Genomic DNA, 72,089 nt, shown 5'->3' with positions numbered 1-72,089 from the left:
ATGATGTAATCAGCAACAGACTGGTGTGTGGTTTGACGTGTGAAGCAATCCAGAAGAGTTTTACAATGGAAAGGACTTGATACTTAAAGAAAGCAGCGGAAAAAGTAATCTCAGTGGAGCTAGGCACCAAGGAAGCTCAATAGCTAAGCTCAACCCTGTGGGCTCACAAAATGGCTGCTGAAAGAGTTCACAAAATGGCAGCTGAGAGACAAGCATCGACATCGGCTCAAAATTGCCATTGTGTGAGAAAATAGGTCATGCAGCAGTAAACTACTGGTATAAAGAAACTATTGGGTAAAAAGATTCCTGATGAAGGGCTTTTGCCCAAAACGTCGATTTCACTGCTCCTCGGATGCTGCCTGACCTGCTGTGCTCTTCCAGCACCACTCTAATCCAGAATAAAGAAACTATTTCAGAAGCTGTGGAAATAAAGGGCACCCTTAATGTTAGAGGAAAAAACATGAACAAAATACAGCAAAATTACAGAAACTGAAGGGTAGGATGAAAATTTACATGAACAATCTACAAAAAGGACATGAGAAAAGTTGAGACTCTGTCTGAAAAGAAGCTGTAATTAAGTATATTGGCCATAGTTGGCAATGCCAACTGCTGCTGGGTCACTCCCTTACTGAATGGCAAAGTGTAAGAGTGGAGGTGAATACCAGACTGAAGGTTTCCCAGATACCTGAAAGGATTGTAGCAGAAGCAATTGAGTCACATTGAGTTGCGACCCTCAAAGATTGTGCAAAGAATGTACACAGGTGAAGTGGTGCCTTTTAAGGGGTTGTTTCAATGTGAAAGATCAGTTATACAGTCAGTCTGAAGATTTTCCCTTACAAGTTAACAAAGGAAATTATGGTTAGAGAAAATCAAACTCAGCTGGGCTGAAGTAAATCACTTGTCAGAATCTGAGACTGATCTACCACACTTTTAAAGAAACAACTTGTTTGTGATAATGATCCACAGTTTACATCATATGAGATTAATGACTGTCTCAAGCAAAACTGAATTCAATATATCCAATCAGCTCCTCATCACCCAGCCCCAACTGGTTTGACAGAGAGGAATGTTCAGGCGATGAAACATCTCTTAAGTGTAACTCGAAAACAAGAATCACTAGCCAAATGACTGAGCCAACTTTTGTTAACATACAAGAACACAATTCACTCAATGACACAAAGACAAAATACATTGTTGACAAGAGACAAGTTTTCCAGTAAGAGGACAAAGCCAAAGTCCACACTTTCCGAAAAGATCAAGATGTATTGGTGAGGAGTTACACCATTGGTGAGAAGTTGGTAACTAACCATTATTGTAGTACAGACTGGAGCGATCTCCTACACAATGTATCTCCTACACATTGAGGGACAATGTAGTGTGGAGAAACCATGCAGATCAATTCTTGGCACCCAGAACAAATGTCCCAGTGACAACATGACCTGAGGATCCACCAATAACCATACTAGGAATAGAGACTTTAATATATTCGAGGACAGATAGTAACTGGAGCATCTGAAGGAGACAGTGCCTTAGTGAAGAATACCCTGACATTGTATGAATGTCTGAGAGCATCCACCTCAGAAAAGATTCTGACATAGCACTCTAACTCAACAAGAATTTATCAGATATTTATACAGTACATGCTTCCCAATACCACTAAAACACCAGAGGTTAAAGCCAATAAGAAAAATAAACAGATGCCTGGGGTGTGCCTATAATAACATAGGAATTGAGGTCCTCTGCAACATCTTATCTACTGCCTCCTATATATTATTGTCAATATTGTAAATGTGTTTATTGCAGAAATCTCTGATGTAAAGGGGGAGTAGTGTTGTGTATTTGTGTAACCTGAAGAGTCTGATCATGTTATGTTGCATCATTGGCTGTTTTGAGAGGAGAAGCAGCTCTCTCCAAGTTCACTGCCTGCATAGTAAAAATCTCCATAATCAAGCTCCTGTTGTTTAACACCACAGCCTCTTGGTCCTTCTTGGAATGTAGCAAAAGGTTGTTGATCCACAGACAATTTGAGCTTTTAAGTCTGAGATTAACAGATTTTTTTATCAAGAGATACGTAGCCTTTGCAGAGCAAATCTTCCATGATCAAATTAACCAGGCTAGAGGGACTGAACAGCTTGCTCCCCATTATCCATTTGGTGTTTTTGTCATCAAAGTAGTCCCATCCCAGCACCTCTGCCCTCATTATATCTTGTCTGAGTATCCCAGAAGATTAGACACCCTGAGGCTGTACCGACTGGAGTTTGGAAGAACAAGAGATGATTTTATTGAAGCACTTAAGATCCTGAAGGGACCTGACAGGGTGGATGCTTTAAAAAAGATCTTTCAAGAGAGACTAGAATAAGATGATACAATAAACAGTCTCCAATTTAAAATAGCAATAAGCATATTTTGTGGTTGTAAGTTTGCTCACTGAACTGAAAGGTTTGTTTTCAGATGTTTCATCACCATGACTAGGTAACATTATCAGTGAGAGCCTCTGGTGAAGGAAGTTTTGTTTTTCTTGGAAGGTTGTGGGCATTTGGAACTCTCTTCCCCTGAGATCAATGGAAACAGGGTCAATGAATATGTTTAAAATAGAAGCAGACAGATATTTGATTAAAAAGCTTAGCCAGGGTCAGCAGGAATGTGGAGTTGAAGTCACATTCAGATTCACCATAATTTAATTGAGTGATGGAGCAGGCTTGAGGGTGAAATGAGCTAGTCCTGCACTATTTTGCACATTTGTTTTGTTAGGGGGAAATTTGGCATGACATGAATTAACTTGTAAGTCTACATGAAATTCCAGCGGGGATGAGGATGAGGCAATTAACTTCATACTCAATACATCAAATACATCATTTAAGATTCAGTTTTCATTTATTCTTATTCAAGAAAACAGTCAGGTTAAAAGAGAAAATTATTAAGACTGCACAAACACGCTCAGACAGACAGTTTCTGTGAAAATGCAACATGGCTGAACCAGTATTAACCCAGAGGCCTTATCTGGAAATGGAATGTGAGGATGACTCCATGCCACGTCAAAAAAGACAAATCAAGGATGGAAACGAAGGAGAGAGAGAGAGGATGGCCTTGGGAAGATAGCAAATAGTGAAACCGGGAGTAACGCTGCCTTGCTACTTTTGGAATGGGGAAAAATCAAGGTGTTTATTGAAAACAAGCCATTTTGGAATTCAAGCAATGTATTGCCTTCATGTCTTGCACTGTACAAATATCTGATAAATTCTTGTTGAGTTAGAGTGCTGTCAGAATCTTTTCTGGTGTGGACTCTCCCAATGTTGGCTCAATAAACAATCGTTGAGCAGTACCTCGTGGCCCCTGAGATTATCTTGTACAATAATCTTTCAGAACAGCTTGTAATACATTCCAGCGATTCAAGCTGAGTTCCCTGATTAGCATGATTCAACAACATCTATTACAAACGCATCGCACTTAATTGGTAGAAAATAGTTAAAGACCATAACACCATAAGATGTTGGAGCAGAACTAGGCCACTTGGCCCATTGAGTCTGCTCCACCATTCGATCATTGCTGATACATTTCTCAAACACATTCTCTTGCTTCTCTCTCTAACCTTTGATCCCCTTATTAATCAAGAATCTATCTATCTCTATCTTAAATGCACTCATTGACTTGGCCTCCACAGCCTTTAGTGGCAATGAGTTCCATAGATTCACCACCCTCTGGCTGAAGAAATTCCTCCTCATCTCAGTTCTCAAGAGTTGTTCTTACAGCCTGAGGCTGTGCCCTCGGGTCTTAGTCTCTCCTTCTAGTGGAAACATCTTCTCCCTGTCTATCTAGGCATCTCAGTATTCTACAAACTTGAATCAGATTCCACTCCCCCCTCCCCCACATCCTTCTAAACTGCATTGAATTCAGACCCCGAGTCCTCAGCCTTTCCTCATAAGACAAGCCCCTCATATTTGGGATCATTCTGGTAAATCTGCTCTGGATCCCCTCCAAGGCCGGCACATCCTTCCCAAGATACAGGGTCCAAAACTGCTCACAATATTCCAAATGTGGTCTGACCAGAGCCTTGTACAGCTGGGGCAGTACATCTCTGCTTTTAGCTCCCTTGAATTGAATGCTAACATTGCATTTGTCTTCCTAGCTGCCAACTGAACCTGCATGTTAACCTTAAAAGAATCCTGAAGTGGGACTCCTAAGTCCCTTTGTGCTCCAGATTTCTAAAGTCTTTTCCCATTTAGAAAATAGTCCATGCCTCAATTCTTCCTACCGAAGTGCATAATCTCAGTTTCCCATATTGTATTCTATCTGCCATCTCTTTGTCCACTCTCTCAGCTTGTCTAAGTCCTTCTGCAGCCTCCCAACGTCCTCAATGCTTACTATTCTGTCATCAGTCTAACAAATGAGCAGTCCTATGGTCCTATGGGGCAATGATGACTTTGCATTCTATAGAAGAAAACGTAATTTATTCTATTTGTGGTTTTCAAACTTTCTGTCAAAAATGTTATGAACTCTGTTTCTCTCTCTGCAGATGCTGCTGAATTTCTCCGGCATATTCTGCTTTTCTTTCTTTTAGTTGATCTGTGACTGACTAGAATAATTCTGGCAGCTAGACTATGCAAATAACACAAGCCGACTTGAAGAGGTTACAAGTTGTTGAGCTTTGCACGATTCACTTTCAATGAGGAAGTAGCAGCTCCTGCAGGAAACTATGAAAGTAACTGTTTGCTTAGATTTGAGAAGAACAGCAGACCGCTACCATGGAGTCAAGTAGCAACAGGACAGAGCAATTGTTCAACACTCAAAATACTGCGGCGAGTATCATCCTGAGCCTAGCTTGCCTCGTGGGAGTGCCAGGGAATGCACTAGTCATCTGGATTATACTTTTCACCATGAAGAAACAAAGATCCCCCACTGTAATGCTCATCCTGAATTTGGCAATAGCTGATGAGCTTGTTTTAATTACTTTGCCTCTGTGGATCTACACCTTTGTGAAAGGCTGGACTATTGGACAACCACTTTGCAAGTTCCTGAGCTACATCATCTACTGCAACATGTACATAAGCATCTTTCTCATCACTGTGATGAGTATTGAACGCTTCATGGCTGTCATTTACCCGTTTGCCAGCCAGCGATGGAGGAAGAACACAGTTGTCATGAAGGTGGTGATCATTGTCTGGGTTTTGGCTTTGCTGTTTTCAATTCCTACTCTTATTTACCAGGTGGTGGATGCTGATGACACTGGACGGCAGTACTGCCTGTACATGCAGTTTGAAACTGATAAGGAGGAAATCCTTTGCACAGTGTTACAAACTTTGGTGGCTTTTGTTATTCCCTTTACAGTGCTGTCCATTTGTTACTTTTGCATTGGGAGGAAGGTGAAACGTATGAGCTTTCAAACCAAAAACAGAACTGGGGTGGTGATTGGCAGCGTGGTGATTGTGTTTTTCATCTGCTGGGTGCCTCACAATGTCTTAAATATGATTTCAATCGCAGCCCTGATGACTAGTGCATCAAATGAAGCCATATCGGAAACATTAAATGGCATCTATACTGGTGGCGTCTTCATTACTGGAGCTCTAGCTTTCATCAACAGCTGCATCAATCCTGTATTGTATGCGTTTGCTGCCCGGAGAATTCGTGATGGCTTTCAAATATCAGCCCTGACCAAGTTATTTGACCAGATGACCCATTCTCATAAAGAAGAATCAAGAAAAGAATGCACAGATAACACCAGAAAAGATACAAGTGTTACCATGGAGGAGATGGATTGTTTCCAGGATACTTAAAAGTACCATTTTATTTTCAATGGAACAAATTTAGGTAAAGCTTCCTGTTAAATAACTCGCATCCTCACCACTCCACGTCTAAGTGGTCTTTTCCATCACCACTGCTGCTCTCTACCATGTAGCAACTGTTGTCAAGAGGAAACTTCTGGGCTTCCTCCTGTATAGATGAAGGGAAAGAGCCCTGACACATCTATTCACCTGCCCCATATTTCATTGAAACCTCCATGCAATACAACAGCTGAGGCAGAGAAATGGTCAACGTGGAACACTTATTCCAAGGCTCTGGTTACCCAGTGTTACATGCCATTGTTGTTCTTAAATGTTCTTTCCTCGAACTGACTGGCTGAGGAATTACTATAATCAAAGTTAGATGATTACGGTTAGTGTTAAGATTGCAGCAGTAGCTTTTACCCTCTTCAGATTCCTTATCATTCATGCACTTCTTTCTGGCAAGATCAGAAATTTTCATGTGACTATTTGGTTAAAATATGTCACATTTCATAGATGTGTGCCTTGTCTTCAGGCGACAAATTTCTCTTTGTCCAACTTGCCATTCAGTACCCAAACTCTTATCCATAGTGAGGGACCCTGACTGGGATTAGAATGTTTAACCACCGATGCTACCAGCATTCAGCTGATAATTAAAAACAATTAAATAAAAATGATGTATCTTCAGAAGTGCCATCACTACCAATAGAACACAGAACTTTACCCTGTTGTTATTGGTTGCTAGCATGTCTTTCCTTCACTTGGGAGGGCAGGAACAGTCAGAGCCAGAGCTTTTCAATGGCAGCTACAATTACCAGTTAACTGGGGTGTCATAGTGGCTGGGTGCAACTCTTGCAGCTGCCTCCTGCCACCTGCCTTACTGAGATGAAATCTGTTCATTAATATGTAGGAAAATGGGGATATCTGAAAAGAAAGCAGACAAATTCAATCAGGACTTGATCGTAAGTCTAACGCTAAATAATGGAAATAGCCTGTTTAATGTGAATCACTTTCACAGTGACTTAAGCTTCCAGCATTATCCATCACATTCGTTTCTTACATCAGAAATGTGTTGCAATTTACATTAGGGAGATTTTATTGCTGATTTGTAAAAAGTTAAAAAGAGGAAATATTGTGATTGTTCATTCCTTAAAAAAGGTTTTCTGCATTGACTTTAAAATTCCTGATTCCTCATTTTAGTGGCTTTTTGCAGCGCTGAAATGACAATGCAATCTGTATAGATGAAATTTCTTATATTCTGGAATATTAAAGAGTAATAACTAAATGCCACCGTGTTGCCAGATTTTATTATATTCAATTAGCTGTTGCCTGAAAATAAAGAAACTGTGATCACCTATAGGGAATTTTAATGCTTTATTATTGAAATCATTTGTATGAGCAGTTGTGTTCGCATGTGTAACTGCTTAGCCAGTATAATAGTAATGTTATTTGCTATTTAATCTTACCAATATTAATGAGAAAAGCAAAGCATTCAATTCTGATTTTGTGTCATGTTGAAAAATTTCCTTTAACTGAAATGATAATTGAATGAATAAAGTGAATGAAAAAAGTAATGAGTTCTTTTCTTTCAGTAATGGTTTATGAATGCTTCAGTCAACCATTTTCAAAACATACTCCGAGCATCTAACAACATCATAAGGATAATTTGGGCAATTTATCCTTGAACATGAAATGGCGGTTCAGTGGTACCACTCTCAGTGCTGAATCAGAAGGTGGTAAGTCCACATCCCAGTTCTGAAATTTCAGCATGTAATCTAGGCTGCTACCTTATTACTTCACTGAGGGCAGTCATGATTTGGAGATGCTGGTGTTGGACTGGGGTGTACAAAGTTAAAAATCACACAACACCAGGTTATAGTCCAACAGGTTTATTTGGAAGCACTAGCTTTTGGAGCACCGCTCCTTCATCAGGTGGTTCATCAACCGTCTGATGAAGGAGCAGCGCTCCGAAAGCTAGTGCTTCCAAATAAACCTGTTGGACGATAACCTGCTGTTGTGTGATTTTTAACTCACTAAGGGTAGACTGCATTTTCAGAGGTATTGTTTTTAAGGCTACCTGGCACTATTTTCTTTTGAAGTGGGGATAACAGATGTTCTCACGCATTTTTGAAGAGACAGAGTAGAAGAGTGCTCCTGGTCAATATTTATCTCTCAACTAAAATTGTTCAAACACAATATCTGGTCATTTATCCCTATAACTATTTTGTGAGCTTGCTACGCACAAAACTGGTTGTCCCATTTCCGACATTACAACAGTGACTCCATTTCATAATAGCTTGTCAGTTGTGAAGTGTTTTGGGACATTCTGAATTCATGAGAAACACTATATAAATGCAAATCTCCCTTTCTTTGAAATGGGCAAACTATATATTGAGAGAAGGAGACAGTGAGGACTGCAGATGCTAGGGAGCCAGAGTCAAAAGGTGCAGTGCTGGAAAAGCACAGCTCCTCGGATGCTGCCTGACCTGCTGTACTTTTCCAGCACCATACTCTATACACTGGGAAGGGTCAGCAGAGCTTCAGAAAATTAGAAGGTTTTCTAACTGGAAAATGGTCTCAAAATATAAAACACTGATTTTACAAATATTTTGTGAATTAAGATTTGTGTTTTATTTCAGCATAATTTATGCATATTTTTAAGATGACATGCTTTTATTAGAACTAAACTGTATAAGGTTCTGTATAAATATCTTGAATATAATGACATACACTGCAGCAAGTGGAATACTTTTGTACAAATGTTAATATAGCCCTCAAACAAGAGTTGAAGCTATTCCTTAAACTTCCACATAGTATTTATGTTATGCTACAATAACAAACATTTTCCCATATTAAAGCATTAATACAATCTTATAGTAATTACCGTTTCATATATATATTCCATATGCATGTATTGTCTCACAGCATGAAAATCAGACTAGATCTAGAAGATGTACCAGAAAGTTGAGTGTCAAACTTTTGGTCTGTTCTTAATTGAAACTGAAAAGAAACTCAATGCTTTCTGTTCAGTTAATAAACACCTTTCTCATATTTTGAGGTAGGATTTCACCATGGGCTGCAGGATCCCAGTGTTGGAACATAATGAGGTATCCAAATCTGCACTGATTGGCAGTGGGACTGGTTGAACAACTTCCCTAGATGCAGAATCCTAATTGGTTGTCTCATGACATTGTGCAGGGGATGAGGAGATCCCCAAACTTGTTGATCCAATCAGATGGCCAGCAGCTCTGGAACATTGTCACCTTCTCCCAATGAGAGAGGAGGGATCAGGGATCAAGCATGAGTGAAGGTAAGTAGGGAAATCAAAATCATAGAGGGTCAAACCTTCAGGTGGTCCCTTAACTGAGGGATGGAGCCTCCAACTCCAATGTATGGCTTCAGGGAGGCAAACTAAGTTAGAAGACATCCCCCTACACTGCTGTGCTGTGCAGCAAGGGTTGTTGTGCTGCCATCAATCCTGATTGAGTCCTTGAAAACTGAAATTGGCCTCATTCAGTTCCCACCACTGGGAAAAATTGTAAATGCCAGCACTGTATTGGGGAAATCACGACATGATTCCAAGTTCCCAGGCTCCTCTGCCAATCAACCCTACCTCTTCAGGGCCATGTGAATCCTGTACAAGGCTCTTACGTTCCAAGCCCTGTCTGCATACTGATGTTTCATGTCACAGTTCTCCCCGTCACTACAGGTCTGTGAGTCTGGTAAGAAATTGCAGGAAAACTAACCTAGCAGCTGCTGACTCCACAGTAAATCAAATAAAAATTATTCCTTCACATCATCCTGAATTCAGAAAGACCCTTGAGCCCAGTTTAAAATTATCCAGTGCATGTATCTATCAACTCTGCAATTTAATCACTTTGTTGGACTTTTTAACTGATCAATCTCTCCTCCTGCTTTACATATGTGTGAGCTCTTAGATGCGCATGTGCATGTCAGAGAATTTTCATCCTTTTTGTTAAGATTGGGGATGGCACAGTGGCTCGGTGGTTAGCACTGATGCCTCACAGCACCAGGACCTGGGTTCGATTCCAGCCTCAGGCGACTGTCTGTGTGGAGTTTGCACGTTCTCCCCGTGTCTGCGTGAGTTTCCTCAGGGTGCTCCAGTTTCCTCCCACAATCCAAAGATGTGTGGGTTAGGTGAATTGGCCATGTTAAATTTCCCATAGTGTTCAGAGATTCATAGATTAGCTGCATTAGTCAGGGGTAAATGTAGAGTATTAGGGTAGGGGAATAAGTCTGGGTAGGATACTCTTCGGAGGGCCGGTGTGGACTTGCTGGGTCGAAAGGCCTGTTTCCATTCTGTAGGGATTCTATGTTGAGAGTGTGGTGCTGGAAAAGTACAGCAGATTGGGCAGCATCTGAGGAGCAGGAGAATCAACATTTCGGGCATAAGCCTTTCATCAGGATTCCTTCAACATGACTTGGCTTTATCACAACTGAAGAATTTAGATAGTTATTTGTAGAAAGTTTACTTTCCTTACCTGGAGTGGCTATAACATGACTCTGGCCCCACTGGTTTAAATGGCGCAGCTATTGCATAATTTTCTTATAACTCAAGATTGCTTGAGAATGGAACTATTGCCATATATCCGAACCAACTGTACCATAAATATAATTATTGTTTCTTCTAATGACTTATAAGGAACCATGTCTGGCTTTTAGAATAACAACACTTAAACATTTAAAACTCACTGAATTGACTGTTTAGAGTAGAAAGAGGGAAGCCATTCTCTCCCTTCATACCTAATCAGAGTTCAAAATACCACAGAGGACACGGAGTGTGATCCCAGCAAAGTGCTTTGCACTATAAAATGACTGGTTGGCTTTGTCTGCTGACACCAATGCACTTCACTCCAGCTCACGTATAGTAAAGGGAAACATGTCCTTTGCCTTTCTAATTTGTTGCTGTCCGTGCTTGTGTCATTCCTGTTTGAATGTACTCAACATTCGACAAATCTCAACATTTGACAGTATCACACATTTTAACAATAAAACTCCATCTTCCTGTTCTTATGATCAAAGTGGATAACCTCACTTCCCCACATTATGGCCCACCTGACAACTTGATGCCTGCTCTGTTGGTGTGGTTTCACGCCTTCGGAAGTCAGGCTTAGTAGCAGGAGCATTTATTCAGATAGGAGAGTGGTGGGTCAGGAATCTGGCACTTTCCCATCTGTGGACCGACTAAGTCAAGGACAGGAATGCCTCATGAATAGCCTTTCCATCCACGATTTAAGTGAAGCCATGAATGTACACACAAGGACCTGATTCCACTGTCACTACTATTCAGAAAGTAGGAGGTTGGGGATTCACCATGCAAATACTGTTGATGCAATTGCATGTCAGAAATATAAATCATTAATAAAGATTTTAGGACAGTATAGGATTATAGTTTTGGCTGTTTGTCAGACATGAAAAGAATATGATTTTTCTAATCTATTCTCAGGCAGTAAGCCTAAACAAAACAGCAAGGGTCTGTATTCTATTTAATTAAGGTAGTCCTGTGGAGCTCAGGCCTATGATTCGCACAGCCTGCCCAATGTGGGTACCTCTAGACCCTTCTGGGGTCAGAAAGACAGTGTAAGCAGGAGGTGACTTGGACTGGAGCAACTCACACTCCAGGCAGCAGGGGGCACAACAGTGAGGCTGAGAGGTTTGTGGACAGCACATTTCAGGGTATGGTTTCTCCTCACAGCTTTTTTTTAGGAGGCTGCTACAGCTTTAGGAAGTTCAGACAGTCAGGGAATGAGTGGCTTCCAGATGACCATTTTGTGCATGTAGTATACTGGCTGCAATGAGCTTCCAGACATAGGGTTTTATCCGGGGCATGTCACTTCTGCAGCTTTCTGCCTTATTAAAGCGGATGAAAATCCATTCTTAAAATTATACTTCCTTTGTGGTGCTGGACTGATTTCCTGTTAACGTTATTTGAAAATTAAAACTTGTTTTTTTCTTAAACTTCAGGTTAATATCTCTTAAGAGTGTTTTAAACAACTTAAATATGTTAGTGCTCAGAATCGAGACCAAAGAGATTCTGAATTACTCTAAATGAACACAGTGAGTCCTCACAAATGATGTCACACAGTTTCCAGAGTCCCCAGTATGATTAAACAGTTATGTGTACAACACTTTAAATTTCATTTAGACATGTTTCAGATATGTTTAAGCCATGGCTCATTCTGTGCAATGAATTGTGAAATTGTGAGTTTCCTGAGTTGTGAAATATCTTAGACATAATAACAGCTGCCTTCACAGTTCTGCTTTTAATATATTTATCTTGTGAGGAAGGACAGAACAACAAATATTAAGCCACAATACATGTGCTTTTCTTTTCAAAATTAAAGCTTGGGAATATCCAGTGTAGAAAGTTGCATTAATACTAACTTTTATCAGTCAGGGGATTTTCACAGAGGGTGACACATACCCAACAAGTTAAAGGCATTGAAAGTTAATAATGATCAGTGAAGTAGCCTAAGAAAAAATATTTAAAGGACTGCTTCTTGTCATGCAGAAATCACTGGGTGCTAGTGAGATCCCACAGCATTAGAAGCAATTAACATGATATATGTATTGAAGAATAAGCAACAAAACTGATCAACTACATTCACAGTCAGCTAACATCAACATAAGATGAAATAACAAAAACTGTTTGTGGAATAATTTGCAAGAAATCTTGAAAATGAATAACTTAATAAGAAACGGCCAGAGCGGATGTTCAGGGGGAAAATCCTGCTTGACAAATTCCCTTGACCTTATTGAGAACATTAAATATTCAGTAGTATTATTTTGGTTTTTCAGAAAGTGACAATTTCTCACATGACAGAATTCATCCTGCGCTCACCCTAAAGGATTTAAGCTAGATCATTGGACAGAATCAGTAGCTGGTTTAGAAACTACTGCCTTACTTCTGGGACAAACTTGTTAGATAATATTTGGCTCTTCCTTGTTACACTGCATTGTAACCATAGCTTTCAGGAACCAGCCGTTCTTGTTGTCTGGAAAGTATTCTTTTTTGATTTGTATATATATATATATATATATATACAAATCAAAATATATATATATATATATATATTGGACCTACTAAAAATAATAGGCCTTCGAAATATGTCATCAAATGAATCATTCTCTTCCTATCCAATATAACCACAACTTATTCAAGATGTACCTTAGCAGCTCAAAAGAGCTTCTGACAGGGAGACCATACTTCCTCCCTTGCTCAGTGCACAAAATCACTGGTGCAGAGACCATTACAATTATATAATAATGAGAACACCATGATGTGAATTCAAGTTAGGCTTGGCTGTATGTGGAGCTTCCTTATCTGATATATAATCAGTCTCCTATTGCTCTTTCAGCATTCCAGCACAGCAATGATGGTTGAAATTCTTCTCTTACGCTATAATCATATGAACAATGTCAAATACATCACGAGATTTACTGTTCTTTTGGAATATAAAACAAAGTACAAGAAAGTGGAAGCTGAGTATCTCACAGTAATTATATTAACTAGTTCCTTTGTTTATACAGGGTGTTAACATGAAGGTTATCACGTTCCCCAAGATTATTGCTCCAACAAGCTAACAATATTTACAACACACTTGGTGACTGTACTCCAATGACCATTGCTCCTATGATTTCTATTGAGGACAAAGAAGCGCTAATTTTCCTAATCCTTGTCCCCATCACCTCACAGGAATTGTCTATAGCCTTGCACAAAACATCAGTGTAAACAGGATTGGATTAGAGTTCACTCAGTATTTTACCCTTTCTTATAGTCCCAGGATAGATCGGGATTTCCTAGAGGTTGCAACAGAGTACCAACGGCAGGAGTCTCAGTCCTGGTGTAGTGGGTGTTCCTAGCTCATTTTTCAGGCTGAGTGGAGGGGAATGCAGGAAGCATGGTGCCCCTCAAATAAAGCATCCATGGACAACATTGCGGTCAGCCTAAAGGATGAAATGTAAGAAACTTTTAACAAGTTCAAAGCAAATTCAGTAAATTACCAGTCATACTCTTTTGAATGATGGGAAGCAAGTTTGCAAAATTGATTCTTAATAGTAAAAAGAAATGCAGACAGCAGAGTGGTGTAAGTAATGCCATATATTACTCATGACATTTCCTGAAATCACTGAGGTGTAAAGCTTTATCACCGGAACAAGGCTCGGACAACAGATCATTGGGAATTGCATCATCTGCATGTTCTATGCCAAGAAACTCACCATCCTGAATTGGAAATATATTACCATCAATGATGGTCATGTTAGGACTATTGATGCACTGAACAGTCTACAGTTGAAATATCGCTCCATATTGAGAAACAATTACTGACGAAACTATAAAGAGGAGCAAGACTGACAAGTCTAAAAGGGCATACATTATTTAAAATGTCAAAGTTCTACTGTAAGGCATTAGGAATCTCACTGATGCACATAAATTATTCAATGATTATGGCAAAATTGACCAGTAGTTTATTTAGATCAGGGGAATAAGACCAAAGGAAATAAAAATTCCATCAATCAAAGAATACTAAACGTTTGCCACAATCATGTTTTTATCCATTTATGGGATGTGGCTTTTCTGGCTCAGCCAAAATTTATTGCCCATCCCTAGTTGCTCTTGAGAAGGTAGTAGTGAGCTGCCTCTTGAACCACTTCAATCCATTTATTTTAGGTACACACAATGCTGTTAGGGAGGGAGTTCCTGGATTTTGACCCAGCGACACTGAAGGAACAGCAATATATTCCCAAGTTGGGATGGTGAATGGCCTGGAGGGGTGGTGGGGTGCTGTTCCCATGTATCTGCTGCCCTTTCCCCTCTAGATGGAGGTGGTTGTAGGTTTGAAAGGTGCTGTCTGAGGAGCCTCATGAATTTCTCCAGTGCTGCTACTGAACGTCAGGGCAGAGGGAGTGAATATTTGTGGCCAATCAAGTGGGCTATTTTTTCCTGGACGATGTCAAGCTTCTTGAGTATTATTGGAACTGCAAGTGGAGAGTACTTCATCACACTCCTGACTTGTGCTTGTAGATGATGGAAAGTCTTTGGGGAGTCAGGAAGTGAGTTACCCATTGCAGAATTCCTACCCTCTGACCTGCTCTTGTAGCCACAATATTGATTTGGCTATTCAGTTCAGGTTTTGGTCAATGGAAACCCCAGGATGTTGATTGTGGGTGATTCAGTGAGAATAATAATGTTGAAAACAGTCTTGGCTACATGTTGTGTAAATGTTACTTGCCACTTGTCAGCCCAAATCTAGGCATTGTCCAATACTCGCTGCATTTGTACATGGTCTGTTTCAGTATCTGAGAAGTCACAAATGCCTCATTTCTGACTCTCTGATGGAGGAAAGATCATTGATGCAGCCTAGGACACTACCCTGAGGAACTGCTGCAGAGATGTCCTGGAGCTGAGATGACTGACCTCCAATAACCACAACCATCTTCTATTGTATTAGGTGTGATTCCAACCAGTGGTGAGATTTCTCTCTGATTCCCATTGACTCTAGTTTTGCTTGGACTCCTTGATGTCACACACGGTCAATTGTAGTTTTGATGTCACTTTCAGCCCACCTCGATAGTTCAGTTTGTTTGTCCATATTTGGGCAAAGACTGTAATGTGGTCAAAAACTGAGTGGTCCTGGCAGAACCTAAACTGAGTGTCCGCTAAGCAAGTGCTGCTTGATGGCAATGTTGATGACCCCTTCCATCATTTTACTGATGATCCAGAGAAGACTGATAGAATGACAATTGGCTGAGTTGGATTTGTCCGTTTTTTTAGTGCGCAGGGCATACTGATTTACCAATAGAAACAAAATTACTAGGAACGTACAAAATGAAGATAGATGCTGTATGGGGATAATTAGGGTACAGCTCAAATTTTCTTACTAGAGATCACAGACAAATGTATGACAATTATCTAATTGCATCCTTTGATGATATAATGATAATATCATTGGACTAATAATAGAGGCTCACAATGAAATCTGTAATATACAACTTATGATTGTTGACATGACAACCATTGCTATTTAAAAAGTCTGGTTTACTTATGTGCTTTAGAGGAGGAAATCTGCCAATTCTCACTTGGTCTGGCCTACATATGACTCTAGACCCATAGTATTATGATTGACCTTCACCTGGCCTCTGAAATGATCTAGCAGCCACTCAGTTCAAGGAAAATGGACAACAAAAGCTGGCATCCCATGAATATGATTGGTGTGAAAATCAATAAGGAAGGGAAAATGGCATGAGACAAGTTGTTCCTTCACCTTGTGAGAAAATATACATTTCTTTCTTCATTTTAAAGCATGTTAACAACATTTAATCTCTTGAAAATAATTTTACAGCAAAATTAGCAGGACGTTTCTAAAAAATGTGTAAGTTTTTCAACTTTAATGAACAGAAATTAAGGAAAACTTCTGAAAAGGAAAATGAGAAAAGTTAAAAATTTTTGTTCAAACTCTAATGCTCTGAAGGATAAATTATTAGAAATTTGTCTTCATAAATCAATAACAGAAGAAAATATTATGATCTTTAGAAAACTTTCTGAAGAAGATTCAACATTTAATAAAATTGAAGCAATTGAACAATATCCAAAACACTGAACAGTAAACTAAGTCACATCTACAAACAATATCGAACATTCTGGCAACAGTAAATCATTTATAAAACTGCTAAATATAATAGAGAAGAGTATACACTCAAATCAGATTTAAAATCACAAATCCTTCAGAAACGGATTGAACTGGGCCATGTGGAAGAGATAATTCTTGTGATATAGAATTGCTTGAAAGAAAATAAAACTCCATTACTTTGCAGCTCCCGATGCAGATCTTGGTTTGGGAAGTCAGAGTTGATAAAATGTGGAGCTGAAAAAGTACAGCAGGTTAAGCAGCATTAGAAGAGCAGGAGAGTCTATGTTTGGGCCAGGATCCTTCATCAGGACTCGGCTTTAAGCAAAACACACTTTATTCTTACCCTATAATTAAAATACAAACAAAAGAAAGAAAAATTGACATAAATTTAACTCTACTGGAAAAATTAACAGAATAGTAGATTATTTAACAGCAATTCTTCAAATATAGAAACATCCTATATCCTTGGCAATGGCAAATTCAGTAAAATAGATTGTTTCTTCAGTCCAGAAGAAATAAACATTGAGAAAACTCTGGCATAGAGAGAGAGAAGGCATGCACAGGGAGAGATATATAACAGCTTCACCACCCTAGCAACTACTGAAAGCTAGCATAAAACCCTGGTACTCTGGAAGCCTGACTCCACCCATTCAGGCTGCTTCTATTGTTCCAACCACAAAAAAAATCCCCCAAGGCCTCACAAGCTGTTTACTTTATTGGCTTGGAACAGACTGCTCATACCTCTGTCTCAATTTCTCTTCAAAGAAACATCACAAAACAAAACTCACAACGAGTAGCAGTAACTTGTTAAATGTGCAGCAACTCCTTCTACAGTCCTTGCTTTAAAGCTGTGTCATTTTCCCATTTTGGTCCATAATTCAAAATAAATAAAAACAAGAAGACCTGGCCTTTACACAGATAACATACAAGTTAATGGCCATCCTGCTCATTTCAAATTTGATTCCTGTGCAAGTGTTACCATTTTGCTTGAGACAGTCTCTTGGTTGAAAAGAAAATGCTACAACTGTCAGGCAGAGAACTGTATGGCATATGCGGAACACCATAACACTTCTGAAATTCAAAGGGGGAATCCTGTGAGTACTCAGAAACTACAGAGACCAGTACTATTAGAAAAGGTGTACATCATCAGAAATTGACACCAAAATTGGTGGCATATTGGACAGTGAAGAAAGTTCTCCAAGGTTACAAAAGGATCTTGAACAAATGGGTCAATGGGCTGAAAAATGGCAGATGGAGTTCAATCTGGATATATGCGAGGTATTGCATTTTGGCACAACAAACAAGGATAGAGTTTATACAATTAATTAGGGCCTTGGGTAGTGTTGTAGAACAGAGAGACCTAGGGGTGCAGGTACATAACTCTTTGAAGTTTGCATCACATACAGATAGGGTGGTTAAAAAGACATTTAGCACACTTGCCTTCATTGCTCAGTCCTCTGCGGACAGGAGTTGGGAAGTCATGTTAAGATTGGTGAGGCCTCTTCTGGAATACTGTGTCAGTTCTGGTCTCACAGTTATAAGAAGGATATTATTAAGCTGGAGAGAGTTCAGAAGAGATTTACCAGGATGTTGCTGGGTGTGGAAGGTTTGAGTTATAAAGAAAGGCTGGAGAGGTTGGGACTTCTTTCACTTGAGTGTTGGAGGTTAGGAGGCTACCTGAAAGAAGTTTATAAAATAATGAGAGGTATCGATAGAGTCAATGGTCTTTTCCCTAGGATGGGGGACATCAAGTCTAGGGGGCACCAAGGTGAGAGGAGAGGGATTTAAAAATGAGATGAGAGTTAAATGTTTTACACAGAGTGTGGCTCGTGTGTGGAATGGGCTTCCTGAGGAAGTGATGGATATGGGTACAACATTTAAAAGACATTTTGATAAATATACAAATAGGAAAGGTTTGGAGGGATATGGGCCAAGAACAGGTTGGTGGGGCTGGTTTAGTTTGGGATTATGTTTGGCATGGACTGGTTGGACTGCAGGGTTCTGTTTTCTGTGTTGTATGACTCTATGACTATGACCCTAGAACACTTCTCACTTCTGAGCAGAAAAGCGTACTTTGCTCTTCAAATTCTGTTGAAGAACTTCAACCAGGTCAGAAACCAAATACCTCAGCAATCAATGTAACTTGACTCCTCTTGAAGAAGACTCCAGTGGTCTCAGGTGATATTCATTGGTGTCTGATGACTCTTCATGGCTGAGAGATCAGAAAATACCAGGGATTTCACAGGTTTGGGGGAATTATTTAATTGTCTTTCCACCATAGAAAAATCTTCAGAATCCGATCTTCAGATACCATTGATATTTCTACCACCAAGAGTTGGTGGAAAACTCTTGCCAAAGTCAATTCAGCTATGTAGAAGAAACAGTACCAAAAGAACACAGCCAGCTTTACTATGATTGAATTTGATGAAATGATTATGTTATTCAAAAGAATATGAGGAGGAATGAAAGGACCACATTTGAGTAAACCTCATTACAACATCAAGAGGAGATTACATATTTCAGAAATACAACTCTCTTCTTTGACATATTCTGATGGATCTGATAAGAACAACCATTATCTCATAAGATGTTTTGACGGTCACTCTTCTATCGGTCAGAGACCACTTGTCAAACAAACTGTATGCCCTTCTCAAAGGGTATAAAAATATTGTTTCTTTTATATTGCTATTTCTTGCAAATATTCTTATAAATGCAAAAAAGCTTTGTCTAAATGTTGAACCACAAACAGAAGTTACTGGAAAAGCTCAGCAGGTCTGGCAGCAGCTGGAGAGAAATCAGAGTTAACAGGTCAGGTCCAATTACCCTTCCTGTTTGAAAGAAGGATCACTGAAACCGAAACATTAACTCTGATTTCTCTTCACAGATGCTGCCAGACCTGCTGATCTTTTCCAACAACTTCTGTTTTTGTGTCTGATTTACAGCATCTGCAGTTCTTCCAATTTTAATTCTTTCTAAATGTTTCCTTTTTCAGCACTACTGAAGTTCTGTATTGCCAAATGACTCATTGTAGTTCATTGCCTAATCTCAGGAACATATAAAAACTTTCAGGATGAAAAGAGTAGCGATGCAATTTTCCACACGTTCTAGGGATTTGATTGTCTGCCTTCATTCTACATGGCAGAATGCAAAATTGTGTACTCTGGAAAAGCCAGCCTTGTCTTGCAATGTCTGTTTTAAGACAGACTATTTTTTTGATTCACTCATTGGATGTGAGCACTGCTGGTTAGGCCATTTATTGTCTGGCTCTAGGTGCCTTTTAGAAGGTGGTGGTGAGCTGCTTTGTTGAACCACTTCAGTCCATATACTGTAGGTAAACCCACAATTCCACTAGGGAGGGAAGTCCAGGATTTTGACCGGCTGATACTAAAGGAACAGTAATATATTTCCAAGTTAAGATGGTGAGAGGCTTGGAGGGGAGCTAGCAAATGCTGGTGCTCCCATACATCTGCTACCCTTGCCATTCTAAATGGAAATGGTTGTGCACTAAAGTCGGTGGAGTAGTGGACAGTGTGGAAGAATGTTACAGGTTGCAGGGGGACTTGGATAAACTGCAAAATTGGACTGAGAGGTGGCAAATGGAGTTCAATGCAGATAAATGTGAGGTGATTCACTTTGGGAAGAGTAACAGGAAGGCAGAGTACGGGGTCAATGGAAAGATTCTTGTTACTGTAGATTTATAGAGGGATCTTGGTGCCCATGTATATAGATCCCTGAAAGTTTCCCCAGATTGATAGTGCTGTTAAGAAGGCAAACGGTGTTGTAGGTTTTATTGAATTCCAGAGCTATGATGTCATGCTGCCACTGTACAAAACGCTAGTGTGGCCTCACCTGGAATCTTGTGTACAGTTCTGGTCGCTCCATTACAGGAAGGATATGGAAGCATTAGAAAAGGTGCAGAGGAGATTTACCAGAATGTTGCCTGGTCTGGACAGAAGGTCTTATGAGGAAAGTCTGAGAGACTTGGGTCTGTTCTCATTGGAAAGAAGAAGGCTAAGAGGAGATTTGATAGAGACATCCATGATGATCAGAGGATTAGATAGGGCGGACAATGAGGGCTGAAGGGTCTGTTCTGCGCTGTATTGATCCTTAGGTGAACTCGAAGGATCTTTGGTTAATTTTTGCAGTACACCTTGGAGACAGCACACACTGCTACTGAGCGTTGGTGATGAAGGGACAGAACGTTTGTGGATGTGGTGCCAATCAATGGTGCTTTATCCTGGACGGTGCTAAATCTTTTGGGTGTCTCCAAAAGAGAGAGAGAGAGAGACAAAGAAAGACAGTTCTTTTTTTAGCTTGTCTTCGTTACAGATTTTTCTTAGTTTCTTGGATTACTTTCTCATTTGTAAAATTTCAGAGAAATTCTAGCATGTCTGATATGGTTATTGCTCCAAATTAAGTAGCTTTTCAATATTGTCAGCTCAATAACGTGAAATATTATTTCAGGGTGGTGTGAATCCATAAGAGGTGGGATCTTATATGACCCCCAGAGATTTGATTATCTGTTTTCATCCAATTGGATATTGTGCAATTTGCATTAGGCAGCTTTGTCTTGCTGTCTCTCTCATAGGAAACACAAGTTTTAAAATGTTTTCATTTTTACCAGTTGCAGCCAGGAAAAGGAAAATTATAAACTGCATCTTCAAGACATTTAAAAAAAACGTATCATTGTTACACTCACCCACATTCAGATTTGAACACCTGGTTAGAGAGGGATGGGTACTCAGAGGACTCCTGCGCGACTTACCTGATTCTCAATGATGTGTCCGACAATCACCGACTCCATCTATGCTTTATGCTTTTAAACTGCAAAATGGCCAACTTCAGAAACATGCTCTACCCGCAGCTCTCAAGCTTGTACAGCAGCACACAGCACACCAACTTTTGCTCCAAATCTGAAACCCTGGTTTCAAACTCTTCCATCTGATGAAAGTTCCTGGGTCCTGGAGTTTCCACTTGGAACAGAATGTGTGGGTCAATGGGACTGAGGTGTCCTCAATTTACTGAAACATCTAACCTTTCCAGAAATAAAATGCAAGACTTTCTAAGTCTTTACAGAGTCTTTACATTTCAAACCTAAAATTTACCAAACTTAAAATTGTTACTACACTACAAACTAAATTGCTTAATGTAACCCACTGCCCTAACTTAGGGGGAAAAGAAAGTAATCCTTAACAATGCCTTGTGGCATCACTCCTTGGCCTTGGTCAGCTCTAGCCTAATCCTCCTATCCTTGCTCAGATTCACACTGTTCTAAGCATGTTCTATGACTTTTTAATATTCTTATTGCAAAGTGTTATTCCACTCGCAACAAAAGAACTGAAAAATAAAACCTATGGAATAAAATTTAATGAAAAATCAAAGAATGTTACATACACAATATACAGACAAACAGATCTTTCTGAAGGGGTTTCATATTTGACGAAAACATTAGGAGCAATATCATTTCGACTGTGATTAAGAAAACTATACAGAAATGTAAGGACAGTTGAAACATTAGCAGCTCAGCGATATTTAAACCACTGCACACTTGGTAAATTAACCTCATCGGATTCAGCTAGAATACCTCATGGAACTTGTTCCTTGTGTATCACTCCTAAGTGTACAGAGCGTAAGATCACATACCTGCCTCATAATGGAGGAAAGGTAAGTTTGCGGTTGATTGTATCTGCCTTTTAAAAAAAAGTGAAAATCCACCCCAAATTTATTAATACTTCCTTCTCTTTTGAATCTTTTATGGGTTCCAAATGGTTATTTTCAATTTGTGTGTCCCTCTGTCTATTCCCCTTTTTATTATTATTGGATTCATTCAATCTGCATTCAATGTAGCACTTTGAATAAGTCACATAGTTAAACCTCACACTTTCACGGTATTACACTATCAGTGTTAATGGTTTAACACCTGAAAGCTGTTTGGTGCTAATATATACTTTCTCCAGAGATTGGTGGCAAATTTGTTTGACAACATAAGAGGAAGCATTAATGTCTTTCAATATGGACATTTCCCATCAATAAGTTCACTAGAAGTTGGGGAGTATAACTAGTTTGACAGAACATGTATTAGGTATCAGATAATTTTCAGCAATCTGCAAGAATAGATCACTACCTACTGTTGAATGCACCCAATGTTTATGTCATAGAACCACGGCTGAAGAACACTCGTCGTAAGACAGTTGGATCTAATCTTGTTGTTATTTGTTTCTCCTGGTGCTGTGCTGCTGGATGAAAACCACTTGAACATTGCCATGCATTCTGATTGCAGACTTTAGTGAGAAACAGTGACTGGTGTTTCCATATTAGGCTACTCCACGTTGGAGCTGAGGAGGTCGACAAAGGCTAGGGGCACACACAAAGCAGGTGGGCAAGATAAGGATAGAGACTTTCTGCCCATTGAGGGATAGTATCAGCCATCTCTTGTTCTGTGCTTTAGTCACAGAAGTGTTGTCAGACACTGAAAATACAATACCAGCCATGGGTGTGAAACACTGTAGCAAGTGCAGAGTGACCAACTCCCTATGAAGAAAAATAAGGAAGGGCTTGGTTGGGAGAGCACTGGGTGTGGGTGATATCCACATGGTGGGCGTGGGATAATGAGCTGAGGGGGAGGAAGGTGAGTGATTGTTAAAGACCTAAGATTAAAGATTGATAATATAGAACAGAAGCTACCCAGGACGTGTCAGTCTGAAATGAAGGGCAATGCCCCACCCCAAGATGAGGGGCAACTTCTCTTTCCTCATCTTTCTGGCACCAGGCCCATCTTGCTTCAAAGTGTCCTTCCCAAATGTGGATGAGAGTCCAAAAGATGTTGCTGCTCCACAGTGGCCAAAGGGTGGAACTCCAGACACCTAACCAAGTCCTGATGAAAATAATGTAAAATTAAAGTCATTCCTCTGTATCCACGAGGATCCCGTTCCAGAAAATTAATAACTAATGGAAAGAACAGGGTCATGCTCCCAGACCTCAAGATCATGACTTTGTGCCTATTATTTTTGGATTAAAATAATAAATCCCAAAACATCTGAAATAAAAGTTAATATTAGAGTCATAGAGATGTACAGCACGGAAACAGACCCTTTGGTCAAACTAAGCCATGCCGACCAGATATGCCAACCCAATCTAGTCCCACCTGCTAGCACTCGGCCCATATCCCTCCAAACCCTTCCTATTCACATACCCATCCAGATGCCTTTTAAATGTTGCAATTGTACTAGCCTCTCCCACTTCCTCTGGCAGTTCATTCCACACACGCACCACACTCTATGTGAAAAAGTTGTCCCTTAGATCTCTTTTATATCTTTCCCCTCTCACGCTAAATCTATGCCCTCTAGTTCTGGACTCCCCGACCCCAGGGAAAAGACTTTGTCTATTTATCCTGTCCATGCCCCTTATGATTTTATAAACCTCTATAAGGTCACCCCTCAGCCTCCAACACTCCAGGGAAACCAGCCCTAGCCTATTCAGCCTCTCCCTATAGCTCAAATTCTCCAACCCTGGCAACATCCTTGTAAATATTTTCTGAACCCTTTCAAGTTTCACAACATCCTTGCTATATTAATAGAATAAAATATTAAAAACAGTTATAATGTATCATAACTTACCGATAAAGGTGAGACATTCTGCATACCAGGGCTAGGTGTTGGGGGAGGTTGTGGGTGGTCACTGCGTGTGGGAGGGGCACGACAATGCAGATATGTCTCCCTTCCATCCACTCTCCCCCGATGATGCGGTCTCCTCCTCCACCTCCATCTACAATCTGTCTATTCTCCTGAACCCCTCTGCTATTGTTCATGGAGGATTAAGGGGGCGAGCTGTGTACCTGAACAGGTCAGATAGTGAGAGCGAGACAGCAACTGAAGTAGTCGTGTCTAGGTGGGTTTTGCTCATGCATTTTGAAAGATCCTTGGCCCCGCACGGGCAAATTCATTTTTCCTGAGGAATGATTGTAATGTAAATTTTATTATATTAACATGTAACATATTATAATGTAAAATAATTCATGTAAAGTTGAAATATGGGCGGCATAGTGGCACAGTGGTTAGCACTGCTGCCTCACAGCGCCTGAGACCCGGGTTCAATTCCCGCCTCAGGCGACTGACTGTGTGGAGTTTGCACGTTCTCCCCGTGTCTGCGTGGGTTTCCTCCGGGTGCTCTGGTTTCCTCCCACATTCCAAAGATGTGCAGGTCAGGTGAATTGGCCATGCTAAATTGCCCGTAGTGTTAGTTAAGGGGTAAATGTAGGGGTATGGGTGGGTTGCGTTTCGGCGGGTCGGTGTGGACTTGTTGGGCCGAAGGGCCTGTTTCCACACTGTAATGTAATCTAAACTCCACAGAGGCCGGTATCTCATCACTAAGTCACCCTGTGTTTACTTACACATGAACAGCCCTTGACTTTAGTAGTGCATCATACAGAATCAGGCACCAGAGTGTCAGTTTCTCTGATTACTCCCCTTTTTATCTTTCCCCAGAGCTCCCTGATTGGATCTGGTTCCCAATCAGGGAACTCGGATTGTATGAGGGTCCAGCTAGCTAACCTTGATACAATCACTACAAAGTAAAATAAAGAATAATATAATGTGAAATTGAATAATATAAAATAATGGAATACAGAAAACAGAATATAGAACACAGAATATGTAGAATAAAGAATATTATGAAATAAAACATGAGCTAAGGTTAGATAAAACCTAACAATGGAAAGCCTGACCACAGAATCTTTGACAGTGTAAGAGGTACTGCAAGGAATGTCATGCTCTCTGTATCAGTTTTACAGTGTTGGAGATATTCTGCTCTGGATTTTACTGTAACAGCACAGTCACAATGTGGTAGCTGTTTGTATTATGAGACAAATAGCCAATGAAGGAGCCTGCAACTTGGGGACTGTTCATTCTGGGGCCCTTGGTAGGAACACTGCTAGCAAAATCAATGGGAGGAGTCCATCCAAGTCCAGATTGTGGCTGTGTATCTGAGTGGGTGTGGTTTGCTTCTTCCACCAATGGATTGGTGACCATCATGAAGAACAGGATTCAAAAGATCACACACCATGGCTGCCAGAGGTGCACATGGTCCTTCGTCCAGGAACCCAACACATCAGTGACAAGGTGAGAGGGAAAGGATGCCTGGGTTCTCGTTCTCAAGTTAACGGAGCGTGTGTTTTTCAGAGGAAGTAGTGTGGCTTACTCCTGCTCCTGGGGGCTTGAGTCTACACACATGTTCCTTAGCAACCTCCTCTCCCCAGCTGGGGCTCCACTACCTCAAAAGGTTACAATATCAGAGAAAGAACCTGTACTTGGACAGGAGGCTGGCAGTGTGCCAGAGATCTTGAAGGCTCCACCTCAAGCGCAAGAATGCTACTCATCGTAGAACTCGGAAAAGGATTAAGGAGACCACCCAGATGCACTAGGGGTTCATAGTTGACTACAAGATTGAGTCAAAAAGTGTGGCACTGGAAAAGTGCAGCCAGTCAGGCAGCATCCGAGGAGCAGGAGAGTTGACATTTCAATTATAAACTCGTCATCAGGAATATGATCCTGATCTGCAGTCCTCACTTTCCCCCTATAAGATTTAGACATTAAGTCTTCTTTCCATTGTGTTGCTCATTAAATCTGGAGGAGAAAGTGAGGGCTGCAGATGCTGGAGGTCAGAGCTGAAAATGTGTTGCTGGAAAAGCGCAGCAGGTCAGGCAGCATCCAAGGAACAGGAGAATCGATGTTTCGGGCATAAGCCCTTCTTCAGGATTCCTGAAGAAGGGCTTATGCCCGAAACGTCGATTCTCCTGTTCCTTGGATGCTGCCTGACCTGCTGCGCTTTTCCAGCAACACATTTTCAGCATTAAATCTTGCACACATTCTTCCTGTTTCTCATTCTAAAGCTTGGTGCCCTGAGAGACCTCACCTACAACCTCAGGTCTCCCTCAATTAATTTGCAGTGATGGACTAAACTGCATTCATTCAGTTCCTCAACCTAATACCGTGCCCTATGCAGCTGTGCACTGGCCGGGTCACAGTTGTCCTGAGATTATATGCCAGCAGCACATTTCAAGAAGCAACTGGATACCTGTGCGGCATCTCCCAAACCCAGAAAATACACCTGACGTGTCACTGGTACCATTTTCTCCAGCTTACATCTGTTTATAACCTTCCCTGTGATCGGGAGAGCCATGCAGCCTGGGCACTGGGATTCTCCAACACCGCTGGCTCCCACCAAATGCACTATACACTGCACCCACGTTGCTATGAGAATGCCCCGTCAGCAACTTGCAGAGTTGGCCAACTGAAAGGACTTCCACCAGGGACACAGTAAAACAGACCGTTGGAGCACTGCGGCAGGGCTTTGTACTACAGCCTGGGCAGGGGTGTACAGTATCACCGTGACATCCTGTGACAGTCACAACTGAAGCTGACAAAGGGCAATGTCCCAGAAGCAATACCTCAAATGGAGGAAGAAAAGCAGTCAACTTAGAATGAGGGTCTGGAAATTGACTGGGGGGGGGGGGGGGGGGGGGACATCCAAGAGACCATGACAAAGTTATGCATCATTGCCATCAGACAGAATGGAACTGAATCTTGCCTACAGGAGGATTGAGCTGGGTCTGCACTTCCTTCCATTGCATTACTTTTTGTTGGTTATATTGCAAACAGCCTCTGGCCAGGCCCCAGTACACATGACCCTGGTACTTTTTGCACCCTTGAAGTTTTCTGTTGCTGAACAAATGTCTTTTTCCTCAGTGTTGTCCATATTAAAGTGCACCAGCTTATCTGTAGTCAATGATGTGATCTCTGCATCCTGAGGCTATCTGCAATCAGCGAGTCAGTGAGAAACAAACAATCCTCGGCCATTACAATCTCCGGGCAAGATGGCGGCAGAGTAGCAGGGCAGAGTGCACCTGAGCCCAGAGCTTATCTGCTCCACCCGCTTTTCCTTGTTTTTGTTCCTTCTTGGCTTTTTCTAAACTTTTAACCTGACTGACCTGCTGTGGGGAATCTGGGCAGCATCAAGGTGTCCAGTGTGTTGGAGACAAGGTTTGTTTCTGGTGGTGGTGGTGGAGGGAGGTGAGTTTGGGTCCAGTGCTCAGTGTGGGACTCGGCAGCTTCAGCAGTGGCTGCATTGCCAAGACTGGTCCAGAGCTCACTCATGGTGACATCATCAGTAGAGGCAAGATGGCGGTGAAGAATGGCAATATGGTTCTGCAGTGGTGGTACGGTGAAGGGACTCATGGCAGGCTGACTGTTTGGTGCTGGTGATGGTCTCAGTGTCGGGGTGGATTCAGGCCCATGGCTAAGGCGCTTAAGAAGGACTGTGATGTCAAACTTTTAACTTTATTTCTTTATCTTTCTAGTTTATATCTAAGATTTTGGACCTAGGTACTTTTGTACCGGAAAATGGCGACTTTGTACAAGTTTCACTGTACTTCTGTACATTCAATTCTTCTATAACGTGGTTGGTGTGTTCTTATGCAATCCCATGTTATAGAAAAATTGCACTACAGAAACAGCGCTCAAAGTGTTGGCGATGTAATCGCGTTATAGCCAACACGTTTTAAAAGTTTGCGCTATAGAAACAGTGTCCCCAATTCATCAATTGCGTTACTGCAAATTTGCGTTGACAAAACATGCATTATAGCAGAATGACCTGGATCCCTACTTGGCTCAGAGTACACGTGACAACAAAAATTAACTCTAACTCTACAACTGCTTTCATTTTTGCAATGTCTCATCTCTCACACATGGCTGTGACTTCCTCAGGTCTGACAGCAACAAAGAAATTACAGCCAACTTTTTAAGAGCAAATTTGAACACATATATATAAAAATGCAAGATTATTTGTGATGAAGTGGTACCCATGCCACCCAGTTGCCCTCAGTAGGTTTCCATCTTCCTTTCTCTCCTGTCTATGTTCAGTCCTTATAACCGCAGCTGAGGTTGGTCCTGTTGAACAGGATGCCTTGGTTGGTGTCAAGGGGACGGTTGGGCTTAGATGGCCTGGACCTGCTAAGGCCACCCAGCTCAGATGCTGGCTCAAAACCCTTGGCTTGGACTTCTGCAGGCTCGGGCATCACAGGCAATGGGGAGGTGGAGGGACCAAGCACCCCCGGATTGTCCTGACAGGAAGCTTCAAGTGGTCCTATCTTCTCCTCCCTGTGAATATCTGCTAGCACCACCCTGTCTCCCTGAGAGGAAGGGGCATCTGGAGTGAGGCCTACGTCCCTCACTCCCTTCTTGCTTTGCCGTTGGTGCATAGCACTGTAGCTAGGGCAATGAGTACAGTCCAAAGATGTGTAGTTTAGGTGGACTGGCCATGCTAAATTGCCCATAATGTCCTGGGATGTGCAGGTTAGGTGGATTAGCCTTGGGAAATGCAGGGGTGGATCAGGGTGGGATATTCTTTGGCTGAGGTGGGGGTGGGGTGTCAGTGTGGACTTGATGGACTGAGTGGCCTGTTTCCACACTGTAGGGATTCTATGTGCAGGTCTTTGTGCAAATCTGGCCGCTACTGAGTGTCACTTGAGTCTACACAGTTCCAGGTAGACTGTCCTTTGAGACAGTCAGACACACGCATATAGGAGCCACAATGGTGTTGCTAATATTGGTGGGCTTGCCCATTTTTTTTGATTCAGCTTACTGACTAACTCTGACAAAGCTGTCCGCATCTGCTGAGCTTCTTTGCACTTTTTGATAAAATCATTAACAGACACACCTTCAGCTCCTCTCCTGCCTGGGGCTGGACAGGTGCCAAGTCTCTGACAGTGCTCTGCATGTCAGTGGCCTGGGGTGTGCCTTCCTTGACTAGCTGCGGAGAAGTGTCAGTGATGTGCTCATCAGATTGTGCTCCTGAGCCTAGTCTAGAAAGACAACTCCTCGAGGGAGAAGACTCTGAGCTACTGGAGGGTGCTGGGGGAAGCCTTGCTGGTGCATTTCCTGAGGGTTGAGTTGCTTTCTCCTCAGAGGTGGACATAAGGGTTCACCAGTTCTGGACCTTCTCCTCCTGGAAGTTCACTGGGAGTGGGGTGTGAGTTGTGTAAAAGGGCTAAAAGTGAGTACACACTGTCATTAATGGCACTGCCCAATGAAGCGTACTCAGACGGATATCCACAGAGGTCTCTGCATCACCTGACGCGATTATCCTCCTCTCCAGCTGATTCCAGCACGTTTCTCTTCATATGGGTTGAGAAGCTCATTGCCCACCACCCTGCCCACTGTCTTCACCTGCTCTGCCCAGTTCTGAGACAATTATTCCTGCAGAGAGAGGGATTGAGTGTGGTGGCAGTGATTGGAGCGATGTTAATCATGAGGCAAGGGAGGAGAGGTGATGAGGTGTTGCCAGTGAAAGAGTAGGGAGCACAGAGGGCAGGAAGGGTTAGTAGTTTGGAAGGGTGAGGTCACTGAGAACAATTGAGTCGACATGATGCATGAGCAATCGAGAGAGAGAGATGCGTGCAGTGGCAGAGTTAGAGTGAGTGGTGGCCCAGTGAGTGTGAGGTGGGAGTACCTCCCTCACAGAGTGCATGACGTCATTTATCTTCTTTTGGCTGCCATGTTATGTTTGGCATGCGCACTGCATTGACTCCACCCAGGGTGAGTCAATAAGGTGATAGGATAAGGTGATGTCCCATCTTCCAACCAGCCCGTCCACCAGCTCTTCCAGGTCCCATCTGTGCCTTGTCCTCAGTGACGACAATCGAACAGTGCACTGTGAGGCCAGATTCTGGCTTCTAGCATCTGACATGCTGAGGATCTAGAGTTTAAGTATGGTGCTGGCAGTGTGAACGTCACCAAGTAGTAAGCACTTTTACTGCTCCTGGAGCAAGATCCCCTGAGTCAGACACCAGAGGCCTATTTCCAACTAATGAGCCAAAAAACAGACAATGAGAAAAATCAGTACTGGCCATTGTAGACCAGCTGCTGTAAATCTCAACCAAGAAAACTTTCGACAAAAATAGAAAAATTCAGCTGCAAATTTCCAAACGATAACAGAACTATTAGAAAACATGTCCACTGGGACTTGACCAATGTAACCTCTACCATTGACTTGTAACTGGGTTACATATGGCATCCGGTTGATTAGTTGAGCATGCGACTTGACATGAAATTTCTGATGTGGATCAAAGTTTGGTTTTGGAATCACGTTCCAGGTTCTTTCTGCTTTAAGAATGTGTGTTCCAGTCATCTGACATGATGGGAACACAATATCTCGTGACTGGAACATGTCTTATGTGCTCCCATCCAAAAATAACTGAGAAATCAAAGCCTGGAAAGTTGGTGCCCTTTAATAAGCTGAATTGGTTGGAAGTGACTTCCCTTTATTGCCTGCTGCAAAGAGTCACAAATAACGTTGAGCAATACTCTTTCTCTCAAAGATGAAGAAATATTTTAGAGGATCATAAACATGGCATTTGAATATAGCAGCCAAAGCCCTAAAATAAATGTGGGGGCAAATTATTAAAGAATTCATACAACATCACACAAAGTTACAGAGGGTTGTTCAGTTGCGTTTCCCAATCCCTGAATCCAGTCAACAGCAGAAAGGGTATTTTATGTAGTTAGTGTTGATATTTTGTAATCTTAGCGCATGACACTGGAAATAGCAGTATTTGCTAACGTATTTGGCAAGTTTCATTAAGGAACTGAACTCATATAAAATACCCTGAAGTGTTGGCCAGGGCTCATAACAATAAGGATGGAATCGAACAATGCAACAGAAACAGCTCTTCAAGCAGTGGCCGGCACCATTCTTGGATTAACATGCATTGTTGGGATTCCAGGGAATTCACTTGTCATCTGGATCATCTTGTATAAGATGAAACAACGTTCACCCACTGTTATCCTGATTGTGAACCTGGCGTTTGCTGATCTGATTGTGTTGGTCACTTTGCCACTGTGGATTTATTCCATTTGCAACAGTTGGGTCTTTGGAGAAACCTCGTGCAAAGTCCTGGGCTATCTCCTTTACTGCAATCTGTACAGCAGTGTGTTCTTCATCATGCTGATGAGCATAAACCGCTTCTTGGTTATTGTGTATCCATTTGCCTCCCAGCGATGGCAGAGGACAGAGCGTGTTTGCAAAGTGGTCCTTATTGTTTGGGGTTTGGCCTTTGCGCTCTCAGTTCCCAACCTTTTAACCAGGAAAGTGGGCATCATCAATGACCACCCTCAATGCTTCGGTGGTCAGTATGATTCCAAAGGCCAGCATATATCATGCCTTGTGTTGGAAACCCTGGCTGGATTTGTAATCCCTTTTACAGTTCTGGCAACCTGTTACGGATTGGTTGCAAAACGGGTGGGTCGGATGACCTTTAAGAGCAAACACAGATCTGAAATGCTAATTATCAGCATTATTGTGGCGTTTCTAATCTGTTGGTTTCCATACCATGTGTTCAACGTGATTGATCTGGTTTCCTTGACACTGGACTCCGACACATCCAAGACGCTGACAACGGTTTCTGAGGTGGGCACCTACATTACAGCAACGTTAGCGTTTATTAGCAGCAGCGTCAATCCCCTGCTTTACGCGTTCGCTGCGCGGAATTTGCGGAATGGGTTGCGCTCGTCAGTGATGGCCAAGGTATTTGAACAAATAGCTCAGTACACCACCAATGAAAGCAAGATGGAACGCGAAGATGCAACAAATATGGAAAGTGTGGAAGGACTGTAAACACTTGCTGCGTTGTTAATAATGCCACCTCGAGAGAAAAAAAGCAGCATTGTGTCTGATATACACAGTGCAGCAGAAAGAGGAGAGCATTCGCCTTGCGAGGTAGCGGATGCCATTTTTGCATGCTTTAGAAATCCGCGTTACATTATGTACGCTCTGTTTGAATCATTTGCCTGTCGAATTTGTCCTTGTGCAAGTTGATTACGTGTGCATCATTTATATTTACCACTGAATTACTAAAAAAAAAAGCCCAATCCAAACAATTACTAAAATGTGACATTTTATGCATTGGTGTTTGAATATTCTCGCAGTTTTGCATGTCCCGCTGTTTTTCCCGGCGAGAACCGAGACAGTCAAGTTCCATGGGCTCCGCTCAGCCCTCCGCCACCTCATTATCTCTGAACTGAAAGAGGAAAGAGTTAATCCCATGTCACTGGGAGACCATAAGAAATAGGAACAGAAGCAGTGCATTCTGTCCTTGGAGTCTATTTACAGGGATCAAAGTAAGCCTTCCTGCTTATCCTGATGGGTCATGTTTGTGCTGTTGATGACCGTGCATACCTGTGGGAGTCAAAACCTGACTGCTCTCTCATCCTGCTGACTAGCGGGGGGGGGGGGGGGGGGCGGGGCGTAGACGTGAGTTAACACATTGCAAAGTACCTACTGTAAATGTTTCAGCGCATCCGACTTGAAGACTTCTGAGATGCTACACCGAAGGGAGCTAAGAAACTGAACTGCGCACACTTTTCTTCCTAATGTGGCACTGTTTCGTACCTATCCTATTATTTTGCAGAAGGGAATTTTTAATTGCAACTCCAACATGATCTGGGTTATTCTTTCCCTTTGATATGTTTATAAAATACTTCTTTATTTTCCAATCTGATTTACTGATCTCTGCACATTTTCATAGCCATTCCACTCAACTTTTCTCTTTCTCTTGGATAGTTCATTTATTTTGGTAACTTATATCTGTCCTAGGTTTGTCATACGACTCAGCTGTCACATTTTACTTTTTCGTTCAAGGGAAATTTAACGATCACCTCTCATTTATTTTGAGCATGTAATTAGTTTGTACCTTAATCCTCTCTTGTTGGACATTATTAATTGTTTGTCGACTGATTATCATAAGAACTTAAGACAAAGGAAGAGTCGATTCCTTTTCAAGCCTGCCCTGTCATTAACAAACTCATGACCGCTCATCATAACCCCCTGCTCCCGGATGGTTCAAAGATCTGTCGAACATGTCTTGAACTACTTTCAGTGACCTAGCCTTCACAACTCTGGGGAAGAGAACTCCAGACATTCCAGGAGAAGAATTTCCTTGACGTATAAATGCTACAAGAAGGATAGAAAGGGGTACAAGAGAGGGGGGGGGGGGGGGGGGGTGGCGTTTTTGATAAGGGATAGTTTTAGAACTGTACTTAGGGAGGATATTCCTGGGAATACATCCAGGGAAGTTATTTGGGTCGAACTGGGAAATAAAGAAAGAGATGATCAACTTATTGGGATTATTATAGACCACCTAATAGCCAGCACAAAATTGAGAAACAGATTTGTAAGGAGATCTCAGTTATCTGTAAGAATAATAGGGTAGTTATGGTAGGGGATTTTAACTTTCCAGAGACTGGGACTGCCATAGTGTTAAGGGTTTAGATGTAGAGAAATGTGTTAAGTGTGTACAAGAAAATTTTCTGATTCAATATGTGGATGTACCTACTAGAGAAGGTGCAAAACTTGACCTACTCTTGGGAAATAAGGCAGGGCAGGTGACTGAGGTATCAGTGGGGGTGCACTTTGGGGCCAGTGAACATAGTTTTATTAGTTTTAAAATAGTAATGGAAAGGGATAGACCAGATCTAAAAGTTGAAGTTCTAAATTGGAGGAAGGCCAATTTTGATGGTATGAGGCAAGAACTTTCTAAAGCTGATTGGGGGCAGATGTTCGCAGGTAAAGGGACGGCTGGAAAATGGGAAGTCTTCAGAAATGAGATAACGAGAGTCCAGAGAAAGTATATTCCTGTCAGGGTGAAAGGAAAGGCTGGTAGGTATAGGGAATACTGGATGACTAAAGAAATTGTGATTTTGATTAAGAAAAAGGAGGAAGCTTATGTCAGGTATAGACAGGATAGATTGTGTGAATCATTAAAAGATTATAAAGGCAATAGGAGTATACATAAGAGGGAAAACAGGAGGGCAAAAAGGGGACATGAGATAGCTTTGGCAAATAGAGTTAAGGGTGTTTACAAATACATTAAGGACAAAAGGGTAACTAGGGAGAGAATAGGGCCCCTCAAAGATCGGCAAGGCGGACTTTATGTGGAGCCGCAGGAGATGGGGAAGATACTAAATGAGTATTTTGCATCAGTGTTTACTGTGGAAGAGGACATGGAAGATATAGACTGCAGGGAAATAGATGGTGAAACCTTGCAAAATGTCCAGATTACAGAGGAGGAAGTGCTGGATGTCTTGAAATTGATAAAAGTGGATAAATCCCCAGGACCTGATCAGGTTTACCCTAGAACTCTGTGGGAAGCTAGAGAAGTGATTGCTGGGCTTCTTGCTGAGATATTTGTATCATCGATAGTCACAGGTGAGGTGCTGGAAGACTGGAGGTTGGCAAATGTAGTGCCACTGTTTAAGAAGGGCGGTAAAGACAAGCCAGGGAACTATAGACCGGTGAGCCTGACCTCAGTGGTGGGCAAGTTGTTGGAGGGAATCCTGAGGGACAGGATGTACATGCATTTGGAAAGGCAAGGACTGATTAGGGATAGTCAACATGGCTTTGTCTGTAGGAAATCTTGTCTCATGAACTTGATTGAGTTTTTTGAAGAAGTAACAAAGAAGATTGATGAGGGGAGAGCAGTGGACGTGATCCATATGGACTTCAGTAATGTGTTCGGCAAGGTTCCCCATGGGAGACTGGTGAGCAAGGTTAGATCTCATGGAATACAGGGAGAACTAGCCATTTGGATACAGAACTGGCTCAAAGGTAGAAGACAGAAGGTAGTAGTGGAGAGTTGCTTTTCAGACTGGAGGCCTGTGACCAGTGGAGTGCCACAAGGATTGGTGCTTTTCATCATTTATATAAATTATTTGGTTGTGAACATAGGAGGTGCAGTTAGTAAGTTTGCAGATGACACCAAAATTGGGGGTGAAGTGGACAGTGAAGAAGGTTGCTTCAGATTGCAATGGGATCTTGACCAGATGGGCCAATGGGCTGAGAAATGGCAATGGAGTTTATTTTAGATAAATGTGAGTTGCCGCATTTTGGGAAAGCAAATCTTAGCAGGACTTATACACTTAATGGTAAGGTTCTAGGGAGTGTTGCTGAACAAATAGACCTTGGAGTGCAGGTTCATAGCTCCTTGAAAGTGGAGACACAGGTAGATAGGATAGTGAAGAAGGTGTCTGGTAAGCTTTCATTTATTGGTCAGAGTATTGAGTACAGGCGTTGGAAGTTCATGTTGCGGCTATACAGGACATTGGTTAGGCCACTGTTGGAATATTGCATGCAATTCTGGTCTCCTTCCTATTGGAAGGATGTTGTGAAACATGAAAGGGTTCAGGAAAAATTTACAAAGGTGTTGCCAGGTTTGGAGGATTTGAGCTATAGAGAGAGGCTGAATAGGCTGGGGCTGTTTTCCCTGGAGTGTCAGAGGCTGAGGGGTGACCTTACAGAGGTTTATAAAATATAAGGGGCATAGATAGGATAAATAGACAAAGTCTTTTCCCTGGGATGGGGGAGTCCAGAACTAGAGGGCATAGGTTTAAGATGAGAGGAGAAAGGTATAAAATGGACTGAACGGGCAGCTTTTTCACACAGAGGGTGGTACGTGTATGGAATGTGCTGCCAGAGGAAGTGGTGAAGGCTGGTACAACTGCAGCATTTAAAAGGCAGCTAGATGGGTATATGAATAGGAAATGGGACTAAATTAGGTTAGGATATCTGGCCGGCATGGACGAGTTGGATTGAAGAGTCTGTTTCCATGTTGTACATCTCTATGACTCTAAGTGAATGGAATTGGCTGAAGACTGGCTTCTGTGGTACAGGGAGCTTGGAAAAAGGTAGAGGTGAATCATTCATTGGACCTGTTATCTTCATCTGTTAGTAAATCTATTAACTCTGTGAGCCTAGACTGATGGGCACATTAAAGGAGGCTTAATAAATTTGCCTCAGAATAACAAGTATGGGAAAAAGTGAGTCAGAAATACAATTAGAAAATAATGAACAGCTCAATTTGTCAGTTTGTATAGTAAAAAGGAAATGTTTGTTTGACACTATACAAACTGAGGAGGAGTTTGCAGCAATAAGATGATAATCTGCTTTCACCAGCTTTTCAGGCAGTGCATTCCTAATCAAACAGATTTAGTGTAAAATAAAATTCACTGAATCTCCCGCCTGTGCCTTTGCTTTTATTTATTTCTCCTCCAGTGGTATTAATTTTTAAACTCAGTCAAATCACATTGTGCTACGTTTTATTCAGAATTCTGGGCTTTCAATGGGGGCACCCTTACCCAAAACGCAGTAGAAGAACCTTATGTCTAGGAAGATCCAGTGTGGACATGGTGTCCGGAGCATGCCCGATGGACAGCATTGGCTGCTGAAAGCATACCAAGGGCAGGAGAGGCTTATCTGAAGCTGGTCTGAAAAAATGGAACAGGGGTTCATATAAACCATGGTTAGTGAACAAGTTTTCTATTATTAAATCTGTAAATTAAACGATGCCGTTTTAGTCCCCACCTCTGCAGAAAGAGAGAACAATGAAGATTTTAGTCTGTGCAATTGGCCCAAAGTTGTGTAGCCTCTGCAACACCAGCTCAAGAGTGGTCAAGGCCAAGGCTATGGGGAGACCCAGGTTGCAAAGTCTAGTACAGGCAACTGAGGGGATGGGAAGAGGGAAATGTGCCTTTCAGCAGAGTGGGGAGGTTAGGCCTGCGGAAAGGCTGGGAGTCTCACTGGACAGGCCGGACGGTAGTAGGAAAGAGAACATGTAGGATGGCAGAGGCAGATCTTGCAGGGTGGGTAGATAGCCTCATGGGGCAAAAGGGGCATCTGAGGCAAGCACCCCACCTTTACATGCCAAGAGCCAAGCAGCAGTGTCCTGAACACCCCTGAACACCTCCCATCAGCCTCAACAATAAGGCTGTGCTTGGCAGGACATGGCTCTTAAATATCCAGTAATTGGTCATTTGGGATAAAGGCAGTGAGGCGGTCTTGGCCTCACCGATAATCTGTAAAGTTGCAGACAGGTCAAGGACAGATGAGAGGGCTGGTTGGGCAATTTTATGGGCAGCCTCCTACCCCAACCAGCCTGCCAACCTACAAAAGCAGCCATGTAAACATGAATATGTAAGCATTTCATTAACATGGAAACTTAAGGATTAGTAACAGGAGTAGATCATAAATTCTATATCCCTTGATTTCTATAGATTCCAAGAATCTGTCAAGCTCAATCTTGAATATACAGACTGACTGGATATCCATAGCTCCCAGCATAGAAAATTCCAAAGATTTACAACTTTGTGCATGAAGGAATTCCTCCTCATTCCTAATTGAATGACCCCATATCCCATTACTATGGAGTTTCCAGCCAGGGGGAAAGAACCTCTCAGAATCTTACATGTTTCAGTGAGATTACCTTCCATATACAACTAAAACAAAAAGTGCTGGAGAAACTCAACATGTCTTGCAGCATTGGTGGAAAGAAAAGCAGAGTATGTTAGGTGCATTAGTCTGAGGTCTGGGTGGGTTACTCTTCAGAGGGTCGGTGTGGACTTGTTGGGCTGAAGGGTCTGTTTCCACACTGTAGCGAATCTAATCTAGTCAAATCTAAAGTTTCAAGTCCAATAAAACTCTTCAGACCAATGTGTGTCCTAGGTAGAGTTTATATGGGAGTGTGAGTTCAGACCATTTGGGTATTCTGCTGATTGGGAACACATATTTGTTTACCTGCAGCTAGGGTCTATTTACTTGTAATAAATCGTAATTAATTTTAAGTTCAGAAATGACTATCAGTCTGGATATAAACAGCAGGTATACTTGAGTAATTCTGCATAATTTTATAAATGAAATGATTAACTTTCATAAGGACACTGAGAATAGTGGGGCTTGATTGCCAGCATACCACTCCAGCAAGACATAGCACTTGCTCCAACTGTACAGGGTATGGTTTGGTCCCTGCATGTAAGAAAATATCGACAGACATTGGAGGTAGTTGAAAAGAGACTCATTCAGCTGATTCCTGAAATGAAAGAGCTGACTTATCCAAAACATCTGAACAGGTTAGACCTTTATTCATTGGAGTTTAGAAAAATGAAGACCGATCCTATTGAAATGTACAAGATTCAAAGGGGGCTTCACAGGGACAATATTAAGAAGATGTTTCCACTCGTCGCAGAATCTCAAACAAAGGAACACAGTTATAGAACAAGGAAACTCAGACTTAAAACTGATATAGAGTCATTGAGTCATTGAGATGTACAGCACAGAAACAGACCTTTCGGTCCAACTCGTCCATGCTGCCCAGATATCCAAAATAAATCTAGTCCCATTTTCCTGTTGATATATCCATGCAGATGCCTTTTAAATGTTGTTATTGTTCCAATCTCCACCATTTCCTCTGACAGCTCATTCCATACACACACCACACTCTGTGTGAAACAGTTGCCCCTTAGGTCCCTTTTAAAACTTTCCCTTCTCACTTTAAACCCATGGCCTCCAGTCTTGGACCCCCCTGGGGAAAAGACCTTGCCTATTTATCCTATCCATGCCCCTTATGATTTTATAAATCTCTAGAAGGTTACCCGTCAGCCTCCAATGCTTGAGCAAAAACACCCCTAGCCTATTCAGCCTCTCCCTATAGCTCAAACCCTCCGCTGGCAACATCCTTGTAAATCTGCTCTGAACCCTTTCAAGTTTTACAGCATCTTTCCTATAGCAGGGAGACCAGAATTGCATACAGTATTCTAAAAGAGGCCCAGCCAATGCCCTGTACAGCTGCAACATGACCTCCCAATGTCTATACTCAATGCACTGACCAATAAAGGAAAGCATACCAAACATCTTCTTCATTATCCTGTCTACCCGCGACTCCACTTTCAAGGGACCATGAACCTGCACTCCAAGGTCACTTTGTTAAGCAATATACTCCAGAATTTTACTATTAAGTGTATAAGTCCTGCTCTGATTTGCCTTTCCAAAATTCAGTATCTCATGTTTTTCTAAATTAAACTCCATCTGCCACTCCTCAGATCGTTGGCCCATCTGATCGAGATCCCGTTGTACTTTGAGAGAACCTTCTTCGCTGTCCACTGCACCTCCAATTTTAGTGTCATCTGCAAACTTAATAATTATATCTCCTATGTTCACATCCACATCTTTTATATAAATGATGAAAAGTAGTGCACCCAGCACCAATCCTTGTGGCATTCCACTGGTCACAGGCCCCCCCGTCTGAAAAGCAATTCTCCACCACCACCTTCTGTCTTCTACCTTCAAGCCAGTTCTGTATCTAAGTGGTTAGCACAGTGGTTAGCACTGCTGCCTCACAGCGCCAGAGACCCGGGTTCAATTCCCGCCTCAGGTGACTGACTGTGTGGAGTTTGCACGTTCTCCCCGTGTCTGCGTGGGTTTCCTCCGGGTGCTCCGGTTTCCTCCCACAGTCCAAAGATGTGCAGGGTCAGGTGAATTGGCCATACTAAATTGCCCGTAGTGTTAGATAAGGGGTAAATGTAGGGGTATGGGTGGGTTTCGCTTTGGCGGGTCAGTGTGGACTTGTTGGGCCGAAGGGCCTGTTTCCACACTGTAATCTAATCTAATCTAATCTAATCTAAGTGGCTAGTTCTCCCTAATCTGAGAACCAGTTTAGGTTCTGCCACAGTCACTCAAGAACAAAGCAGCTCACTTAATTGGCATCCTGTCCATTTCCTTTAACATTTAGTCTCCCCACCACTGGCATTCTTTGACAGCCATGGTCACCATCTAAAAGATGCACTGCAGTAACTCATCAAGGTTCCTTCAACAACAATACATGGGGTGGCACGGTGGCTCAGTGGTTAGCACTGCTGCCTCACAGCACCAGGGTCCCAGGTTCAATTCCAGCCTCAGGTGACTGTCTGTGTGGAATTTGCACATTCTCCTTGTGTCTGTATGGGTTTCCCCCGGGTGCTCCGGTTTCTTCCCACAGTCCAAAGATGTGCAAGTCAGGTGAATTGGCCATGCTAAATTGCCCATAGTGTTCGGTGCATTAGTCGGAGGGAAATGGGTCTGGGTGGGTTACTCTTTGGAGGGTCGGTATGGACTGGTTGAGCTGAAGGGCCTGTTTCCACACTGTAGGGAACCTAATCTTAAAAAAAAACTTTCAAACTTCGAAGGACAAGGGAGCAAATGCTTGGATATATTACCAACAGCAACTACCCCTCCAATTCATCGTAACCTGAAATCTTTAACTCATTGTTCCTTCACAGCCACTGGGCCAAAATGGTTGAACACCTTCCTTAACTTACACCATATGAATAGATGAGGTTCAAGAAGGTGTCTCACCACCAACCTTTCAAGGGTAATGAGACCTAGCTAGCAATGCCCACTTCGCCCCTAATGAATAACGAAACATTGCTAACATTCCAGTTGAAGATTGGCCAGCTGGGTTTTTACCCACCCCTGTCCAGTAGAAGCAGCATAAAGTCGAATTATTTGGCAACTGTATGTTAGTCTTTGCAAATTTTAAAGCATTAGTGCATTATTATTTTCTTCTAATTAATATTGCTTTTCTAGCAGTGATGTCCATGTGCTTTGTCAGTTATTACAGTTCTGCAATCCACAGTTTGCTGTTGAACATATGGCACCTTCTTTATGACTTGGGTTGCTGATTGCAGAGATGAAGCATTTTTAGGGAGTGTTAAAGCAATATCTAGGATAGGCAATTAAAGTTGATGTAGATTCTTTTCCCTACAACTTGTATGCTCTTGCATGCAGACACACTTTTGACATATAGCAAGATTTTTTTTTTCTGGCTAGGGATTTGTTGAGCCAGCATTGCACTCAGAGCAGCGTTACTACATTTCAGGCAGGCAATTCCTATTTTTAGTAGATCAGAGAATAACTGGGTGAGTGAGAATGCTGTCCTGTTTATTTACTGTGAGAATCTTAGTAAAAGATTCTAAGTGAGATGATAGTTAAGGTTAGCAAAGGATGTTTATTGCCAAGTTCAGGGCTTCCAGAGTTAGTTATTTAACAATGATGTGGAGGTGCCAGTGTTGGACTGGGGTGGATAAGATTAGAAGTCACACAACACCAGATTATAGTCTAACCCGGTTTATTTGAAATCACAAGAGACAAACTAAATGACTGGAATAACATGAGAGGTGTAAGAGTCACATACCAAGGGTCTAACCAGAGTACTAAGTAATCCAACACTGTACAGATTAATTAAAGTAGAGAGATCATAAGAATTTATAAAGGTGATGATGTCAAAACAGGACAGTACGGAAGATTTTACAGATAAAGGACATTGTGATGGGGTCACATGTAGTGCGACGTGAACCCACGGTCACAGTTGAAGCTGTCTTCATGGGTATGGAACTTGGCAATCAGAGTCTGCTCCAAGGCATGGTATATTGCCGAGACCATGCAGACACGACGACAATGGATGAATGGATACTGTGCAACAATCACTAGACAGGAATGTTCCCTCCCAGTCAGGGAACACTTCAGTGGTCAAGGACATTCAGCCTCAAAGGTGGCCTTCAAGATACACAGCAGCGCAGAATCACTAGGCAGAAACTGATAGCCAAGTTCGGTATCCATAAGGACGGCCTCAACAATGATCTTGGGTTCATGTCGCACTTCATGTACTTCCAAATAAATTAGTTGGCCTATAATCTGGTGTTGTGTGATTTTTAACAGAATTTAGAGGCAGAGAGATCAAGGGCAGAGCAAGCGCTGTTCCTTCGTCAGGTAGCTAGTGGGGCAGCATCATGGACATAGAATTTATAGCACAAGATCAAAATGTTATACAACTGATGTGATGTATTTAACAAACCTAGATTGCTGTTAAGTGTTTAATCACTTAGAATGGGGTTGCAGGTTTCAAATCATTAATATGTAAATCCCAGAACTTATTTTAAGTCAAATTCCTGAGATAACTTAAGATTTTATTTAAAAAATGACATCTCAGCACAGACACTGCAGTAAAGGTGTGAGGTTAGAGTCTGTCTGTATCCCAACCTTGAGTCAGACTGGTTCTATTTCCAAAATAGGAATTGATAAAATGTCACATGGACTGACTGCCTATAGATTGTGTGCTTTTTGAACAAAATAGAATTAATCTGCAAATTAGATAATAGACTTATATGTGTATGTGTGTGTGTGCGCGTGTGCATGTGAGGGAGAAAGAGAGAGTGCGTGTGTGTGTATGTGTGTGTGTATGTGTGTGCGTGTGAGAGAGAGAGAGCGTGAGTGTGAGTGTGTGTGTGAGAGAGTGTGAGAGTGTGTGTGTCGGAGAGAGAATGTGTCTGTGTCTGTGCACGTTTGATAGACGGCATACAGATTTGTATTTGTTTGTTCAATACTTCGCATCAGTTGTATGACACTTGGATCTTTTACTATAAATTCTGTGTCCTATGATCCTGCTCCACTTGCTACCTGATGAAGGAGCAGCACTCTGAAAGCTTGAACTTCCAAATAAACCTGTTGTACTATAACCTGGTGTTGTGTGATTTTTAATTTTGTTCACCCCAGTCCAACACCAGCTCCTCCACATTATAAATTCTGTGTCTCTCTGTTCTTCTCTCCCACTCCACCTGACAAAGGGGCTGCGCTCCAAAAGCTTGTGATTTCAAATAAACCTGTTGGACTGTAACCTGCTGTCAACTAACTTCTGACTTTGATTAATTATCATCATTGTATACTCTGAAGAGATCTTGTGGTGCAGTGGTAGCGTTCCTACCTCTGGGCCAGGGAATCTGGAGTTGAATCCCAAGACAGGACTTACTGGCCATGGAAGATGTATTTGTAACATGGCCAAACAGGTGGGTATGTAAATCTTTCTGATATGCTGGATGTCAAGCGGTTTGAGCAGGAGAGTGTTTTGGTCAGCCACCCTATGGAAAGCAATGGGAAACCACTGGACCCATCAGCATGAACCAATCCAACAGAAATCCATGAATCAATCCTTGGAAACAAGAATGGAAGAAAGGCAGGTAGTACACTCCTTAAATATGCGTGCATTGGAAAACAATCAAAATTTCCCTTTCAGTGGACTGGGACAGCACACTCAAGCTGTAAGTGCCTTCCAGGAAAGTTACAGTTAGCTATCACTTAAGCTTTCAAAAACCCTAAATCCCCCACTGCATGTGTGATATCTTTTGCTTATTTTCTCTACAACTGAGTATTGGGCAGTGTTGCAGCATATATAATAACGTGTGTTACAACCTGCTCCTGGGAAAGGGTTTCCAATTCATTACAATCCTCTGTGGGAAACCTTAAATTGTTATACTCCTTAGTGAAGAGGGAAGAACTGGCTCCTCTTCTTTATTCAACAGCCCCTCACCTTGGTTGGTCACACAAGGAATCTCTTTCCTCGTGGATTCCTTTCGCTGTTCCATTGTATTTATGTTTTAAAAGAAGCCAATTTAACCAGGCTTTCTTGGGTTAAAAAAAGGTGAGTTTATTAGTTACTTAAACGCAAATAAGAATAACAAAATACAACACAAATACTTTGGAAGTGAGAAATGAGGAAACACAAGAGTTAGAAAAAGGAGAGGTATAAGAATCAGTCTTTGGCTTGTTTATGATGGATAGATGGGGACACTTTGCAATTGTTACGTTGTGTGAGTCCAGTCATGCTAATGTTGGCAGCTGAATATTTGGTCTATAGGTTCTTGGTTCTGCAAATTAGCTGAAAGGAATTGTCCTGTTCCTTTTTCGGCAATGGCTTTGCTGACTTGCAAATTACTGACTTCCGGTAATCAACAAGAAAGAGAGAGCTCTTTTCTTTTAGCTACAAGTTCAGGGTGCCCAGTGGATGCTCTTCAGCTGCAACCTTCTCAGTATAAAGCAGCCCTGTAGAACTTCACCACCAATACACTGAGACTTTAGGAAAGGAAACTGCCATCCTCATCCGGGATGGCCTACATGTAACTTCAGACCCACAGCAATGTGGTTGATTCTTAATGGCTCTCTGGGCAAGTAAGGATGGACAATAAATGCTGGGCCAAGCCAGCAACACCCTCATCCTGGGAATAAATAAAGAAACTTTGTTGCAGTTGTTTTTATAACTATGTCCCTTGTGTATCCCTCAAAGGGAAAACACTAGCATATCTTCCACCACAGTTACATCACGTTCCACCCGCATTCTGGGATATAACTCAATGGTGATGGTTTCTGTTGAGTTCGGTTTCTGCATCACATCTGTTCCTTTGAAGTGTCTCTGTCTGAAGTTCGTTGACACCTTCCTAGTGTGACATTCCATGGTCTCAAGATGTAGTATAGTCCAGGAATTTTCCAGGTCATCACTGAATTACATTCTTAGTTTTTATCCCCAGCTATTTTTGGCATTAATGTCCTTCTTATTTTTTTTTCTCAAAACAAACTACTGAGTGCTGAAGAAGCTGACCTCACTGGAGGACCTGCCACTGAGGCTCAGATAGCTGACTGGCAATGTCTCCAAAGGTCATGCTTCTGTCATGAATCTTTATGCCATGCCCTGGAAGGGAAATCATGGGCCATGGTGCTTTCTGTGTTCTGAACCCTTTATTTCCCTTCTGCATAGTCTGGGCTCACTTATGTATAACCCTTGACAGCTTCATAATTTGCTTTGGGTTCTATAAAACAGAAATGTGTAGATTCCATTGAGTGTGTGCCAGGCTTTTCATCCTACCTATATATTTCCATCAAATTTCCTTTGGCTGTTTACTCCATAAAGTATAACTTCAGTTTTTCTATAGTCCCTTAAACCTTCAATACTAAAGCTGTAAGAGCAAGATCCTTAACAGCATTGATGTACAGAGAGATCTGGGGTTCCCAGTCCAATGCTCCCTGAAAGTGGTCACAAGTAGATAGGGTGGTAAAGAAGACATATGGCATGTTTACCTTTATTGGTTGGGGCATTGAGTACAAGACTCAGAATGTCATGTTGCCGCTTTATAAAACCTTGATTAGGCTGCACTGAGAGGATTGCATCCAATTCTAGTCACCACGTTACAGGAAGGTGTGGAGGCTTTGGAGAGGTGCAGAAGAGGTTTACCAGGATGCTGCCTGGATTCGAGGGTATGAACTATAAGGAGAAGCTGGACAAACTAGAGGTGTTTTCTCTGGCGTGGAGAGTGGGGTGCTCGAAAAACACAGCAGGTCAGGCAGCATCCAAGGAGCAGGAGAATTGATGTTTTGGGCATAAGCCCTTCATCAGGGAGGGCTTTTGCCTGAAATGTCGATTCTCCTGCTCCTCCGTTGCTGCCTGACCTGCTGTGCTTTTCCAGCACCACACTTTCAATTCTGATTCCCAGCATCTGCAGTCCTCACTATTTCCCAGTGTTTCCCCTGGAGTGGCAGAGGCTGAGGGGCGATCTGATAGAAACTTCTAAAATGAGGAGAGGCATAGATAAGGTTGACAGTCAGAATCTTTTTTTCCCAGAGTTGAAATATTTAATACTGGGGGCATACATTTAAAGTAAGAGTGGGAAAGTTCAAAGGAAATGTGCCGGGAAGTCTTTTATACAGAGAGTGATAGGTAACTGCAACTCATTGCCAGGGATAATGGTAGAAGCAGATATGATAGGGGCATTTAAGAGGCTTTTGGATAAGCACATGAATAAGCAAGGAATGAGGGATCTGGACCATGGGCAGACATAAGGGATTGGTATAATCTGGTGTCATGACAGCATAACATCGTGGGCCGAAAGGCCTGTTCCTGTGTTGTTCTGTTCTATGCTCTTGAACCCTTCACATCCTTCTGGTTACCAGCAGAATGATAAAACTGTTTTAAACAAAAACAGAAATTGCAATTTCTGTTTTTGTTTCTGATTTATAGCATCAGCAGTTATTTTGGCTTTTATAAGACGGTTTTATACAAAGTTCAATAAAACTTTCCTTTTGTACTCTTTACCTCTGTTTATAAACTCTATCAAAAATATAGGTTTCAGTATGACACACTTTACAAGTACGGCTTTGTCAGATAATTGCACTCATTCTGATTGTTCATGTAACATAAACAAATGCACTTTGTTGAAGCTGGCATTATATGAGTAACTCACCTCCTGACTCCCCAAAGCCAGTCCACCATCTCCAAGGTACAAGTCAGGAGTGTGACGGAATACTCCTCCCTCACTTGCCTGGATGAGTGAAGCCCATCACTCAACACTCAAGAAGCTTGACATCATCCAGGACAAAACACCTTCTCCCCACCACTGTGATCAGTATTACATTCACAAGTATCCACTTCCTCCACTACTGACTCGTATTAGAATCTGTGTGTACCATCTACAAGAAGTAATGCAGAAATTCACCAAGGCTGCTTTGATAATACTTTCCAAATACTTGACCACCACCATCTAGGACAAGGGCAGCAGATGCATGGGAACACGGCCACCATCTAACTTGGAAATATATCGCCACTTCTTCAGTGTTGCTGGGCTAACATCCTGGAATTCCCTCCTAACCATTGAGGGTCTACCTACAGCATATGGACTACAGTGGTTCAAGAGGGCAGCATGCCACCACCACCTCAAGAGCAATAAACACTGGTTTGGCCAATGATGCTCATTTCCTATGAGTGGATGAAAAAAAAATTAATTCAGTTACAGCAACAACACCCACACTGTGAGCTCTGCTGTCTCACTTAAATCCAGTGCAGAATATCTCTGGTACAGTAAAATCGATGCAATGTTTGAAACATCTCTTCCTGTCAGGCTTTCCGTGATCAGGTTTTTCAGTGTAAACTATTATCCAACTTTAGCTAATGTTGTGACACTCTTGACTGATTATTTTTGATTAAAGATATTGCAATGTCATCCTACGGCCACAGAGGAGAATAAGCATCTTTTCGACTCTCATTCACTGTGAGGACAGACTTCTACTGATAAAAGTCTTGCTTGCAAAACAGCCTTTCAACACAATGCCTACTGTGTTTTCACAATATGCCTGTGTGACAGAATGTGAGTGACTAAGGGTTCTGCATTTCACACTAAACTTTTCTAAGCACCCCGAGTGGTTTAGTGGTAGGCGCTTTGTTAGTCCCCTGCACTAGACAAGCCTCTCTCCTGCTCCTTTACTCCTATCTGACAGGCCTGATCTTGTCAATTCTAATACATCCTTCTGTGGGTGGCCAGGAATACGAATCCTTTCACTCGTTCTGGCCATTCCTTTTATGGTCTGTCTCCTCCCAAGAGGGCCCAAAATACGCAACAGTAGGATCGAGCTCTGAAATCCCCAAATCACTTGAAAAGAATTCACACATAGGGGGTGACCAAGCAGAGAATACTTGTGCTCACAGACAGAATAAGGAATTGGTGAGGATGATCCTCCAATGACAGGCTGGTACCCTCCCATACTCACTGCTGATAGGCTCCCTCCTGAACCTTTCAGCAATAAACGTGGGACAGAACCAACCTGTGATTGGAGGAGCAGTGAAAGTCAGCGCTGCCATTGACAACGTCACAAGCGGAGCCTTGTTGAGAGCCAATGTCTCATCACTGGTGGGGTTGGAGGGTTGAAAACCAGTCTCTGAGGCCTGGGTGCAGAGTTCTGAGACCCGAGAGCTGGGGCTGAGAGGCTGAGAGTCAGGGGTGCGCTGCTGAGAGCTGAAGGGGTATCGAGGTCTGGGAACTGAAATGCAGGAGCAGGATAATGAGAGCTGGAGGTGTTGGGAGGAGGGGAGGAAATAGTATGGTGAGAGCTGCCTCCAGCTGAGATGGGGGTCCTTTTTCCCAAATGCAAGAATTCCATTTGATGGGACTGGATTGGGCTTGTTCGCCTGAGGAAAGCAGGGGGTAGGAGAAGCTGTTGGCTGCAGCAGGGTTTAGGGAGAGAGAGAGACTCAAGTGCATGCAAGTGGAGAGAACGAGGCTTCAGGAGGTGTGGGTGGGGAGGGAGACTAAAAGAGCATTATAATAGAAAGTGGGGAGAAGGAGGCTGCAAAGGTGAAAGATCTGTTTTAAATCGGTCAAGAATAGAGTACTCTGCTAACCGGAATCCATGAAAGTGTTAAATTATTGAGGTGATTCATTCCTTGCAAATGAATGTGGAATCTCTAGTTTAAGGCAAGGTGACTTCAACAGCTACCATAATTGGGGGAAAAAAACCATCTAGAACATCCTATAGCTATGAACATGGCCAATTGTGAAATTTAAATCTGAGATTGATGCCCAAGACCTAGTCAATTAGGTTGTAGTTGTTTGGTTAATATTTTGCTATGGCTTTACCAATCTGGGAAAGTTATGTTTGGAGTGATGGCTTTTCATGTGGAGAAGTCTGTGTTAGTATTTAAAAAAAAAAACATTTTTATTAACTTAAGCCTGTTGTCTTATACCAACTTAAATATTATGGTGTTCTAGAAATCAGTGCTTCCCTTGCATGACTTGCCTCTTATGGAGAATTGACAATTATTTTGCTTCAGTGTCAGCTGCACAAGTGAACAGAAATGCAGAAGGTATTGTTACCGAACAATATACTCAGAGAAAATGATTACTGTTTGAAAGAGATATGGCCTGGTGTTGCATGATCCCACAGCAGACGCAATTTCCAAACCTGCCAAAGTTTGGAGCATTTTCCCTCTGGTCGGAATGAAGTTGCTGCAGCAATTACATGAACAACGGAAAACTGGGAATCAGCAACTGTCACACCACTGCAAACTGCAGAAAAGCTGTCTTATGCCATTGTCACATTGATTCCAGGCACATTCCACTCTTGAGGATTAGAGGGTGTTTTTTTGGGGCAGCGATAGTCTCTCTACTGCTGAATCACTGCCTGAATCTAGGTTTAAGCCTACAAGTGTGCAATAACATCTCAACAGGTGGATTGGAAAGGTGTAGGTAGATAGTTTTATTAACAGAAAGCTGTTATGAATACTCATTGTCATGAAGCATCTGACGAGAGACACAGTAAGGGAGACAGAACAACGCATGTCGAAGTCGAAATTGCATTGAGTTTTTTGGAGTGTTTGTCCCCTGAGGATTAGTGAGTTTTCTCACTATTTCTGACTAAACTCGCTGGATTGATTACCTACTCCGCCCCTGTGGCGTCCCTCGCCTCCAATTCTGGGCCCATCCTACAATGTGCCATTCCCAGAACAGCCTGCCACTCAGTGGATATCTGCCAGCAGGCTGGCACCTCCTGTGTCTGTACTATCTTTAAAAGGCCGCTGTGTAGCTGGATGAATTCTGGCATTCTGAAGCCTCCCCGCACCTCAAAGGACAGAGTCAGAACATGGTGGAGAAGGGGAAGATGGACCACAATTCTCCAATTGGGACCTGGAGATCCTAGCAAGGGAGTGCTGCAAAGAAGAGGAGCCCTCTTTCCGAAGGACTGGCAGTAGAGGCTGTGCCATCAGGCCTTGCCAATCTGGTCTGAGGTTGTCACTTGGCTCAGTCCCATTTCCAGCGCACAAACAGCCAGCAATGTCACTGGAAGATTAATGACCGTTTCAGCCCTGCCCTAAGTGTCAGACTTCTCTCTGCTTCCTCTCACTCACTCTCTATCTCTGCTACTGCACCCATCTCCCACCAAGGCTCATGCTCTGCCATTCTCAATACCGCCTGTAACATCTTCCCTCACTCAGTCGCACCACCCTCCCTGCAGCCTCCCACCCCCCTAACCCTGCATGCCCCTTGCGCTGCCTCCTCAGTCCCCCAGAACCCCTCATGACCGTTCCCCCACGTGCAGGAGGATTAACAGCTCTATAATCTAACGCATTCATTACAGGAGAGGATAGCCCATTACATGGTAGGTAGAACCCTGCTGGCGTTCCTGACATTTAGCTCCTCACCCTGTACCAGGAAAGAATGGGACCACTCCTGTGGGCAAAGATGTCCATGTTCCAGCAAACAACTAAGTCCCACTCTGCGTGTGTTTGTCTCCCTCCTATTAACTGTGCTGTTAGTTGCACACTATTTCTAACCGTTGGTCACGGTGCCTTCTTCCACGTGTCTTGCAGATACCAGCAGTATCTCTCCCCTCTCTGCAGAGATGTACTTTGCTCCGCTGGAAGCCTCCTCCTGAGGACAAGATAATGACTGCAATTGTGGCATCAAGGAGCCTGAGTGAAGCTGGGCTGAGTGGGAAGCAGTGCAGGGTTGATGTAGCGCTGCCATATGGCAAGGCCTGACGAACATCCTCTTAACTGAGGCCAGCTGACCAGCAAGGCAGGCTGCCTGAATGTGCGACTGCTCTTATTGCAAGACAATGTAGGGATGCTGTGGGCGTGCCAATATGTGCTCAGTCAGCACAAAGTTAGCAAGCAAGCAGACCTGGGTATATAGCCTGGTCCGGTCAGTGAGCTGGGTGTCGGTCTGGTCAGTGAGCCAGGTGTCGGTCTGGTCTCTGAGCCGGGTGTTGGTCTGGTCAGTGAGCTGGGTATGGGTCAGGTGTGTGAGGCAGATGTTGGGTTGGTCAGTGAGCCGGGTGTCGGTCTGGTCAGTGAGCCGAGTGTTGGTCTGGTCAATGAGCCAGGTGTGGGTCAGGTGTGTGAGGCAGATGTTGGGTTGGTCAGTGAGCCGGGTGTCGGTCTGGTCAGTGAGCCGGGTGTCGGTCTGGTCAGTGAGCCGAGTGTTGGTCTGGTCAATGAGCCAGGTGTGGGTCAGGTGTGTGAGGCAGATGTTGGGTTGGTCAGTGAGTCGGGTGTGGGTCTGGTCTCTGAGCCGGGTGTAGGTCAGTTGTGTGAGGCGGATGTTGGTCCAGTCGGCCTGGTCTGGTCAATGAGCCGGTGACTGTCCCACTGTAGCCTCTGCATCCTCATTGCCAGTGCACCTTGCAATGCCAGCCTGTGTTTCCAGAGCACACTGCCAGGGAAGGTTACAGGATTATCATAACCAGACGAGAGAGTTCCTGTATTCCTGATGAAGGCTTTTGCCCGAAACGTCAATTTTACTGCTCCTCGGACGCTGCCTGAACTGCTGTGCTCTTCCAGCACCACGAATCCAGAATTCCAATATACTTTGTCAATGGATGGATTCTGCTAATAATTATTCCATTTTTGTCTCCTGTGCAGTATATTCTAGATTGTAAATATTTAGAATCTATCAAAATAGATATAAAGAAAATAATAGGTCCATCCCTTTTGTTGTGGATTAATTTGCTCAAAGGTCAACACAGACATGGAGCTACATTTATAAATAAGTGAAGTTGTTGAACTAATTCCTGTCTGCTGTTCCAGCAAAAATAAAACTTCTTTATGATGCACTAGCTTTTGGTAACACAGCCCCAGGTCTGGTGGGAAGATTGGAGGAAACATGGTCTATTATCCCCCTCTGGAGCTGGTATAAGTATTGAATGTAATCTTCTATAAGTAATTGCGTATGGAGGATAGCTTGCTGAAACAGGCTCAAAAGTGCACATTGTCTTGTTTTCTTCTGGGATGGGATGGAACCTGTTTTACTGGCTGTTCGCGAATCTTGTGAGCCTCAGCAAATATTTTTGTTTTATTCAAATATCCCATATCTCAATCCAAACTTCTCAACAAAACAGACCAATAAATCTCCTCCCCAAATGTTAGGCTATGAGTTATAGGAATTCGGTTAGAAATGGACAGTGTTTTATAGAGTATTGTGCTCTCTGTTTTTGTCTGATTACATACCTATAAAGTTCTTTAAGATATTTTACAACATTGAGGGTGCTAACATAATTATGAGTTGTTGTATATTTTTGCTGGAGTGAGTGTTTTTTTTTAGGTTCTCTCATACTTGGAAGGTAAAGTCCCTAATCGGTAGTGCTAGATCAGAAAGCAGAAGGGTTTATGTTTTTCCTGTCATTTCTGGGATGATCTGGCTGGTTCTGACCTGGATAGTATCAGTGGTGAGTACAATAGGGATTTACACTCCCAAGCTCAGGGAACGTATTGCAGGTTTATCCAACATTTCAGTGACTTACCTTGCAATGTGCGAATAGATGAACAAGGATGGTTGGGGAGGACAAGGATTCAGCTGTGATGACATCTCTTGGTGTCCCTTGTTGAGGTCATAGAGTCATAGAGTCATAGAGATGTACAGCACAGAAACAGTCCCCTCGGACCAACTCATCTATGCTGACCAGATATCCGAAGTTAAGCTAGTCCCATTTGCCAGCATTTGGCCCATATCCCTCCAAACCCTTCCTATTCATATACCCATCCAGATGCCTTTTAATATGTTGTAATTGTACCAGCCTCCACCACTTTCTCTGGCAGTTCATTCCATACATGCACCACTGTCTGCATGAAAAAGTTATCCCTTAGGTCCCTTTTAAATCTTTCCCCTCTCACCCTAAACCTGTGCCTTCTAGTTTTGAACTCCCCCACCCCCGGGGAAAAGACCTTGTCTATTTACCCTATCCATACTCCTCATGATTTTATAAACCTCTATATTATCACCCCTCAGCCTCCGTCACTCCAGGGAAAATAGCCCGTCTTTTCAGCCTCTCCCTATAGCTCAAACCCTCCAACTCTGGCAACATCCTGGTAAATATTTTCTGAACCCTCTCAAGTTTCACAATGTCCTTCCTATAACAGGGAGAACAGAATTGCATGCAGTATTTCAATAGTGGCCTAACCAATGTCCTGTGCAGTTGCAACATGACTTCCCAACTCCAATACTCAATGCATTTGATTTCTGCTGTCTGTACCTTGTATATGCGTCCTTCTTATTTTTGACCAAGACCTCAATTTCTCTAGTCATCCAGCACTCCCTACACCTACCACATTACCCTTCACCCTAACGGGAACCTACTGTCTCTGGACTCTCATTATCTCATTTTTGAAGGCTTCCCATTTTTCAGCCGTCCCTCTATCTGCAAACATTTGCCCCCAATCAACTTTTGGAAGTTCTTGCCTAATACTGTCGAGATTGACCTTCCCCCAAGTTAGAACTTTAAGTTTTAGATAAGGTCTATCATTTTCCAACATTATTTTCATACTAATAGTATGATGGTCGCTGGCTCCAAAGTTCTCCCCTACTGACCCCTCAGTCACCTGCCCTGCCTTATTTCCCAGTAAGGGAGAGTTGTCCTGGAAATGGGCCCTTAGCAGTTGTTTGTACCTTTTATATAGAGGGACAAATTTGACTGTCCAGCCTAACCATGCATGATGCTGGAGTTGTACCTTGCATTGTAAACACCTGTAATTCAAATCATCAACAAATGGCTAATAAATTTATGGTGAGTTTGTAATTAGAAGATAAGACAAAGTGATTAGTGACACAATCACACGTTGTTTTTGCTCAAACAAATGCATTAGCTGGTGAGTGAATCATAGTACAGGACAAACATAGCAGTGAGAAGACAGAACTATGCTGAGGATTCATGACGTGGATATAGCCATAAGAACCATGCCAATCAAAGGTGCTATTCTTTCATTCCAACCAGCTCAAAAGCAGTTTGCAAATATAGCCAACCAGTTGGGCAGCTTGTTGGGTTGCTGGGGGTCTGTATTGTATACACTGTTTTTTATGTACTGTAATTGGACTGTCTTGTATATACTTGTTATTGTTTCTGTTTTGTGGTGATTGAAACTGGGATTTGAGGTTTGTCGTCATTTTTCTGAAAACTGGTTGAACGGTAATGTTTGGGGCCTGGTTTTGCCATTCCTCTCCCTTGTAAAGCTGCTGTTTCTCTGTATACAGCTGTTAATGTTAACTGTTTTGTAAACTGTGTATTGTTTAATAAAATAAAATAGCCAACCAATGACACTTTGATTTATTTTCTGTAAGACATCAATCAAAATGAACTTCAGTGTTGTCTGAAAATTCCTGATCATATTGCCATTCCTTCTACTTTTGGCTAGGTTCCAGTCCCCTGATGTCTGACATCGCTCACCAAGTTATCAGGTTTCAGGCTCGCAACTGAGTGACAACAACTATCCCCTTCAGAAGTAGTGCACGTGAAGGAGATATAAAGAAGTGTGGTTCAAATTCTTGATATAACGGTGTTATCTTAGACAGGGGTCTCGTTGCTGCCCTATTGCTGAGCTGCTGGTATTCTGTTTGCAGACCATTAACCTGGTTATTCCAATGGGAGATGTTGTCATATTTCATTTGTTCAGTTGCTGGGGTGGATCTTGAGTTGATGTCATCGCTTAAAATATGCAAAGGAGCATTGGTAGTCTTGTTAAATGAGAGAACATGTAAAGTGGGCCCTCAACTCATTCCCACTAGTTTTACATTATCACACAAAGTCAAAAAAGGTGACATGGCACAGAGAGCTGACACAGGATAAACACACAGGCACTGTCAGGAATCTGGGCATGGTCCTTTCATCATGTGGTGTCTGTTTTCACGTGCGAGCGACCTTGTTAGTGGAGTGAAATCCCTTTGATTATATAAAAAGTCACCTGATTACACAGTTGCCAAATCCGTGCCCGTGTTTGTTCTGTAAATCTCCAACCTGCGTGTGAGAACTTGAGAATGCATTCCACCACAAAGTGTCGACCAGGATATTTCTGCTTAATCCAATATTTAACAGAGACTTCAGATGGGCCTTTTTTCCCCAGAATAGAGAACTTGAAAATTGTTAATTTAACACCCATTTGTAGAAGTGTTGATGTAGTTGTGGATCTTTGAGTCAAAGCTAAATAAAAGACTTTTGAGTTTAAAAGATTACTATTTAACCCTTGGCATGCCTGCAGTTTTATTCTCCCAAACAGACAACACGTTAATGACATTAGCTCCAGTATCCTAAAAATATAGGTATCCAGATGTCAATGCCTAGCGGGGATATTGGTGAAAAATTAGTCCAAAGACTCCACAAAATGTTGGACAGATTCAAATTCCAGTTACTAAGCTCCTGTTATTCATAATACTCCTGCTCAGCACACGGGGTGTATTGTGACCTGAATGGTGCTATGTAAGTGCAAGTTTTTGTTGTACATTCAGGGCGAAAGGAGTATGTCTTCTCCACTGGTAATTATAGTGAAATACAGTAAGGATCTATTTATAATTTTAGGACTGACCTTAACTGTTTTGAAAGTCAGTTTCAAGTTATATGATCCATATTAACCTGCCTTTGACAAAACTCACCAAGCAGAAATGCTAACAGGAATGTCCTGGTATACAGTCGTTCACACCTTTCAGCCTTAGGTGTCAATTAACAGTTCTCATAGTAGAGTTAGATAGCAAAAGCAACCAATGGAATCTAAAGATAGCTGAGCTTTTAGTTAGTGAAACCTGTGCTTGCACCAGTTCTGCCTTCAACAAAGGTGTTACTTCCTGAATAATAAACATAAGTCACAGTGCTGGAGCATGTTATATTTTGGAAAAAGATACATGGACACTGCAGATCTCACGACTGCATATGATACACATTGGGAAGAATGTGAGCCTCTAATGAACTCTTGTTTAAATTAGCGCTCTCCCATTAGAATACAGGAGCAGGAAACTGCTAGCTTTTAAACAAAATGCCATTACAAATCAACACAGTCTCCTGGAAAATTGGACAATGCCCAGGGTATCTCCCTGCCTTGGATCGGACTAGCTATTGTGAACATGTTTAATTTAATATTAGATGGATGAACAAGCAGAATCTTTCCCAGATAGCTATGTGTTGGATTAGAAATGGCTTAATATAAATTTTATTTAATTCTGACAAGAGTTTTTACATTTGGATTGCTCACACTTTTTGACAACTGTTGGAGGTAATTTGTGTTGAGTTGCGTGATGGACATTTGCAACTTCTGAACAAAAGCCTTTTGATTTTAATTGTTGAGACTGACAGATTAATCATTTTTTTTGGTGACTGACTGATGCCTTTTTAAATTGTTAATTTTGTTGTTTTAACATATTGAATTTGCTTTTTTCTTTACACGATTCATGGCTATCACAGAGAAAGGCAGATAACATAAACACTTTTACAATAAGCATAAGCTGTATTTGAACTTTTTAAAGCAGCTCGATTTCCAAGCTGTATTGGTGTGGGTGGTAATAGCAAATGTAAAACACATCAATATCACCCGCCACATTGGGACCTATCCATTTACACGGCATCCAATTTTCAGGCATCAATTCTTAAATAATGAGGTAATGAGATGATGAGATCAATTGTCCTACTTTACATTATTCTTCATTTTGCGCTTAAATTGTGCTTGTGAAACATTATGTACAAATTTCTGCATAAGTATTAGGATAGATTCAATAAACTCATTGGTTTGTAATGTTTATAAGGGACTGTTTTGTCAGCTGTGTTTTTATTGTCGACAAATACTGCAAAGTGACTGTTGAGAAATTTCCATCCCTCTTTTGCATCCCTATCCCACTTCCAGAGCCTTTTTTCCATTTGGAAAGTTCTTATAGTTTTATATTTGATACAAGGTCTTCCTATAGAAGGAGGGCAGTCTAGTCAAGTACATGTGAAGGTATGTGGCCCCATCCAATGGTATAGTTTTGAATCCAGGAGGCAATATTAGATGTTAGCTTAGGTTATGTGGTAGCACTTCAAATCAAATGGTTATGCTTTGAAATGTAGCTCTGAAAACACAAACCTTTGGCAACTGCAATGCTAGAAAGTCAAGTTAGAAACATAAAGGAGGAGAACAAAAATGTACAGACAGATTCAGAAGGTACGGAACTGGAGATAAAAACAGAGATACAATCAGAAATGGAAAAACATTAAAATGAAGAATATGTTGATCAGCACAAACAAAATCGCCAGAGGCAAATCTATCTACATTCTGTGTAGTCAAATGTTAAATAGCAAGGGTAATTATTTTAACAGCTATTTTTAGGTACACCGGCCCTATATGATTGAGTTGTCAGGGATCACTGAATCACATTGTTTAAAACCATCTCTCTAACTGGCAAAATACATTATCCAACATCTTTGCAGTACAGTACACATCTTTGTTTAGCGTATCTTCTTTGTGGCTATATTTGTACAGTAAGGGTTGAGTCACATAACTTTAAAGAAAACTGGATTTTCTGGTTGGTGCTATTTTAATGCTGGTGGTGTCCTATTTATTCAAAGTTTTACATTGTCATGCTGAATTATACAAGCTGTCAGGCAACCTGACATGGACTGTCTTTTATTATTTTTATTCAGTTTATTACTTTTACTACGTTTATTCCTCTGCTGTATCCAAGAATTGTTCCTTGGTACTTGTACCTAAGATATTGCCCTAAGAAAGCAGATATTGTAAAAACATTTCACTGTACTCCTACAATGGAGTACACATGACAATAAAATGATATTCTATTCCAAAACAGGTGACTCATGTTAATTTATTGAAAATCTAATTATGGCAAAGAAGAGGATCTAATAATTGAAAGTAAATCTTCCATCAACTTGAATATGATCTGGAAGAAGATTTATGAAGTCAGAACTATTGTGGCTGATTCTGTTTAAATCACTAACTAGAAGTGACAGAAACACATTGGCTGCAATTGTCACATTAGCACAGAAAGCACCAAGTTAGTCAATCACCAATGCTGAATCTCTCACAAACAAAGACCAAACAACACAGCACAGGAACAGGCCCTTTGGCCCATCATGTCTGTGCTGACCATGATGCCATTTTAAACGAATCCCATTTGCCTGCATATGATCCATAGCTCTCTATTATCTGTCTGTTCATGTGTCTGTCTGAAAACCTCTTCAACTTTGCTATCGTATCTGCATCTACCACCTCCCTTGGCAGCACAATTCAGGCATCCACCACCCTCTGTACAAAAAAAACATACCTCACACATCTCCTTTAAACATTCCCCTTCTCCTTTTAAAACTATGCCCTCTAGTATTTGACCTTTCCACCCTGGGAAAGAGACTCTGGCTATCCACCCTGCCTATGCCTCTCATAATTTTATATACCTCTATCAGATTGCCCCTCAGCCTCTGACACTCTAGCAAAATCAATCTAAGTTTGTTCAATCTCTTCCTATAGCAAATTCACACCAATCAAAGCAACATCCTGGTAAACCTCTTCTGCACCATCTCCAAAGCCTCTATATCCTTCCCACACTCTGGTGACTCCCCAAAACTCAACTAATACGTCAATGTGGCCTCACTAAATTTTTATATAGCTGCAACAAGCCTTACCAACTTTTATACTCAGTGTCTCAACCAATGAAGGCAACCACACCATATGCCTTCCTTACCACCTTATCCATTTGTGTTGCCACTTTCTGGGAGCTATGGACTTGCACCCCAAGACCCCTCTGTATATCAATCCTCCTAAGGGTCCTGCCATATACTGTATACCTTCTTCTTGCATTTCACTCTCCAAAATGCATCAACTCTCACTTGTCTGGATTAAATTCCACCTGCCATTTCTCCACCCAAGTTTCCACATGATCTATATCCTGCTGTATCCTTTGATAATCTTCCTCACTATCCACAATTCCACCAATTTTCATGTCATCTGCGAACTTTCTAATTGGTCTACCTATATTTTCATCCAAATCATTTACATATATTACAAACAACAGTGGGCCCAGTACCGATCCTTGCAGAATACCACTGACCAGAGAAGCACCCTTCCACACTACTGTCTTCTATGACCAAGCTAATTTTGTCTTTGATTTGCTAACTTGCCATGGATGCCATGTGACTTAATCTTCTGGACCAGTCTATCATGAGGGATCATGTTAATTGCTTTAGTAAAGTCCATGCAGACAACATCAACTGCCCTACTCTCATCAGTCATCTTTGTCACTTCCTCAAAAACTCAATCACATTTATGAGACAAGACCTCCCCTGCTCAAAACCATGCTGACTGTCCCTAATAGGCCCATTCTTTTACAGATGTGAGTAAATTCTGTCATTAAGAGTCTTTGCCAATACTTTTCCTGTCACAGAAGTAAAGCTCACCAGCCTATAATTTCCTGAATTATCCCTGTTTCCCTTCTTAAACAAAGAAACAAAATTGGCTACTCTGGGACCTTGCCTGTGGCTAAAGAGGATCCAAAGATCTCTGTCATGGCCCCAGTAATCTCCTCATTTGCCTCCTTCAGTATCCTGGCATAGATCCATCAGGCCTTGGGGACTGATATACCTCAATGTTTTTCAAGACAACTAACATCTCCTCCTTCCTAATATCAACATGCCTTAGAGTATCAAGAAACCTGTCTCAAAACTTACTATCATCCATGCCTTTCTCCTTGGTGAATACTGATGCGAAGTATTCATTAAGGACCTAAGTGACGTCCTCTGGCTCCATACATAAATTCTCTCCTTTGTTCTTGAGTGAGCCCACCCTTTGCCTAATTATCCTCTTGTCCCTAAATGTATGAATTGCCTTGGGATATCCTTAATTCCTTAATTTCATGGCCCCTTCTAACCTTCTGAATTTTTTTAAAGTTCTTTCCTGCTTTCTTCAACCTCTTTAAGGACCTTGTTTGATTTCTGTTTCCTAAACCTTACATATGCTTCCTTGTTCTTTTTAACTAATCTTACAACATCTCTCATTATCCAAGGTTCCCAAATCTTGCCATCCTTATCTTTCATCCTCACAGAACGTGCTGGTCTTGAACTCAGGTCAATTGCCTTTTAATAAGATTCCCACATGTAGTGATTGTCATGAGGTCAACCAGCTGGACATAATAGAACGTGAGTTCCCTGACTGGGGCAGTTAATCTGGTTGAATCAGGGAGCTCTGGCTGACAGATAACAAGGGGAGTGTCAGAAATACTGCCACTCTGATTGCTGACTCCAAAGTACTAAAGTTAAGAACAGTTCATGTATAAATGCAGGGCAACTTGGTGATGGAATACCAACCTCTGTGGAGTTATTTCACTGGTGACGAGAGTAAAGCACAATCCTGAAGAAACTGGCTTACAACAGTTGACTTTGAGTTGGAATAAGCATTTCTTAGATCATGCCTTTGTTTGGGTAGCTTAACTCGTTTGATCCTGCCATTGAACACTGGGCCCAGTGTGTAGAAAGAATATACCATTTTTTTCTGGACAAAAGACATTGTGGTAGATGAAAAGTGATGAGTAATTCTCCTGACAACCTGTGGAGCTGAGCTTTTTCTGTCATTAGATGTCTAACTTCCCCTGAAACATCAGATGCTAAAACTTTTAAGGATTGATGGACATCGTTAAGGAAAATGACAACCCCAAGCCTCCTCTAATTCTGGGATGCTATCATTTTTACTTGGAAATTTGAGAATCAGAGGAATCCATGTCGGGATTTTTGATAATAGAGTCAAAGTGAGATGCACAGCATGGAAACAGACCCTTCGGTCCAACTCGTCCATGCCAATCAGATATCCTAACCCAATCTAGTCCCACCTGGCAGCACCCAGCCCATACTCCTCCAAACCCTTCCTATTCATATACCCATCCAGATGCCTTTTAAATGTTGTAATTGTACTGGCCTCCACCACTTCCTCTGGCAGCTCATTCCATTTACGTTTTCCTCTCAGCCTAAACCTATGCCCTCTAATTCTGGAGTCCCTCACCCAGGGAAAAAATACCTTGTCTATTTATCGTATCATGCACCTCATGATTTCATAAATCTCTATATGGTCACCCATCAGTCTCTGATGCTCCAGGGAAAACAGTCCTCTCCCTATAACTCAAATCCTCTAACCCTGGCAATATCCTTGTAAATATTTTCTGAACCCTTTCATGTTTCACAACATCTTTCTGATAGGAAGGAGACCAAAATTGCATGCAATATTCCAACAGTGGCCTAATCAATGTCCTGTACAGCTGCAACATGACCTCCCAACTCCTGTACTCAATACTCTGACTAATAAAGGAAAGCATACCAAACACCTTCTTCACTATCCTATCTACCTGCGGCTCCACTTTCAAGGAGCTATGAACCTGCACTCCAAGGTGTCTTTGTTCAGCAACACTCCCAAGGACCTTACCTTTAAGTGTATAAGTCCTGCTAAGATTTGCTTTCCCAAAATGCAGCTCCTCGCATTTATCTGAATTTAACTCCATCTGCCACTCCTCAGCCCATTGGCCCATCTGGTCCAGATCCTGTTGTAATCTGAGGTAATCTTCTTTGCTGTCCACTTCACCTCTAATTTTAGTGTAATTTGCAAACTTATTAATTATATCTCTTATGCTCACATCCAAATCATTTATATAAATGACGAAAAGTAGTGGACCCAGCACCAGTCCTTGTAGCACTCCACTGGTGACTGGCAGAAGTCTGTGACTTTGATTTAACCCTAAATGAGATGCTTAGAAACCATTTAGTATGTGGGATTAATGATGTAGATATGCAAAAATGCCTATTAGCTGAAGCCCAACTGGACTTCAAATGGGCACTACAACTGGCTATGTCTTTGGAAAATGTGGCAAGTGGAGTATATGAGTTACAGGGTATTCCAACAGACGTGGTTACCCTTGTCAGTACAACTGAGCTTGGGGAACACCACTTGAGTACAGGCAATTGTGCATCCTCGCTCAGGGCATATCCTGATGAGGGGCATTCTGGGTCACCTCACAGCCAAACCTGAAAACAAAGCCAAGCCTTGGTCGAATGGTCAACATTTTCTTCAGGCCAGTCAGCCATTGTAGTTGCTGCCGGTGTGCGGACTGAAGACAGCAAAAGAGTTCCACTAGACCTAAATTGAGAAAGACCCATTATAGGCCAATATCCAGGAGATGTCATACCTTGGAAAGTCCATCTGCATCTGGTTTGGAACAGCTAAATTGCTTCCACATCAGATCCAATCAAAATAAACGTGTAGTTAAATGGTCATCTGATTCTAATGGAGAATGATACCGGCTCAGCTGTATCAGTGATCGCAAAAACAGTTTTTAACAAAATTTGCTCTGGACTCCAATCCTTAAATTTGCACAAGACTTTGGCTAGGCTGAGAAACCTTCACAGATTAAGGGTAAACTTTGGTTCCAGTCTCTTATGTGAAGTAGCTGATACAGTTACCCTGATTGTACGAAAAGGCCTGGGCCCAAACTTGATGAGGCGACATTGGTTGAGAAAAATTGGTTCAATATTTTTCTAATATAAAATGGCTGCCTGAGTGAAGTTCTAATTAAATACCCAGATGTTTCTTAGAAAGATCTGGGGACTATCAAAGGAATCAAGGCCAACTTGTTCACCGGGAAGCAATTCCATGATTTTGCGAGACCCACTCAGTGCCATTTGCCTAATGGGCAAGAATCAAGGCAGAAATCAGAAGGCTGAATAATAAGGAATCATCAAACCTGTCCAATTTGTGGAATGGGCCACACCAGTCGTACCAATTGTGAAGCCTGATGGGACAGTTCACCACTGTGGGGATTTTAAACAAACTGTAAACCACTTTTTGCAGCTGGATAAATACCCAACCTCTCACATAGAGGATTTATGCATAAAGCTGGCAGGGTGACTGTTCTTCACAAAGCTGGACATGATCCATGCGTACCTCTAATTGAATTTAGATGGGGGGTTCTCATAAGGGTTCGCACCAATATATGAGACTGCCATTTGGGATATCATCAGCCTGTGCAATTGTTCAGCGGACAATGGAGAATATTTTACAAGCTCGCCATTTAACTAGATGACATGCTAGTAACAGAGAAAACTAATAAGCAACACTTAGAGAACTTGGATATGGTCCTCAAGCATTTTTCCAAGGCAGGCATGCGTCTAAGAAGAGGAAAATGTCTGCTCCAGGCGCCCCAGGTACTTGGGCTACAGAGTTGACAAGACCGGATTACACCTGTTGGAAGGTAAAGTGAGAGCGATCAAAGGTGACCGGGCTCCCACGTCTGTTCAGATGCTCAATTCATTTTTTGGGTTGGTAAATTATTATGGCACATTCATACATCTGGCCTACATCTGGGCATCTTTGCTTCAACTCTTAAAAAAAGAGTCAGCCTTGGAAATGGTTGCATACACAAATCCTAGCTTTCAGTGAAGTAAAGACCCTCTAAGATGTTGGAGCACAATCATCCCAAGAAAGATTTGGTACGTGTTAACATGCAATGCCTCCCTGTACAACTTTGGGCTGGCATTAGCTCATAGGTGGCCCGGTGGAGGGTAACATCCAATAGTGGATGCATCCAGGACAATGTAGGGAGTAAATATACCCAGATAGAGAAAGAACGATTGGTGGTCATATTTGGAGTCAGAAAGTTCCACCAATACCTTTATGGATGAAAGTTTGTGATAACCATGGACCACAAATCCTGACTTGGTCTGCTTAAAGAGGACAAGGCAGTGCCGCATCAGGAACACCAATGGCGGACACAAGCCTCTGTCAAACAAGAGAGACACTTTACCTCAGAGGACAAAGTTTGGTATAAGAATCACAGAATGGCCCTGTATGGGCGACTGTCCATGTGGAGTTTGCACATTCTCCCTGTGTCCACGTGGGTTTCCTCCAGTTGCTTCGGTTTCCTCCCACAGTCCAAAGATGTGCAGGTTAGATGGATTAGCCATGAGAAACGCAGGATTATAGGGACAGAGTAGGGGCGTGAGCTGCTCTTCAGAGGGTTGATGTGGACTTGATGGGCTGAATGGCCTGTTTCCACACTATAGGGATTGTATTGTATGATACAGCTGTGGCATTCTACTAACCAGTAATGCAACTCCTTCACCCCCTTTTACATCCCTCTCTATTATGCTTGAAACATCTAAACTCTGGAACATCGAGTTGCCGGTGCTGCCCTTTCTCTCAATCAAGTGTATATAACTGCATCATAGTCCACGTACTAAAAACCGAAAACCTAAAGCTGAAACTCTAAGTAGAATATGGTGCAGTGTGCAATGGTGCTAATTCAGAAATTGTGCAGGTTCAATTCCTGCCTGTGTGGAGTTTGCACATTCTCCCTGTGTCTGCCTGGGTTTCCTCCCACAGTCCAAAGATGTGCAGGTCAGGTGAATTGGCTATGCTAAATTGCCTGTCGTGATAGGTGAAGGGGTAAATGTATGGGTGGGTTGCGCTTCAGTGGGTTGGTGTGGACTTGTTGGGCCGAAGGGCCTGTTTCCACACTGTAAGTAATCTAATCTAATAACTTTGGTCCTATCACTAACTCTCATCTCAGCAGTACTACAATACTTGACCACTCACCTTTCTCAGTGGGAGAAATTGTGGAATGGCACAAAGCTCTCAGAATTCACTGAGCGATTCTGCAATATGAATAAGCTGGAAATACTCTATTATGTCCAGAAGAGCCTTGGTCAATGGTGCAAGAATTCACTATGGTGGGGTTTTGGGTGTGCTTGGGTGGAGTCATGATGAAAAATATCCAGTAATTTGTAATGGGGAGAGAGTGGGTGCAGTGTGGTTGGAGAATTAGTGAATTAGTGTGATCACGGTGGGTAGAATCTGTTTTGGGATGTCGGGTGACATGGGGTGAGGGGAGTAATATCTGTGCCACACATATGCCAGGCACAGGGTTTGGGTAGATATGAGCAATGGAGTGTGGTTGAAAAAGCCAAGATGAATATAGGGATGGGGGGGGGGGGGGGGGGGGGGGGGGGGGGGGGGGGGGGCGGGTGCTTAGAACATGAGGGAGAGAGGTCAGAGTGCTTTTGTGAAATGGGGAATAGAGCAGTAGGGGTAAGGCATTCTGGATTGCAAACTCAGGGAAGAGTTCAGAGGTGTCGAGAAGGGAGACAAATGGTGAAGGTGGGTGGTGTTTACAGGTGTTAGTTTGCTGGATTCAAGGGAAACTTCAGGTATCAGGACCAGTGAAGACCTTAGAAAAATGTAGAAGTCAAAATTTATGTAGAGGAAGAGCAGAAAATGGCATGAAGGTAGCTAGGAAAATACCCCCCCTATCCTTGGGCCCAGTGAAGCCTTGGAAAACCACGTGCAGTTTTTGTCTGTGCATTCAAGAGAGGATGGACAGGTTGTTCAAAAGCGATTCACTCAGCTGATTCTGGTAAAGCCTTATCAAGAATGGCTAAAGAGGTTAGCCATTTGTTCATTAGAGTCTCGATGAATGAGGAATGATCTTATAAATCTAGTGAGATTCTGAGGGATAGGTGTTGAGAAGATGTTTCTACCAGTGGGGAATCTCAAAGTAGTGGACATAGTTACAGAATAAGGGGAACACTCAATTAAAACTGAGATGTGAAAAAATTTCTTCTCCTGGAGATTAGTCAATGTCTGAAATTCTTCACCCCAGAGAGCTGTGGAGGTTAGATCATTGAAAGTATTTAAAGTTTTTGAAACAGGCGAGTTGGGGCTATGATGAGCTAGCATGAAAGAGGCCTGAGGCAGAGCAGTCACAATCTTGTTGATTGACAAGGAAAGGGCTGAATGGCCTATTTCTGCTCCTATTTATCATGCCCTTAAATGGACAACTTTATTTGCCACTAGTAATACTCCACAGCTGGTGAAATCTTAGCCCATGGCAGGAGGAGGCTCAGGCTTTGCAGGAGATCTGGCAGCTTTACCTGTGTGGATTGTTTCCAGGCAAGGGAGCAAGACCCTCTCTGTGAATCCCTGCACTGAGAAACCACTACCCAGGTTAACACACACACACACACACACACGTTCATCACCCTTGCTGAGGTTCACAGCCCCAGACTTGACTGAGCTCTTTGGTGTGGATAAAATGAAAAATTACATGACTCCAGGTTATAGTCCAACAGGTTTATTTCAAACAACAAGCTTTCAGAGTGCTGCTCCTTCCTCAGGCAGCTAGTGAGAGAGAATACATCAGACACAGAATTTATAAGCAAAAGATCAAAGGGTCATACAACTTATGCAAATGTATTGAACACACCCTAATAGCCGTTTATCTGTTAGAATAGAGATGCACGTTTCGATTGATTAATATGTAAATCTCAGAATGTCTTTCAAGTGAGTGCCCCAAGATAATGAGGTTTTATCAGTATAAAAGGGGTGACATTCCAACTCTATTTTGATTTAGTCCCTACCCTCCCCTTCACTGTTTTTGATCACACAGCACTGTCCTTTGATGTGAAGGGCAGTGCTTGTCACTGGCCACCTGGGTGTTTTCCTATCTTCCTGGTAGAAAAAAAAGAAATAAACGGAAGTGTCATTAAAAAAAAAAGGGGTGACATTCCAACTCTATTTTGATTTAGTCCCTGCCCTCCCCTTCACTGTTTTGATCACACAGCACTGCCCTCTGATGTGAAGGGCAGTGTTTGTCACTGGCCACCCGGGTGTTTTCCTATCTTCCTGGTGGTGGAAATTGAATAAAGATTCGTGCACTTTGTGTCTTTCACTGTGTCTCACACCTGCACACACACACCATGGGTTCTGGGGAAAAAATAAGCACTACCGCACTTAGGTGGTAGTGTGGGGGTTAAATTTAAAAAGAAAAAAAGAAAAAAAAAGAAAAAAAGAAAGAAAAAAAAATATAGACAGGAGTGTTGGAGTGAAAAGAAAAAAGAAAAAAAAAAGGAAAAAAAAATAAAAAAAAATAAAAGGGGTGACATTCCAACTCTATTTTGATTTAGTCCCTGCCCTCCCCTTCACTGTTTTGATCACACAGCACTGTCCCTTTGATGTGAAGGGCAGTGTTTGTCACTGGCCACTCGGGTGTTTTCCTATCTTCCTGGTGGTGGAATTTGAATAAAGATTCGTGCACCTTGTGTCTTCCACTGTGTCTCACACCTGCACACACACACCATGGGTGCTGGGGATAAAATAAGCACTACTGCACTTAGACGGTAGTAGAAAAAAAAAGAAAAGAAAAAAAGAGAAAAAAAAAGAAAAAATAAATAAATAAAAGGGGTGACATTCCAACTCTATTTTGATTTAGTCCCTGCCCTCCCCTTCACTGTTTTTGATCACACAGCACTGCCCTCTGATGTGAAGGGCAGTGTTTGTCACTGGCCACCCGGGTGTTTTCCTATCTTCCTGGTGGTGGAAATTGAATAAAGATTTGTGCACTTTGTGTCTTTCACTGTGTCTCACACGTATACACACACACCATGGGTGCTGGGGATAAAATAAGCACCACCGCACTTAGGTGGTAGTGTGGGGGTTAAACTTAAAAAAAAGAAAGAAAGAAAAAAAAGAAAAGAGAGAAAAAAATAAACAGGAGAAAAAAAAATAAAAGGGGTGACATTCCAACTCTATTTTGATTTAGTCCCTACCCTCCCTTTCACTGTTTTGATCACACAGCACTGCCCTCTGATGTGAAGGGCAGTGTTTGTCACTGGCCACCCGGGTGTTTTCCTATCTTCCTGGTGGTGGAAATTGAATAAAGATTCGTGCACTTTGTGTCTTTCACTGTGTCTCACACCTGCACGCACACACCATGGGTGCTGGGGAAAAAAATAAGCACTACTGCACTTAGGTGGTAGTGTGGGGGAAAAAAGAAAAAAAAAGAGAAAAAAAATGAACAGGGACCCTGCTTCTGGGCCCACCCCGATAGAGAAAAAAAAAATAAAAATAAAAGGGGTGACATTCCAACTCTATTTTGATTTAGTCCCTACCCTCCCCTTCACTGTTTTTGATCACACAGCACTGCCCTCTGATGTGAAGGGCAGTGTTTGTCACTGGCCACCCGGGTGTTTTCCTGTCTTCCTGGTGGTGGAAATTGAATAAAGATTGGTGCGCTTTGTGTCTTTCACTGTATCTCACACCTGCACACACACACCATGGGTGCTGGGGATAAAATAAGCACTACCGCACTTAGGTGGTAGTGTGGGGGTTAAATTAAAAAAAAAATAAACAGGAGATTTTTGATTAAAAAAAATAAAATAAAATAAAAGGGGTGACATTCCAACTCTATTTTGATTTAGTCCCTACCCTCCCCTTCACTGTTTTGATCACACAGCACTGCCCATTGATGTGAAGGGCTGTGTTTGTCACTGGCCACCCGGGTGTTTTCCTGGCTTCCTGGTGGTGGAAATTGAATAAAGATTCGTGCACCTTGTGTCTTTCACTGTATCTCACACCTGCACACACACACCATGGGTGCTGGGGAAAAAATAAGCACTACCGCACTTAGGTGGTAGTGTGGGGGTAAAAAAAAGAGAAAAAAAACAAAATAAAAGGGATGACATTCCAATTCTATTTTGATTTAATCCCTACCCTCCCCCTTCACTGTTTTGATCACACAGCACTGCCCTCTGATGTGAAGGGCAGTGTTTGTCACTGGCCACCCGGGTGTTTTCCTATCTTCCTGGTGGTGGAAATTGAATAAAGATTCGTGCACTTTGTGTCTTTCACTGTGTCTCACACCTGCACGCACACACCATGGGTGCTGGGGAAAAAAATAAGCACTACTGCACTTAAGTGGTAGTGTGGGGGGAAAAAAAGAAAAAAAAAGAAAAAAAAAATGAACAGGGACCCTGCTCCTGGGCCCACCCCGATAGAGAAAAAAAAAAGAAAAATAAAAGGGGTGACATTCCAACTCTATTTTGATTTAGTCCCTACCCTCCCCTTCACTGTTTTGATCACACAGCACTGTCCTTTGATGTGAAGGGCAGTGTTTGTCACTAGCCACCCGGGTGTTTTCCTATCTTCCTGGTGGTGGAATTTGAATAAAGATTGGTGCACTTTGTGTCTTTCACTGTGTCTCACACGTATACACACACACACCATGGTTGCTGGGGATAAAATAAGCACGACCACACTGAGGTGGTAGTGCGGGGAATAAAAAACAGGAGATTCCCTAAAAAGAAAAAAAAATAAAAGGGGTGACATTCCAGATCTGGTGGGGTGGCCATCCTGTTGGCCCTGCATTTTCAGCCAGAGATCTTGGGGGTCAGGGAGCCAGTGCCAGGCCGTTTGCTTCACCTGACGGTTCGGCTGGGGGGCGCGGTGCTTCACTTCGTGAACATCGATGCTCCCCTGGCCGGGCCGGGGCAAGCGAGCTTCTTCGAAGAAGTGTCCGCTCATCTCGCTTCCATCGACGAGAATCAGTGCGTCGTCCTCGGGGGAGATTTTAACTGCGTCCTCGAGGGCAGGGACCACGGCGGTGCCCGCACTGGCTGGGCGTCGGGGAAGAGGTTGGGGGACTTGGTCAAGTCCTTCGACCTGGTGGACGTCTGGCGGAATCTCCATCCCGACTCCATCGCCTTCACCTTCGTGAGGCCTGGGGTCGGAGCGTCCAGAATCGACCGCCTGTACGTTTCGCGGGCGTACGCCTCCTGTTTTCCGAAGGCCTCCACACGGCAGGTGTCGTGCACGGACCACCATCTGGTGTGGGCGGAACTCCTTCCGTTCAGCGCCAGGCTCGGCTCCGCGTACTGGCACTTTAACAACCTGCTGCTGGAGGACGAGCGGTTCCGGGACTTGTTTCGTCGTTTCTGGGCCGGCTGGAGAAGGAAGCGGGGAAGCTTCCCCTCCCTGAGGCTATGGTGGGACGTGGGCAAGGCTCACGTCCGCGTCTTCTGTCAGGAGTACGCGAGGGGGTCGACGAAGAGGCGGAAATCCAGGATCGGGGAGTTGGAGAGGGAGTTGCTCGACCTGGAGTCACGCCTCGGTCAGCCCGACGCGGACCCGGCCCTGCACGGGACGTACGAAGAGAAGAAGGCCGCGCTCCGGAACCTGCAGCTCGTCGGGGCTCGGGGCGCGTACGTGAGGTCGCGGATCCAGCTCCTCCAGGACCTGGACCGCGGCTCCCCCTTCTTCTACTCACTGGAAAAAAGGCGTGGCACCCGTCAGCAGCTCCTTGTGCTGCTGGCCGACGACGGGTCCCTCGTCTCGGATCCGGAGGGCATCAGGGCCCACGTCCGGAACTATTACACGGCTCTGTTCTCTCCGGATCCGTCCAGCGAGGATGCTCGCAGAGTTCTGTGGGAGGACCTGCCGCAGCTCAGCCCGGAGGACGCCGGAAGGCTCGACGCTCCTGTCACCTTAGAGGAGCTGACCGGCGCCCTCGACCGGCTCTCAAGGGGCAAAACCCTGGGGCTGGACGGGCTGACTGTGGAGTTCTTCAGGGCGTTCTGGGACGTCCTGGGGAGCGACTACGCACAGGTCCTGGGGGAGTGCCTAAATGCCGGACTGCTGCCCCTTTCTTGGTGCAGGGCAGTCATCGTCCTGCTGCTAAAGAAGGGGGACCTTCGTTCTTTGAAGAACTGGCGTCCGGTCTCCCTCCTCAGCACGGATTACAAAATCTTCGCCAGGGTGCTGTCTTCTCGCCTGGCCTCCGTGCTGGCCCACATGATTCACCCGGACCAGTCCTACACGGTCCCGGGCTGGCGGATACACGATAACGTCCACCTGGTCCGGGACCTGATCCATTTCTGTCGACGGGCTGGTCTGCCGAGCGCCTTCCTGTCTCTCGACCAGGAGAAGGCGTTCGACAGGGTCGATCACGAGTACCTGCTCGGGACTCTGCGGGCATTCGGGTTCGGGACGCAGTTCGTCGCCCGGATCCGATTTTTGTACGCCGCCGCAGAGTGTCTGGTTAAAGTTAACGGGTCCCTGACGGCGCCCCTTCGCTTCGGGAGAGGAGTGCGTCAAGGCTGCCCCCTGTCCGGCCAGCTGTATTCCCTGTGCGTGGAGCCTTTCCTGCGCCTCTTGCGGAGGAGGTTGTCGGGGCTGGTTCTGCGCGGCGTGGGCACGGGGGTGGTCCTCTCGGCCTACGCCGACGACGTTCTCCTCACTTTAACCGACCCGGCTGACCTGGGGAGGATGCGCGAGTGCCAGGCCGTGTACTCGGCGGCGTCTTCCGCCAGGATCAACTGGGCCAAATGTTCCGGACTACTGGTCGGCCCGTGGCGGGTGGACTCTCTGCCAGAGGAGTTACGGGGGTTCAGCTGGAGTACCACCCATCTCCTCTACCTGGGGGTCTACCTCAGCCCGGCTGAGGAATCCTGGCCGGCCAACTGGCAGGAGCTGGAGGCCAAAGTCTCGGCTCGCCTACGCCGCTGGACAGGACTGCTCCGAGTGCTATCTTACAGGAGTCGAGTGCTGGTCATAAACCAGCTGGTGGCCGCCATGCTGTGGTACCGGCTGGTCACTTTGGTCCCTCCTCCTGGCTTTGTCGCTGACATCCAGAGAACGGTCGATTTCTTCGGGGACAAAAAGATGCACTGGGTCGCCGCGCAGGTTCTGAGTCTCCCTATTGAGGAGGGCGGTCAGTCGCTGGTGTGCGTCCGCACCCAGGTCGCGACCTTCTGCCTCCAGACCTTGCGGCGATACCTTTACGTCGAGCCTCCTCCTAGGTGGTGTGCCCTGGCGACGTATTTTTTCCGCCAGGTGCGTAACCTCAACTACGACACGCAGCTCCTGTTCGTCGACCGTGACGGTTTGGAGGTCGCCCTCAAGATGCTGCCTGTCTTTTACCAGGACCTGATCACTGTCTGGAACGTGGTCGAATCGCGTCGCGCCGACCCTCCGGCTGGAGTAGCGGCTGTCGTCAGGGAGCCGTTGCTCAGGAATCCGCACCTCCGTACTCACGGGTTCGAGTGGCTGTCGGAGGGGAGGGCCGTGGCGGCGAGGGTGACAGGGTCGGGGACGTGCTGGGTGCCAGGGGCCTGGGCTGGACGCTGCCGCAGGACATAGCGAGCAGGGCAGCGGTAGACGTCCAGTACGTGGCCACCGCCATCCAACGCCTTAAAACGGCGGTGCTCGGACCCGACGTAGTGCACCAGTTGGAGGACGCTCAGGTGTGCGGTGGGATCCCGTCCGCGCTCACCCCAGCCCGGACGGAATTTCACATTGGCCCCAAGGTCCCGTACTTCCCGCGGGAGCCTGTGCCCCACAACCTGAGCCGCCTCAGGAATTTTAATTTTGTTTTGTTTAGGGAGGTGAAGAGAAAGGCCCTGTATAGACTGCTGCTGCACACCATCCACCTCTTCTCCCTCATCCACCGTCCGGACACGCCTTGGCGTGCCCATTTGCCACCGGGCGGTGGAGATCCCCAGTGGAGGGCTCTCTATGCGGGAGTCCTCCCCCTTTCTCTCGGGGATCTGGGGTGGAGGGTGCTGCACGCAGCAGTCCCCTGCAACCGCAGATTGCGGTGGTTCACGGACTCTCAGCCCAACTGCTTGTTCTGTG

The 72,089-nt window shown here is 43.2% G+C and overlaps 2 protein-coding genes across 2 annotated transcripts; both read left to right on the top strand.

Moving 5' to 3' along the window:
• The first annotated feature begins 4,657 nt into the window (after positions 1 to 4,657).
• LOC122558681 (leukotriene B4 receptor 1-like) lies at positions 4,658 to 7,440 on the top strand. Its single transcript, XM_043707468.2, has one exon. The coding sequence runs from the start codon at positions 4,743 to 4,745 to the stop codon at positions 5,769 to 5,771; it is 1,029 nt and encodes a 342-aa protein (XP_043563403.1). The 5' UTR covers positions 4,658 to 4,742; the 3' UTR covers positions 5,772 to 7,440.
• Positions 7,441 to 31,102: 23,662 nt separating this feature from the next.
• On the top strand, positions 31,103 to 54,308 carry LOC122558680 (leukotriene B4 receptor 1). The gene is made up of 3 exons (XM_043707467.2): positions 31,103 to 32,179; positions 36,561 to 36,755; positions 54,039 to 54,308. The coding sequence occupies exon 1, from the start codon at positions 31,103 to 31,105 to the stop codon at positions 32,075 to 32,077; it is 975 nt and encodes a 324-aa protein (XP_043563402.2). The 3' UTR covers positions 32,078 to 32,179; positions 36,561 to 36,755; positions 54,039 to 54,308.
• Positions 54,309 to 72,089: the final 17,781 nt, after the last annotated feature.

This window comes from Chiloscyllium plagiosum, unplaced genomic scaffold (assembly GCF_037043375.1).
Source record: "Chiloscyllium plagiosum isolate Xiang-an unplaced genomic scaffold, Cpla_swu_hap1 HiC_scaffold_17, whole genome shotgun sequence".
Classification (NCBI taxonomy): Eukaryota; Metazoa; Chordata; class Chondrichthyes; order Orectolobiformes; family Hemiscylliidae; genus Chiloscyllium; species Chiloscyllium plagiosum.
Note: the sequence above shows the minus strand (reverse complement) of the source record. Positions and strands in the feature narration are given on the sequence as shown.

Excerpts from the sequence above, each read along its gene's own strand:
- LOC122558681 (XM_043707468.2), top strand. The coding sequence starts at position 4,743 with ATGGAGTCAAGTAGCAACAGGACAGAGCAATTGTTCAACACTCAAAAT.
- LOC122558680 (XM_043707467.2), top strand. The coding sequence starts at position 31,103 with ATGGAATCGAACAATGCAACAGAAACAGCTCTTCAAGCAGTGGCCGGC.